The sequence below is a fragment of the Glycine max genome, chromosome 8 (assembly GCF_000004515.6).
Source record: "Glycine max cultivar Williams 82 chromosome 8, Glycine_max_v4.0, whole genome shotgun sequence".
Taxonomy (NCBI): domain Eukaryota; kingdom Viridiplantae; phylum Streptophyta; class Magnoliopsida; order Fabales; family Fabaceae; genus Glycine; species Glycine max.
The window spans coordinates 18,461,923-18,534,011 of record NC_038244.2 but is presented as its reverse complement, the minus strand read 5'-3'; the positions used below and the strand labels follow the sequence as shown (position 1 = coordinate 18,534,011).

The following is a 72,089-nucleotide window of genomic DNA, read 5'->3' as shown; positions in this document are numbered from 1 at the left end:
GAAATTTTTAGCTCACCATAATATATTAACATAAAATTGATCTATGATATTGGACTTAAAACATTTCATTTTTTTAACAAACTAAAAAAACAAAAACAAAAACTCAAATTATAAATAAATAAAACTAAATATTAGTATATTAATTAATAAAAAATAAAAATATATGTAATATTTAATACAAAATAATATTTTATTAATGATAAACAATAACAAATAAGTAAAACATTTTCTTTGAGAAACAATATATAAAATTAAATTAAATCATATTATAAATATATAAGTAAATTAAAGTTGTAAAATGTGATAGGTTCCTTAGATGTTTACCCAAATATATAAAACCCAATCGAGATGAAGATGAATTTAAAAATATAAATCCACTTTTTTGAATCTATCTATCTTCTGTAAGAATGAGGATAAAGAGTCAAACCTATCTTTCAGTCGTTGTTATTCCTATTTTATGTATAAATATTTATGTAGCGTAATTATTTAGGGAATAAATTAAATGATAGATGATGACATAAATGCAAATTGAATAAAGAAATGTGATATATCATTTTGAGATCTATTAAAACTATGTTATTTGTTTAATATAACAAATATGTATAAAATAATTTTACACAGACATTCAATCATAAATTACTGTCTGAATTACTTTAAGATAATTATTTTAAAAGTCAACAAACTTACCATACATGATGGGTTGTGATTAGGTGACTCTGTAAACCTTTTTACGTTGTCAATGTATAACCTTTTTTTTCTTTCAAATAGACTAAAATATATTTTTCGTTCTCATAAAACTGAAATGTATTATTTTATTCAATTTCTGTTTGGTTCGAGTGTCTATTTTTTGTTATCATTTTTTATTTTCATTTTCTGAAAATAATTTTCATTTTCAAGATTTAGAAAATATATATGTATTGAGAAGAAAATACTTTAAGGTGTTTAGGAAAGATGAAAAACATTGATTTGTTATTTTTAGTTTTTAACCTATTTTTGAAAATATTTTGAGCAAAAATATTTTTTAAATTTTAAACAAACATATTTTTACTCTTATTTTTTGTTTTTTTACAAATAAAAACAAAAAACACTCAAACCAACCATGACCTAACTTCTAAAAAAATTGTGAAAGTAAGTTAGCAAACTTCACACAGACGTCACAGAGTCTAAGCTGGATCACTTTTATGGGTGGTCCATCATGCACAATAATTAACAACCATTGGATTCATCATACACCCTCCTGCATCAAACATATTCACCTTCCCCTCCACTTCCCTTTCATTCTACAACACCACACCACTGCTACCAGCTTCCATTGGTGTTGCCATGCTTCCTTTGTTTGAATGCAACATACTCCACTTAGGCTAGGGGAGTTATAAGAGAAAGTATATTTAATGTTTATCATAAATCAAGGAGATGTTTGTTGTTCCCAAAGAAAATTTAGTTCATTCAAATATGAAGACAAGTGGTCCACTATGTTTCAGATGTTTTTGTTGTGTTGAGATTGTGTTTTTCAGATATAAAAATCAAAATCATGAAATCAGATAAGAAAGAAAATGACACACAAACATTGAAAAAACCCAGATCTAAATTAACATAGCAAACAAATACCATATTGAACCAAAAATGTTCCAAACATTCAGATCTAAATCATACACTTTTTAAAAACTAAAACTCTCCATTCAAAGGGGGACATGAAAAACAGCAAAAAAAACTTCGTGACTGCTGATTTCGCTTTCCTTTCGAAGTTGCACTTGTTGAAATTTTTTATTTCAATAATTAATGCAGGCTAATATTATAAGACAATTATATTAGTTATTTATCATTAGTGGGTTTTATTTTATGCGATCAAATTAAGTGAGTCCGTTAGACAACTAAATCAGATGATATGGACTTAAATGAGTAGATGTCAATGTTGACTCATTAGGGGATAATAAGAACCCTATTAGGTTAACACACTATAAGAATGTTATGATCCCCAGTATATCGAGCCGTCTTTCTCTTCTCCCCATCTAAAGAGTTATGAAGGTTCTATTAAGGAATAAAAAAGTTTCGGTTGAGGAAGAACCATGAAGCTACCGGTTTTGCTGTTAACCGGTTATCCGGTCCATAATAGATCCTAAGAAGAGTATATAGATCAGAAATCACTTACAGATTCAGATTCCGCTGTGTTTATTTGATCAATCATTATAGATCCAAGTATTCGTAAAACTCTTCTTAATAATCTAATGTAATGTGTTCCTGCTGGTTATATTAGTATTTTATAAGGATCCCCTAAAATTCCAACGAGTGATATCAAAACCACCATTATTGTTAGATTATTGGGATATAAAGTTATTTGATTCTAACTATACCTGGATTGCTTTGGTTATATGAATCCAATTTTTTTTTTGGAATAACACATATTAATTGTCGGTAAATTCAAATATTGTCATATTGGATATTTGATTTAAATTCAAATGTATTTTGTTTTTTGGCATCCTTATTTGGTTTTGTGAACGACTTCTCTTCATGGCTACGATTCATATCGCTTCTGATATATATAATATTGAGGAAGTTTGTTGCACATGTAGTTTTTATTTTTTTGTTAAAAAAAGGAAAAATTTATATAAGGGGATACATAATGAAAATGTCTAACTTGACATCAAAACTGAAAACACTTAAGATAGAACGAGCTTGGTAAAGACTTGCTTGTGCATATAGTTTTGATTTCACTTCTTACACACTTTGTGCAATTCAAAGTGAGCTATAACACTCAGAAGGACAAATGATCCATTAATGAGCTTATATCTCATTGTGGGCAAGAGGAGGAGAGGATGCAGAAAGACAGATCTGAAAGTGTTCAAGATACGCTGCATAAAGAAAGGTAAATCTCTTGCTCTTGTTTTAAGTTAATTTAGTAGTAACATATCCTTCCCATTTCTAGTGATTTTTTTAATTAAATTGATTGACACAATATATTGTTAAAGTAATATTTATTGTGAAAATTGATTTAATTAAAATTACATAGATTTTTGTATAAAATTATTTATGTGAATTGTGCTCGACTCAAACGAAGACGCAATTTGACCAAATAATATTTTATACCTATGATGATAAATGTGTGACAATTATAAGGTGTTTTTATGTAAATAATAGTCTGTCCAAAGAAAGACTATTATTTGACAGAATTTATTGTCAATATTTGATCATTGCATTAAGAGTACCAATTACAAATTAATTTTTTTTGTCCAAAGACTAGGAATTAATATTGTATTAGGTATCTTGTGATGAGTCTGTTCTGCAAAATATTTGCATGTTCTATTATATATATATATTCTTATATAACTAAATTAAATGTGAAAGTTAAATGTAAAAGTTGTGTAATTTTAAGACTTCTCATTTATTATATTAAATTGTTTTGCATTTTTTTAGTTAAATTGATTGAAACAAGATGTAGTCAAAAGGAAGACAATTTAACATAATAAATGAGAGGTCTTAAAATTACACAACTTTCATATTTAATTTAGTTATATAAGAATATATATTTTTTAGATTTTCCTGTATTTGTTTGATCAATCATTATTAATTTAAATATTTAAATATTTTTAATGTAATGTGTTTCTGATGATTATATTAATATTTTACAAGTATTCCTTAAAATTCCAAAAATTCCAACAATGCCACCAATAAGTTCTCTTTCAAATTCAAGTTAGTTTCTTCTTCGCGTTTGGTTTCAATAATCATTGTGTGGAGGAGGCATTGCTCCTTCGAGCTGCAGTTGCCGCATTAGCCCTTTAGGGAAGTGGATGAGCACGCCGATGAGCAATGTTTGTGGCGGAGGCTTCAAGATTCAGAAACTCGAGTTTGGAGACGACGATTCAGAGGAGTCTTTAGGTGGGTCTCATGGCCTTGAGGACAAAAGGGGATTTGGGGAAAGAATGGGGAGAGAAGAGTGGAGGACATGACTGACGATGGCTTTTTGTGGCGATGATGGGTGGTAACTGGCTGCAGATGACGGTGGAAGGAGTTACCGGAGAGGGAGGGAGACTAAAAAGAGTCAAGCTATGGTGTGGAAGGTGTATAATAAGGATGTATGTCTTACATTAATCTAATGGTTATTAAAATGCTTTGTGGTGGACCACTTAACACCGTGTGTATATATACATATATATAATTTGAAATTAAATATTTAAACCACCGAAGTATATTATACCAAAATATAATTATCTCGATGCACTGAATAACCAAATATAGGTATAATATGATTTTGTATAAAATTAATGGTCAGTACTTAGTAGGTAATTCATATTTGTCCCTTTTGTAATGGAACTGATGGTTTATGTTTGTTTGTTCCCCTGAATCCTCTGCCATTTTAAAGTCTATATGTGTGAGAGAGTTTGTGAGTTGGTTGCAGAAAGACAATCCAAGGTGGCCATGAGACTTGTGAACAAAAGAGAGAGAATAGAAAGAAAGAGTGTAGAACACAGCCAAATGGCAATTGCTCAAATTTATATACATAAAACAAATGAATCTAATGAAAGAACATGTCACGGTGAGGCTCTTATTTCTTAACCAACTGTTCGTTATAGATTATAAATTATTTTGAAAAAGCTACTACAAATTTATAATTTTTTTAATTCTCTTTTTTATCCTTGGATTCTTAACTTTCTTTAATAAATTTTTTTAGTCATATTATAGGATTCGGAAACACTCACTAATTTTAATTTTAATGGTAGAGTCTAACTTGAATTCTTTTTTTACTTTTAGTATGTAACATATTTCTTTTAATACATTATTTCATTTTTTTTCTTATTATATATATATATATATATATATATATACTTAAAAAAATGACGGTCAAATTTTAAAAATAAAATCAGTTTACACAATTTGCTTTCTTCACTAATGTGCCACCAATTATTTCTTATTATATTATTACTCAATTTAACATTATAATACTGGCATACAATTTTTTCTAATAAAAAAGTCAAACATGGCCCACCACTGACGTTAGTAGGCACTTATTCTTATTTGGGTTATAAATCTTATGGGAATAACTATTGTCGTTATTGGCGCTACATAGCAATTCTACCCTTCTACCTTTTTCCATTTTCTCCCAACCCTTCTCCCTTCACCGCTTCTCCCTTCCTCTTTAGTAGCACATCCACCGCTTCTCCCTTCCGTTCCCACTTCTCATTTCTCCAAATCTTCTCCAAAACATCCCCTCTCTTATTTTCTTGAGACCACAACTTACCTGCTAATTTTTTGTTTGTGTAACACAACAAAATTATGTTTTTAATGTGTTAAAAAGCACAATAAAAACATCAATTTTAATTTTCTTTAATTTTAAAGACATAATAAAATCATGATTTCGTTGTGTATTTATGTAATTCTAATTTTTTATGACTTTATTTTTTGTAATAAATACTTAAATTGAAATATATATTTCTCTTAAGAAGTTTTAATGAATCAAGGTTTTGGAAACATGTTAAATGATAACTAAAATGATTTTTACGGTTTCAATCTATCACATGAAAATTCACATCATGAAAAGTTGAAAGATTAAGGACTTGTTTGGGGTAGTTGCGAGTTTTTTGTTATTGGGTTTCAAATGCAATTTTTAAAATAAAACCTGGTTATAAAAAATGGAGTTGAAATAGTTTTTAAATCATTTTCAAAACACTTTTATACTCATTTTCAAAATCAAGAATTTTTTTTTATGAATTTGGTTTTTAGTTAAAAAAAACATACATTTCCCACATTTGACCATGTCACTCTCTTTGTTGTCACCACCATCATTACCATTATCATTGTCGCTGCCACTGTCACTTCTATCATTACCACCATCATTGTCACCACCATACTAGTAGCCACAACCACCAACACCATTATTACCACCACAATGGTTACCAACATTACTATCACCACCAATATTGCTACCACCATTAGTGTCATTGTCACCACAACCAACACCAGTATTGTCACAATCACCACTTCGTGCTACCATTAACACTACTGTCATTGTCACCATTATCACCACCGACATTACCATCACCATTGATATTGCTACCAGCACCATCAACAATATCACTTTTGTCACCACTATCACAACCACCACCACCACCAACACTGCTACCACCACTATCATTGTCATTACGGTCGCCACCAACACCATTGACATTGCTACCACTATCCCACTAATACTACTACCTCTGTCACCGTCACCGCCATCACCATCGTTAATACCACCTCTGTCACCCACCACCACCAATGTCGTTGTCATCATTACCACCACTAACATCACACCCCACCAATGTCCCATATTTCTTATTGCATCATAATGAAATACATATTACACACGTGAAACTTGTTCATATAGAGACAATACGTGTGACAAGATTAATTGTTTTAGTTAACTCCTCTTGTATTAAGTATTTATATGTATTCATTTGACAATTGGTTAAAACTCTAACTATTGGTTTCATTTCGTCAATGTGAAATATAAATTTTACTAATTGTTATAAGTAATTCATATTGTATTGCAAGTCTTTTAAAATGTTTTTATTTAGTTAATAAGGCTGACAGACAACACATAACATTTTTAAAAAAAAAATGCATACAAAAACATATTCCTTCCGTTATGAAGATATAAAATAGGAATGTGTTTTAGTTATACAATACACATTAAAAAAACCACGGAAACACATTTCAATCCGGAACTTTTTCCATTGTGTATTTGGGATAAAAATAACACGGCAAAAATATTACTGTTGTACACCAAAAACGTACTTCTGTTATATATATTTTTCATCCCTGTTTTTGTTGTGTAATTTTTGCGGAAACAAAAACACGTTCCCTTGGCCCACATCTACTCCTTTTTTACTTTTCTCTCTCTCCAGAACCCCCCCTCAGCGGAGGCCTTTTACTTCTGCCAGGCCATCACCCGCAAAATAATATGGGCAGACAGAAAAGAAAAGATGATGATGATGATGATGGAGGAGCCTAATATTCCTTCGGACGAGGAGTTAACACTCTCTTAGAGTGAACAAGGCGAGAAGCTTGGCGAAGTCGGAGAGGCGGTTGGCGGTGGCGGAGAGAGAGGGGCCGGGAGAGTCACCAAGGGCGATGGCGGGGATTGTTGAGGGCTTTGTAAGAGTGTTAACTTCTAGTTTTTTCTGTATATATAGATAGCAAGGAAGGTTTTTGTGGCGTAGTGGATATGGCTATAGTTGAATCAGTGGGGAAGATTCCTTTGCAAGACCCACCTGAGGAGGAGTTTTGTGCTGCTGACTTGACTTGGACCAAGTTTGGTAATTCTGAGCACCATGATGAGGTTCCCTTCATTCCCTATGACAGAGTTGATGCTTTTATAATTGGTGAATGCTCTAATGTCGAGTGCACGACGAGGTTTCATATCGAGAGAGGAAAGAAACCGACTATTGGAAGCTTGAAGGACTACAAGGACGATGAGTATCTGGAGTACAGGCTGTAAGTTTCTGCCATGTAATTCAAAATGATTATTCTCATGTAATCAGAAGGTTGTTTGGCTTTTGTAGTATATGTTTAGCATTTTCTTGCTTGGTTTGTTTCTACTTTATGTTTTTATAGAACATTGGAACTTGGAACTGTGAAACCATATTTCTCTTGTAGAAAGTTTGATCCTTGTTAAGTTCCTTTATCTTAAACTTGTTCATAAGTTCAAATCATTTCCTTGTTGCTATCTGAAGTTTGGAACCAACGGCAGACTAGCATAAGAATAATTTAAAACTTAAGTGGTGATTTGCACAATTAGGTTTCTGATACTTATGTTGTGTAGTTGAACTTTGTTCTTTGTGAAGGTACTGGTGCTCGTTTGGCCCTGAAAATTATGGGGAGGAGGCATATTACCTAGTCGAAGGTATCGACTAAATACTCAAAATCGTGCTGCTAGACCTCAATTGATGTGAGGTTGTACTTGTCATTTTGTTGTCAAACGTCTTTATGCTCAGCCATCACTGGCACTTATTGTATACAATGAGAGGTGTCATATTAACAAGTCTGGTTTTATCTGCCACGGATCACTTGATAGAGATGCCATTGGCCCAAGTGCCAAATAAATTCCGTATATTTGCAATGAAATTCAGCAGCAAACTATGTCCATGATATATTTGTGCATCCCAGAAGAGAATATCTTGGAGAAACACATAGAAGGAATTCAGTGATATTGTGGTTCAGATGCAAAAGTCAGTAGCCTTGCTTCTCAGTATGTCCACAAGCTAGGGATGATTATCAAAAGGTCTACCCATGAGCTGATCTAGATGATCAAGCTAGCATCCGCATGTGGATTGAACGCAATAGAAAGTCTGGATTTTTTCCTCAGGATACTTCAGAGTCTGACCCTTTCATCTTGGGGATCCAAACAGAATGGCAGCTGCAAAAAAATGATTCATTTTGGCCATCGAAGTGTTGTTGCCGCAGACTCTACATTTGGTGTGAATAGACTTAAAGTAATAATTTTTTCTTCAATTATCACTTTTAAGTTATGGTAGATCTAAAAGAGACATGTTTATCTTGTTTGTATTGCAATATATTTCAATTAGTTATCTTTTCATATTGGCAGTATCCCTTGTTCACACTAGTTTTTTATTCAAGACAACATGCACTTCCTGTGGCATGGGTCATTACACGTAGCTTTGCAAAGCCTGGTGTGTCTAAGTGGTTGAAAGCTTTAATTGATTAGTGTTGAGCCTGGATGGAAAGTCGGTGGATTTCTAATTGACGACACTGCAGCTGAAATTGATCTTTTGAGGTAAGGTTTATTGCTTTGGAAATGAGTTTGATTATATAGTGCTGCTTAATTTTCTTACTTCTATTAAATTGTTTTTACAGTGATGTATTTTGCTGTCCTGTCCTATTTTCACTATGGCGTGTTTGTAGATCTTGGCTTAGGAATATTGTTAAGAAATGTAGTAATATTGAGATTCAATGGGAGATTTTTAAGCGTCTTGGGACAATAGTGTACAGCATTTGGGGAGCTATTAATGCATCGCTTGCCTTGGAACAATTCATGCTGGATTTTGTTGACCAAACGGCTTTCATGGAATATTTCAAAGTCGCCTGGTTGCCCAATCTTGGTTAGATCTTTCTCCTTTTCTCTCTTGCATGCACATAAAATGTCTGGTTCGACTGAAGGCATATTCACATGCATGCTTGCGAGCCTGATATTGCAAATGAAATGTTGCTTAACGTTTTACTTCTGAAGTTATGGGTTAGTCAGTTTGTTATTGATTTGATTTTTTACTCACTTTCTCCTTACCCTTCCTTCTGTTCTGCAGAAATGTGGCTTTCAACAATGAGAAATTTTCCACTAGCAAGCCAGGAAGCTTCTGGAGCATTAGAAGCATATCATGTTAAACTGAAAGCCTAACATTTTGATGATTCACATCTTGGAGCACTGCAAAGAGTAGATTGGTTAGTCCCCAAGTTAACAACTGAGTTGCATTCAAGCTGCTGGCTTGACTGGTATGCTGATGAAAGTGATTCTTTCCAGAATGTGAAGGAAAAATATATTGCTTCTACATCATGGCATAGAGCACTTCAAATTCCGGACTATGCTGTTTCCTTGGATGATAAAGACCACCTCTTTGCCAAGGTTGTGAGCCAGAAAGATAGTAGCTTAACACATATAGTGTGGAATCCAGGATCTGAATTTGCATCCCGTGGTTCTTCTTGGTAAATGCAAGGTAACCTTTGCAAGTCAAAGTAAACATGATTTGTGAAAGTCTTAAAGGTTATCAGCCATCCATGTCTTTCCAGTCTTTTGAAGAGGTTTTGATGGATCTTTGGAAAAAGCCAGTGGATGATTCTTTTGCGTTGGATCTGTCATTGGCTTGAACCCATCAGATGCTAGATCAAATTCAAAAACAAGTTGAACTGAATAGTTCTACTGATATTGGCACTGTAGTTAACAATATGCCGCCGAAATGGGTTTCTAAGAAAGGCAGAACCTACATTGGTAAACCATCATCAAGTCTGGCTCTTCCTCATGGTTGCAGTAACACAAAAAGTGTTGTTGTGCATAAGAAGAATTGGAAACGGAAAAGGTTGTCACGATTAAGATGACCAATTTGGTTGGTACCAGTAGTCATCATGTTTGATCTAGAATGTCTGATCAATGCAAACTGGAATTCATTTCAAAATATTCTGCAACTTTTTGGATATGTGGCTCTCTAGTTCTGTTGCCTCTTCTTGTCTTTGAAGTTGCGGTATCTACTAAAAGGTCAGCATATGTTCTACGCTGACCAGAGAACAGTTATTGCTGAAATTATAAGAGCATGGTTGGTTGTTGGAGATCAAATGGAGGAAACAAAGAAATTCTGGTGCATATGCTTTGTTCAGCCTTTATACCTGGCAATACTTTTAGGTGATCACCTAGAAAGGGTTTGTTGTCAATTTTGCTTAGAAAGTGGAAGCCATTCCTGAACCTTTCAATTTTTATCACTTTCCCCTCACTTCATAGTAATAGCGTAATCATTTATTTATTATTTATTTATTTTTATATTGTTCCATCCTTAGAATTTGAAGTCCTTTCAAGTACTCAGTTCATTGCAGAGGATAGATCATTACATGGATCTTGTCTTTTAGTTTTTGGCTTTTCAAGTACCTCTTGTTCTTTGATTTACATGTTATGTACATATACTGGAATTATTTGGAATAAGTTGCAAGGTATATACTTTAATTAGTGAGTATTTGAAACTTATTTCATTTGTTATTTAGTTGGGGCAATCTTCATAGAAAAGTAGTGAAATCCAATACATCAAGGAGCGAATAGCTTGCTCTACTTATAAAAGAAACAATTTGACTGCATTGTAAACATCTCTATTGATACAATCAATTTTTGCTATGAAATTTGAGTAGCCTGGATGAGCTAAAACATCCACGACCAATTCACGCCTGCTTATCATGCCCACCAACAACAAATCTCATGGCATAGACCTCTGCATGGATCCTTTAAATGCCATATTGATGCATCATTTTTTGATGAACTGAATTGTACAGGTATAAGCATGTGTATTCGAGATAGTTTGGGTTCGTTTGTGACAACTTCAACCCCATGTTCATGCCCTCTTCTGCTTGTCATGGAAGGAGAAGCATGGGCTTTATGTGCTGCTTTAACCCAAATTAATGTTGCGACATTGGTGATAAAGATAATTTAATTCTACAGGAGCTACTTTCTTAATACAACATCAAGTTCTTGAATATAAAAGGATTTGCAGTTGTGACAATCTCTGATTCCTTCAAAATTTATAAATATTTATTAAAAAAAGTTAAGAATTAGAATTGAAACTTATAAATTTGTTGTTTTTGCATAAATTTTATTTGTTAAACGATTTAAAATATTTTTAAAATAGTGATATATTTACTCATTAAAGAGTAAAATAGTTTAAAAAAATGTTATTACAAATGATATATGCTGACCACAACAGTAACATTGTTTTCTTAAGTAACAATTGACATTCATATATTATTTCAATGTTATTAGTATAAAAAATAATATATTTCAAAATTATGTGTAAAGAAAAAATTGATAATATATAAACCTATGATTGAATAAAAAAGTATATTTTATAATATTGTATATTATTTATATTAAAATTATAATTGAATAAAAGATATATAATTCTATAGAAACAATATATTCAGAAGTCGAGATTCAAGTATAGCAAGATTTTGACACAAAATAGTCTAAAAATAGCTTTTTTATACATATATTTATTGTTTTTCTTTAGATTTAAATGTTCATGTTGTTTAGGATTTTTTGTACTCATTTGTTAGTGACTTATTTGGAATTTCTTTAATTTCAGAGACTAATATGAGAGCACAGTACATCTTAGGGACCAAAATAGTGGGTTACTCTAAACTTTTACTATAATTTAAACTGCGAACATTTTTCTTATCTGCTTTTTGGATTATTCAAAATCCATCCTCTCTTTTTATTCGGTATAGGCATATGTTGAAAATGCCCTCTATACATATTTGTTATATCCCTTGATCCCCCAATTGTGTAAGTGGACAATGAAGTGGATAATTAAGACTTACCATTTCATTCCTATATCTTAATTATTTTATTACTGATATGTTGTAAGTGTTCCATCTGACAATTTTTTGTTAATTGCTTAGAATATTATTGAATTCTACATACATCAAGTAACGTAACTTCTCTGCTGTACTTCTCTATCATTAAAGCAATATTTATACATATTATATATCCAATAGCATGCCTAAAAGAAATAAAATAAATGTCTATCCAAATATTTATAATTTATAATTTTGCTGTGTCACTGGAATTTGATATTTTTTTTTATAATCATAATATTGATATAAAATTATTCTCATCAAAAGCACTAATAAATTTTCGTTGAAAATCTTAAACACACATAAAATATTCTCCTCCCAACATAATTTGAATTTGATAGATTGAAGACAGAATTAAGAAAGTGTTGAAATCACAAATTAAGTTGATTCTAATATTCCTCGATCTAGAGCAAGCTCAACTAGTATTGAACAGTCTTTTATAACTTTTCTCCACCATGGAAGGATATTGTCCTTGAACAGTTGGGTGTAGGCTCCTTTCCTCTATGTAGAAACATCCAAAACAGAAGCTTGCTGTGTCTTATTTCGTCAATTGTTGGATTGAGCTGAAATTTGTCAATAGTTTCTCTGCATCTATTTTTCTGGAAATTCAACAGTCGGATTGTTGATTCATTGCCTATGGTGGAAGATATTTAGTCTGCGTTTACGTCATACAAAATTTCTAGTTCTTTCATCCTATTGATTCTCTATTTTTAAACTAGATGCTTTGAATTGGTTGTATCTATTTCTGTTAATCATGGTTTATGCACTTGTTTAAGATATTTCTGTACATTTATTTTAATTATAGTGGAATTTGATTGACTGGCTTGTCCCCATGGTTTTTATCATTCACATGAGAGTTTTCCATGTAAAAAGCTTGGTGTCTCTTGATTTGTGATATTAATTTTGGCATATATTTATTAGATAACTCCTCCTAAATTCTTGTAAGTGGGAGGATTTATCTTCTACCACTCCTAACTTTGACATTGCTGCGAATCATGAGAATAGGTTTTCTATTTTTTTTATCGGTAAATATTAATTTTGTTAAAATATTAATTAATTTTATTAATAGAGAAAATTGAACATTTTCCCTGTTTTCTTCTCTCTTAAGGAGGGGTGATCATATATATATATATATATATATATATATATATATATATATATATATATATATATATATATATATATATATATATATATATATATATATATATATATATATATATATATATATATATATATATATATATATATATATATATATATATTATTTAACTCGTGTAATGTATGAATAATTGTCCTATTTTTTAATATCTTTAAGAAAACAAAAAGATTAAATATAAAAATTGATGTACTTTAAAATTTAAATAAAAACATTACAAAAATCAGGAAGGTTTTTAATTTATTAATTGGTTATTGATTATAATTTAAAACAAAATAAAAAAGGACATGTGACTGGTATTAAGAAAAAAATTCATCAAGAGTGTATTGTAGGGAATCAAATCGAGGCAAGTTTTTATAATTTAAATTCAATTAAAACAAATAAATGAAAATAAGATGAGAGAAAACTTTTCTATTAATAGTGATTATGAGTGAAAGTCACACTCAGAGTAGATAAAAGGGACAGTATAAATAGTAACTATCGAGGGGAGAAATCAAGGGTTTTACTCTTTAAATCATTTCCTCTAATTTATTTTGAGAGTAAACATATTTGAAGCCTTATTACTCACTAAAGCAATTTTAATATAATTATTTATAAATTTAATTCTGTATTTTTCACTGCTGTGACAATGGATATAACCCAGGAATGGAGTTGTTGAGGTAACGGTGGTGAAAGGAAATTGTTTCTTTTTACCAAACTAGTAGCGTATTCGTATTTGCCTAATGGAAAAATTTAGTACACTCCAAATCTATCCAAAGTTTGTCATTGTCAAAAAGACTTCACCATAGGAAAAGATTCCTCTTGATACCCTGTAAACTACCTTTTTATTACTGCTAATTGCACTTTACTTTTGCTTTAATTAATATAATACTCGAAGAGTGAGTACAAAGGAATTTCCCTCCTTTAAACATGAAAACCTTGTAGTATACTAAAACACCTCCTATCCAAAACAGAAACATGGCCTAAAAAATTGACAGCACAACTATTTGAATTTGACCACTGAAATAGATACCCTGATGCTGTCATTCCTCTAGTAGTTGCTATCAGTGAATGGTATTGGCAGTCCACACATGGAATTTCCTATTATACAACCTTCAAGTTTCAAATATAATATTGGAATTAGGACATGGTGCAAACTCATCAGTAAAATTGGCCAGTGCATGTTTCCTTTGTTTCAAGCAAACACTTCTTACATTATACTTCAAAGCCAGAAGTGAACTCCAAGACTATCTAACTTGCATTTTTTGCAACCCTCAACAAGATCAAGAACTTAATTGTGTGTATATGTTAGTATATATAAACTGAGGAGGATAATTTATTCAGCCAACATAGTGAGGTGCAACAAATAGTAACCAAGAAGAGATTAATTTATATTCAAGATGAAACCCTTTGCTCCCTTTTTCTTTATGTTGTTGTTCTTGGAGGCTTTTTCCAACATCCAAGTTTGCTTGGGAGATTGTGATAATCTTCAGGACACTTGTCCAGCAGTTCCACCCAATAAGCAGACCATATTCATCAATGGTCTTCAATGCAAAAACCCAGTTAATGTAACAGCTCAAGATTTCAGGACCACAGAACTAAGCAAAGCTGGCCCTACAGACATTTTTGGTGCATCTTTGAAAATTGTGAGTGCTGCTGAGTTCAATGGTCTGAATACTCTTGGCCTCTCCATTGGAAGAATTGACCTTGATGGGAATGGCCTGGTGAACTTCCACTATCATCCTAGGGCTACTGAAATAATCTTTGTTACCAAAGGTGTGTTGTTGGCAGGTTTTGTTGACACCAAAAACCAGTTTTTCCAGAAGTTTCTTAAAGTTGGTGATGTCTTTGTGTTCCCCAAGGCTTTGTTCCACTTCTGTCTAAATACTGGTTTTGAAGAATCCACTGTTTTCTCAGTGTACAACAGCCAGAATCCTGGCTTTGTGTCCCTAAGTCCTACAACTTTTGACACAACATTGGAATCATTGGACAAGATCAAGAAGAGACTCATGTCACTCTCTGCCTCTGAAGCTTAAGCTCAAGCTCAAGATGTCAATAGTTTCATCTCTCCAGAACTGGAAACCATTTACAGTTAGCCATTTCAAACTATTTATTGTCTATTTAACTTCCTCAACGTTAGTTCAATTACACATAACCTCGTGCATTGAATAAATGGAAATGGTTTTGAATTTTGTTTGGTTATTGACTGTACTTCAAGTTTCATTATGTATTACTACTATTTCATATCTATCACTATTTTAACCCTTTTTTTAAAAAAAAATTATTGATGTTGTACAAATTCAAAGTCTAATTAGTTCTATGTTTTCAAATATACTGCTGTTTAACAATTGCAACAAAGATATCCTAAGTTATGGGACATCAAATAAGAATATTTGCATGCATTAGATGTTCTTTAATCTATGTAAGCTAATGAAAAAAGAAAACCAAAATGATTGTGGATGCCTAAAAATATCTTTAGGAATAATTTTCTCTTATCGTTTAGTAATACTTTTACTACAGTTGAATAATAGAAAGGACGCTAGTTGAATTTGCATGAATCCACTGGGGTTTATTAACGAACAAACATGAGGTAATTTTCTAGATCCATATACAACTGAGAATCTCAAGTTCGAATGATATCAGGAAGTAGAATGGAAGAAGAAAAAATGCAACATAATAAGAGATTACCCTTCTTTCGAGTTAGGTGGGAGAACTCCACAGTTTTGACTGTTCTTTTTATTTTACATGTATAATGGGGTTTAGCCTCATTTATGCGCATTGACCCTTTTTGCTATCACGTATCACCTAACCATGACTTGTTATTACAACAGTTACAATAACTTATTACATGGAATTTTGTACATAGCTACCAAACTCAAAACAGAGAAACTGATACCATGATCCACAAGAAGACAGCTCAAAGGGAAGACTAACTTGTGAAATGAAAAATTAAATTTTTTGTTCAGTAACCAATTGAGGTGTCATTGCTAAAGCCCCTATCAATTGGAAAAACATTGATAGGGGTGCCTTTCATCTCACAGCTGCTGAGAAGATCTTTGTTACCAAAGGTGTATTGTTAACTGGATTTATTGATACCCAAAAATCAGGATTTTTGAAGTTTCTCAAAGTAGGACCATATTTGCTTGTCACATAAGGGTTTGTTCCACTTCTATTTAAGTCCCGGTTTTGATGCCACTGTCTTTTCAGTGTTCAACAACCAAAATCCTGGTATACCCTTTATTCATCATATAACTTTTCACAGAACAATGTAATCGTCAGTTTATGCTTCTGCAGTTATTTTCCTTACCAGCTCAGCATATTCACTTTAGACAATTCAAAGTGTTGTCTCTTGAGTTCACATATAGTTTGTTCCAATTTTAATATTTAACTAGATATACGGGTACCTAATATCTTAGAAAAACTAAATACATTTCATGCTAGAAGATGTTTTTATTAAGGTGAATCTTTTAAATAATTAGGTAATCAAAACTTAATCACAAAGATGTGACTGCTTTGGCATTCAATAGTTTAAAGCCAACAAGAAAGAAGAAAGAATTTAACAAATATATTTGTCCAAAATCACAAGATTATTAATGGTCTTATTATTTTTTTATGAAAATAAGATTATGTCATTTCATTGATAATCAAATGAGCAATGCAAGGAGGAACTTGATTGAAAAACTAGAAACAAGTGAAAAATGGGGATGCCCTAGCTAAAGCATGAGCTACACCATTGCCTTTCTCCTCACAAACCCTACTTGAAAGGTTTTATTGTTTGCTAAATCTGCTTACACTCATTGACGATAACCCCAACTTTAGACTCATAATTTTTCAGTATTAACTTTGTGGACGACTGCCTTGTTGTCCATTTCAAAAATTATATTTTAGAGACCCAAATTAACAACATGGGTCAAAGCAGCACGTAAATCCCATGCTTTTCCTTCCATGACAAGCAGACGAGGGCATCAACATTGGGTTGAAGCTGTCACAAATGAACCCAAACTATCTCGAATACACATGCTTACACCTGTACAATTCAGTTCATAAAAAAATGTTGCATTTAAACGATCCGTGCAGGGGTTTACGCCATGAGATTTGTTGTTGGTGGGCATGATGAGCAGGCATGAAGTGGTCGTGGATGTTTTAGCTCATCCCGGCTACCCAAATTTCATAGCAAAAATTGATTGTATCAATAGAGGTGTTTACAATTAATGCAGTCAAATTGTTTCTTTTACAAGTAGAGCAAGCTATTTGCTCCTTGATGTATTTGATTCCACTACTTTTCTATGAAGATTTACAACTAAATAACAAATGAAATAAGTTTCAAATTCTCGCTAATTAATGTATATTACCTTGCAACTTATTCCAAATAATGCCAGTATATGTGCATAACATGTAAATCAAAGAACAAGAGTACTTGAAAAGCCAAAACCTAAAAGAAAAGACATGATCCATGTAAATGATCTATCCTTAATGAGCTGAGTACCTGAAGTGTTGAAATTTTAGGGGATCCTTATAAAATATCAATAACCACCAAGAACACATTATGTTAGAGATTATCAGGAAGAGTTTTAGGAATTCCTGAATTCATTATGATTGATAAAAAAAACTCAGCGAAATCTAAATCTGTTGGTGATTTCTAATCTATGTACTCTTCTTAGGATCTGTTAAGGAACGGATAACCAGCTAGTAGCGTAACCGATGATTCTTCCTCAATCAGAACCTCTTTATTCCTTAATAGGACATTCGTAACTCTTCATATGGGAGAAGAAAAACTATATGTGACATTTCAGTACACTGAGGACCATAGTCTTCTTATCCCCTAATGTGCAAACTGTTCATTTAAGTCCATATCATCTAATTTAGTTGTCTAACGTGCTCACTAAATTTGATCACATAAAATAAAATTCACTAATAATAAATAGCTAATATAATTGTCTTATAATATTAGCCTATATTAATTATTGGAATAGAAAATTCCAATAATCTCCCACTTGGGCTATTTACCTTTAGACTTTCACCTTAACAACCTCGTCCATCTCATATATCAATAATGGAATTATTGTAGCTTTCGTCACTATAACAAATATAACTAGACCGAATGACAACCACATCAATACACTTAATGACATAAGTCAATATGGATAAGCAGCATGGAAATTACATGCAATGTGATCTTAGTCATGCCTATTTTCAATTGGTCCAAACTTTATTCTTTATAAAGATTTATTCAAACACAACATAAATATTGCAAACAAAACAAGTTGATAATGAAATGATAAACTTCATCTTTATTTTTGCAGAAAATCCAAACAACAAAATATTTGTAAATCATAAGATATATAACATAAGTAAGACTTTCACTAAACTAAGGTACTATCAGGAATTACACCCATATGAGTAGTGTGCTCATGAAAAACTTCAAGTGTCATAGCTTTAGTAAGTGGATCAGCTAACATGAAATGAGTCTCTATATGTTCTATACAAATTTATATTTTCTAGATTCTTTATTTAACAACCAAATACTTTATGTCAACAAACTTTTACTTGGTTGAATCCTTAATAAGACCGCTATGATATTGTCCCAATAAACACCCGATGACTACTTAATATTGGCGACAACAGGCAAGCCAGTTACAATAATTTAGCAATCATAAATTCTAATATGATGTCTCATAGCAAAATATTAACTCCACCAACATGGTTAAATGTGGATCCTTATGTGAAGTGATTGTTATTAAGACATTCCGAAAAAAATCGAAGTCAGAATATCAAATGATCTCTAAACTTTGAACTTTCGATATGAAAACATGTAGTTTCTTGTTCTCTTTAATTAATGCATAATGCGCTTTACTACTTTCTAGTGTTGCATACCAAGATTACTCATATATCGCCTTAGGACTCCCACAACAAATTATTTCAGGACAATAAAAAAATAAACTTAAGCATATATGATAAATTACAATATAACTATTTTGCAACAATAAGTCATATGATGATAGTAGGATGTCATCAACATATAATACCAAAATAATAAATTTACTCTCATTGAACTTTTAGCACACAAAATCATCAACCAAATTTACCTCAACACCATAAGAGATAATCTTGATGAATTTTGTAATACCATAGACGAGAGACTTGTTTAAAAGCATAAATGAATTTCTTTAGTTTGCATACCATAGACTTTAGATAATCTTAAACAAGGTTTTCTGGTTGCACCGTATAAATTGTTTCATGAATGTTTCCATTTAGAAACATAATCTTTACATCCATCTATGCAAAATAATTATCAAAATTATCTATAGTGTCGTTATAGTTCTAAGAAATCAAAGAGAAAGTCTCTTTGTGATCAATGTCTTCTTTCTTGTAAAACTTTTGCCGACAAGACAATCTTTATATATCTCAAAATTACCCATTGAATCTCTTTCGACTATAGATTTGTATCTACAACTTATGGGTTTCACACTTTCAAGTAATTTGACAATATTCCAAATGTCATGTTTAACCATTTGTTTTATTACATCATTTATGGCATCAATCCAATTGAGAGTTAGAGCACAACATGACTTGACTAAGGTCAATTAGACCTTCTCAGTCAACCTAATGTCATATTCATGTTCTTAAAGAAATATGACATAATCATATCAAATTAGATTTTTTCTTTCTCTAGTGGATCTTCTTAATGACACTTCTTGAGGTTATTGAGTTTGAACTTTAGGTGATGCTTGAGATGGAATCTAAGTGTTGTCTTGTCTTTTAATAATGTTAGAAATAACATCATTATTTAATTACCATATTCGTTTCTTGAACAATGGTAAGTACAAAGGCTTATCTATTGTCAATAACAAATTATTCTTTAAAGACAACACTTCTTATGTTTCCTTCCCCTCCAAACTCAATTTCCTCAAAGAGTCTTGCACGTCTCAAACATGATCTTAAAGTGGGACTGTAAAACTTATACGTGCGAAAGCTTTAAATGTAACAAAAAATATTATAACTAATTATCTTTAAGTCCAACTTATCTTCATGCAGCCTATAAGACATTGCTTCGACTGAACATCCCTAAATGTGTATATGCCTAATGTTGGAATTTCCCCGACTCATACCTATAGGATAATGACTACTTTAATTGGTACCTTAAAAAGATATAAGTTTCATTCTTTAATGTCTTTCCCAAAGCAACTTTGGTAGAGAAGAATTAAACTTCTTACCATATCTATACAAGTCTAGATTCATTATTCTACAACTTTGTTCCTGCTAGGTTTGCCTAACATTACATGTTGTAAAATAATTTCATAATTATTGGAAAAAAAAAACACATGGGGGACTCCAAACATTGGACCTTATGTCATATATATCATAGTATTCCCCACAATCATATTTTACAACTTTCATTTTCTTCTTTTTTTCTTAGTTGAAGTTCAACTTCCTCTTTGAAAGACTAATCGTCTAAAGGCAAAAATTTCTCATAATTTAAATAAAGAGGAATCATTTATGAACATGATAAAATAAATTTATTAATTCCATGAATCCATAAGGAATAAAACACAAATATATGCATGTATTAGTTCTTAGACATCCTTATTTCTTTCAGCACCTGAATTTCATTTTATTTGTTTATTTTCCCTTTATATACTCAATATAGACTATAAGGTACAACAATTATAAAGGATTCAGAATTTCCTATAATATAAGCATCTAAATTCTCTATCAAGAGAAATGACTTAAGCGCTTATGTTATAAAGTAACAAAATTATCATTTAATTTTAAGTTTTGTACCACCCAAAAATGTTTGCAATAGGAACACTCAAATATTCATAAAAGAACTCATAACTTGTAACATTTGAATCACACGAGAGACTAACTTTATTATTTCTATTTGAACAAAATAACTGAATTTTTCCAAATTAGAAATAAAATTTGGTTTAATAAATAACTCAATATATGTCTCAACGAAATTCAAATGAAATAGTGTCTTTTAAAGTAACATAAAAGTTCTCATAGCTTCAACTATAACTTTATGTCGTCGCCCACATAGAAGAATCTTTCATTATCACTTGGTGGATGACTTTATAGGTAGCATTGTATAAACATGTTTTTGTGAGTAGTAGAATCAAAATCTACCCACTAACGTCCTTCGGTACAAAACTAAATTAACTTTAAAACAAATAAAAATGAAAAGTTTACCATTTTCACATATTAAATAGTGTAAATGAGACCCTTTTTTATATGTCTCATCCTATAAAAGCATAAAGGAAATTCCTCATCATGTTCTTTTGTTTCTTCTCTAGAAAAAAAATTATGCAATATCTTTCAATCTCAACTGACTCCCCTCAAACTCTAAATTTTATACATGTAACTTTTGGTAAATTTTAAATCATAATAGTAACAACAACAATTAAAGAAGAGAACAATAAGCATACAATGCACAAATAATCTTTATGGTAAATTTCAAGACCAAAACAAGATACCTAGCGCATCATTAATCCTCAATGTTTGTATTGAAAAAAACTATCAGCAAGTGATACTCTTAACGCATTGATCAAACATTGATGATAAGTCCTATCAAACAAAGGTTGTCTTTGGACAATCCATTGCTCACATGGAAAACTTATATGACAATTACTCCGTTCAAATAATGATTGTCGTTGAACATTTCATTATTCACATGGAAATCACACTATTTATAATCTCTACATGTTTACCATCGCAAGCATGTAATTATTCTGCTAAATTGTGTCTTTCTTTCTGCCAAGCATAATTCGCATGAATAATTCCATGCAACATCCATGTAAATTCTATCTAATTAACTTACGCAATAGAGGTTACTTTGACAACTTGTTGTTTCAATCAATTTAACCAAAAATACAAGACATGCAAATATTTTGCAGAACAGACCCACCACAAGATACCTAGTACAACATTAATTCCTAGATAAATTAATTTGTAATGGGTACTCTGAACTCAATGATCAAATATTGATGATAAATTTTATTAAATAATAGTCTTTCTTTGGACTGACTATTAGTCACATGAAAATACATTTATAATTGTCTCACATTTATCATCATAGGTACAAAATATTATTTGGTCAAATTGCATCTTCTATTGGGACAAACACATTTTGCATAAATAATTTCATACAAAATCTATGTAATTTTAATTAAATAAATTTTCACAATAGGAATTACTTTTGCAATATTTTGTGTCAATCAATTTAATTAAAAAAATACTAGACATACAAATAACTGGGATGAGAATGATTTGTTACCGCTAAATTTACACTCAATCATGGTAGCAAAAATATAAAACATTAATTACGACAAGTAAATATCATATCCTTAAATTATATTTAATGCTATCATTGATTTATACTTAAAATATCCAAGTAAATATTGCATTCGTAAATTTACACTCAATCATGATAGCAAAAATATAAGACATTAATTACGGCAAGTAAATATCATATCCTTAAATTATATTTAATGTTATCATTGATTTATACTTAAAATGCCCCAAGTAAATATTGCATCCGTAAATAATGTTACCACAAATATATGAAAAGAATTTTAAAAAATCATGTATAAATTCCTAAAAGAAATATTTAAAAGATTTGATATAAATAAATAAATAAATAAAAATAATAAGATTATTCACAAAAAATATTTCCTTAGTACTAATTTATGTTTGTGATGTTTGTGCGATGCACCTTAGAGACCGGAGAAACTTCACTTTACCTTCAACTTTAATTTGCTCTCACGTTAGAAAACGAGAGTTATATAAATAAAATATATAATAATGTTTCTCCTTTAATTTATTAGCATTACAAGAAACATGAAACATAACTTTTATCCAAAAGGAAGTGAAACAAACCAATACACGATCAGAAAAATAGCAAAGCAACAATGTTTTTTTTTTTACAAAACAGAAAAACAACCCAATTCATACAAATCAGTTTATCGCAAAAAAAAAAACTTTAATTCCCAATAATCTAACATTAATGGTGGCTCTCATACCACTTGTTGGAATTTAAGGGGATCATTATAAAATACCAATAACACATTACGTTAGATTATTAGGAAGAGTTTTGGGAATGCCTGGATCCATTATGATTGATCAAACAAATGCAGCGGAATCTGAATCCGTAGGTGATTTCTAATCTATGTACTCTTCTTAGGATCTGGTACGGAACGAATAACCAACTAATAACGTAACTGGTGGCTCCATGGTTCTTCCTTAATCGAAACCTCTTTATTCCTTAACAAGACCTTCGTAACTCATCATATGAGGATAAGAGAAACTATATGTGATGACTCAGTATATTGGGGACCATAGCCTTCTTATGGTGTGTTAACCTAGTAGGGTTCCCATTATCCCTCAAATAAAATTACCCACACCCATAAGGGATCATGAGAACCCAACAAAAATTGCATGGTTGGAAAAAAATAATAAATACAAGAATTTATCGTGGTTCGGTACCTCTTACCTATGTTCATGAAACCGTCTCAAAAATATTTTCCTATCACAAAATGATTACAAGATTGTAATTCACCCTAAATAATGTATCACTCTTGTTAACAGATTGACAAGTGTACCAATTTTATCACAAGTAGTAAAGATTAAAATGGAAGTCCAAGTGTCAAATCCATAGGAACTTTGGTTGTACTTAAGTGATGTAAACTCAATTATTAAGCAAGGAAAAGAAAGAGAAGAAGATAGAGACAAAGAATTGTAAGTGCGAAATTTGAAGTAAGGCAAAGAAAAAAGATAACAGGAAAAACAAATAATAATTTAAATGTGAAAAGATGGAATCATAATGCAATGATGTTGGGGCCTAACATGCCTTATTTGCCTAAGATGTATGATTTTAGATTTTTCTCTATCAATTTGGTGAATTTTTTCTACCCACATCTATTGGAATACTTGACCTTGATTCCTCACGATGACAAGTCTATCTTATCTATCTATCTCCCAAATGTTTTTACAAAGATTCAATAGATAAAATGCATGAAATTCTAATTCTAGATGTTTGCTTTGATGCTTGTGCATAATACAATCACTCTATGTCTAGTAATGATTTTATTAAGATATCCATTCCTTTGAGTTCTATTAGAAATTACCCTCTCCTGAGCGACTAATCCCTAAAACTGATGCATGTAAGACCTTCATTGTATTTCTATTAAGGATTACCCTCTCCCAAGTGACTAACCCCTAAAGATGATGCAAGAATGAATGATACAAAATTAAAATAAAAAAGGATAATAGGAAAGAAAACACATGATTACGTTGATAGATATGAAGCATTACAATACATTTGTTGCCTTTTTAGGTTTGTCAGACCCTAACTAAGGGGAGTTTAGTCTCTCATTGTCATGAGAGACTTTTACATTTTAGGGGGTTGATATGGATGGAAGAAAATGATGGATGACTAATAACAAGAAAATGGGGAATGGTTAAAGAGAGAGGGTTTCCCCTAAGAGATAGACTCAGTGTGTCCGTTTGTTCCTTCTGCTTCCTCCTCCTTATATAGGCACTAGGTAGCTTAATTTTCACGCTGACTTCGCGCTTAGCGCGTGCTTTTAAGCAAAGCGTGCATTGGGGCTTTGTTGTGGGTTTTTTCGTGTGCTAAGCCTGAGTAATACGCTAAGCGAGGACACACACTAAGCTTGGGTGACACGTTAAGCGAGCTCTCCACTTCTTCAATTTTTCTTCAAGGCTTTTTTTTTCCAGTTTTTGCATCAATTTTTCCTCTAAAGCACTTGAAATCTTATTCTTTTGAATTTTTCTAATAAAGAATAACAAAGATGTTATTTTTTTCATTATTTCATTAAAAACAATAATAAAGTAAAAAAATTACACCCACTTATTAATCCAAATTGACTATCAAATTAGTTTATATTTTGCAGTCATCAACTCTACAAATCTGAGTACCCCACTCAATGGTTATAAGAAATGATATCACTCTCACATAAAGACATTTTTGTCTCTACAAAGTGGCTTTGTTTCACAATCTCTCTTCTCACACACTCTCTTTTCATGTGTTGTTTCTCTACTAAATCTCTTCTCTATTTGTAGTGAAGATTACCACCAACTATAATAAATAAGTACTCTTTAAAATTGAAACAAAAGCAACTTTTAATGCATCCATTCAAATAAGCTTCATGTAGTAAAATGCAATATTCTACTTTGCATTTAAGCCACATAAACCTTAGTGATAAAAATCCAATTCCCAATATCCATGCACCTTATCTTTTGGCTTGAAACTCAACAAAAAGAATCATCCATTGGATTTTTTCCAAAGATCCATCAAAACCTCTTCAAAAGATCACAAAGACATGGATGGCTGATAACCTTTAAGACTTTCACAAATCATGTTTGCATTGACAACATGCTTGCAAAGGTTACCTTACATTGACCAAGAACAACCACAAAATGCAAATTTAGATCTTGGATTCCACACTATATGTGTTAAGCTACTATCTTTCTGGCTCACAACCTTGGCAAGGTCTTCATCATCCAAGGAAACAACATCATCCGGAATTTGAAGTGCTCTATGTCATGATGTAGAAGCAATATATTTTTCCTTCACATTCTGGAAATAATCACTTTCATCAGCATACCAATGAAGCCAATAGCTTGAATGCAACTCAGTTGTCAACTTGTGGAACAAGCAATCTACTCTTTGCAGTGCTCCAAGATGTGAATCATAAAAAAGTTTGGCTTTCAATTTAACATGATAGGCTTCTAAAGCTCCAAAAGCTTCTTGGCTTGCTAGTGGAAAATTTCTCATTGTTGAAAGCCACGTTTTTATAGAACAAAAGGAAGGGTAAAAAGAAAGTGAGTAAATATAAGGAGCATGCTACGGCCAAAATTTGACATTTGGAGAAATTTGATTTTGTTATATGTGACAACATTACTATTACTATGAATCAAGGGCAACGTAATTTACATTATGATAACATTTACTTTCTTAATAAATAAATGTATATAGGGACTTGTTTGATACATCTGACTCTTTGTTACATACCATTGATGGCTTATATGACCTATTAATGCATAAGTTGAAAGGATTTGAAGCATAAAATAAAGGAGGAATTGAAGCATATTATTAAAATGCATTTCATGCTTGCTTGACAATTAAAAAGATTAATACAAGACTAATAAAATCTAGCAACTAAATTATAGTTTTTGTTATTATCACAGTAAACATTTAAAGGATTAGACATCTGATTTGATTTCACTCCCTCATGGGAGGATTTCACCAAATGACTAGTAGCATTTATTTATCACATGAAAAAAAGATTAAAATGAGAATGATAATTTTATGTGAGAATGAGAATGATCAATTTTAATCGTTAGATTAAAATTAAATGTTAAGATTCAAATATTTTAAATTCAAATTCAAATTTTATTTAAGGGAAAGAAAAAATTTGAAAGAGCAAGTGGCAATATTTTTACTCATTATTAATTTGCCAACTAATGCGAACTAGATTTACAGGAATTGTTTTCAGGCCCTCGGTGGAAACTATTCATCAGCATTTCAAGAAAATACTAAGAGTGTGTTTGGATGAGGTAATTTAAAATTCTAAAAAATTTTAAATTCTGAGAATTTCAAATGCTTCAATTTAAATTCCCTTATTTTTAAAATTCTGTGTTTGAATAAAAAAATTAAATTTCTTCATTTTCAAAATTTTGTGTTTGGATAAAAAATTGAATTTCTTCATTTTCAAAATTTTGTGTTTATAAAATGCATTCTTCATAATGTTGACCCAATCTAAATTCTCGTGAATGGAACCCACTGGTACCTCAATGACGAAGTTTTGGATAAGAAGTAATCAACGTAGAAGTACACTATGGCGGTGAGAAGAAGCGATTCCCGGCCGGTGGCACTGGCCTTGGTGGCTATTGCAGCGTGCCACTCTTTGAATAGCAGGCTGAGATTTTTCATCTCATTCGCGGTTCAAGGGAACTCCCAATCTAGGTCAACACCGTGGAACCCGAAGGTTCGTGCGAGGGTGATGGGGGAGTTGATGAAGGTGGCGCGCGGTGTAGCGATGAGAGAGAAGAGAGTGGTGTTAGAGTTGGCGCCGCTGATGGAGATGAGGGTGGCGACAGTGGAGCCAAGGGTGGTCGTGAACTTTGCGAGGTTTGTGGATGTGGAGTTTGAAGCGTGTGCGTTGTCGACAGCATTCTCGGAAGAAGCTATTGCAAGAGAGAGAATGGTGAGTGAGAGAATGAAGGAGCGAGATACTATGTGTCCTACAGTTCACAAAAGAATTTCAAATTCTTTCATTTTTGAAAGAATTTGAAATCCTAATATTTAAGTTAACTAATATATCTTACTAAAATACTAAAATTTCAATTTATTTTCAGATTTTTTATCCAAACATCTTATTTAACTGAAAAGTAATTAAAATCCTTTAAAAAATTAAATTACCCTATTAAATTTCTCCATCCAAACATACTCTAAAATTTATTTGCTCTCTTTCCAAAGAATTTATCATTCCTCCATCATTTGATACATTTACTGCAGAGATACAACATAATCCACGGTATCATCCTTTTTCAAGGTAATTTAAGTTAAATTGTATTTTAATATTTGATATAGTCATATTCATTGTATATATTTTTAATTTAAATTTTAGGTTTAATTGTAATTTTAGTCTTTTTAATTTTCTAAATCCATGATTTTGGTCACCTTGATTTGTAATTGTAATATTTAGTCCCTCTAGTTTTATAAATTTGTAATTTTGGTTCCCTGATAGATTATTAACTAATAATTAAGATTATTAGAGATATTAAATTAATGATATATTAATTAAAATTGTAAATCATTAAAAAACTTTAATAAAAGACTATTAACCCTAATGTAACAGTGGAGTCATAGTGGAGGAAGGAGAGGATGAACATAGTGTTATGAAAAATTATGATTAATATATTATATTCAATTTTTTAATAATTAATAGTTTTGATTAATTTATAATTAACTTAATAACTCAATTAATCTGAATGATTTGTTAATCGTTTATCAAGAGGACCAAAATCACCAATTTATAAGACTTGGGGAGGAGGACTAAATGTTACAATTAAGATCCAGGATAATCAACATTACAATTTAGCCTTTATTTTAGTTAGCAAATTTGTTTTCTCATAATTAACATTGTGATTCATATTTTCTTGTTATATTTTTAAACAAATACACAAGACCTATTGATGGAACTCATATTTCTCCATGTATTCTCAACAACGAACAAATATTATGGGACAAAAATTGATACTACTATGAATGTCATGTGTTGTTGCTCTCTTGATATGGAGTTTACATTTGTCATGGTTGGTTGGGAGGGATTAGTAAATGTGACTCAATAATTTTTTGGTAAAATTTCATTTTTGGTTCCCTTAGTTGTTTTCAATTTCCGATTTTGGTCCCCCTTTAAAATTATTCACGCATTTTATCCTGCTTTTTTATTTAATCACGCAATCTTGGTCCTCAAGTTCAAATTTAGACTTTGATTGTTACAAAATAATGTTGACTGCCATGTGTCACGTTTTGATTGGACGATGACTACCACATGTCATGTTCTGATTGGATGTCGACTCTGTGGATGATGAAATGCATTGTTGTTGTTATTGGCCAATTAGCACAAGACACGTGACAGTCATGGTGCAATTAGAACATGACATGCGACAGTCAACATTCCTTTGTAACAGTCAACGTCTAAATCTGGACTTAGGGACCAAGATTACGTGATTGGATAAAAAAGGAGGACAAATGCATGAATAATTTTAAAGAGGGACCAAAATTGAAATTAGAGACAACTAAGGGGACTAAATTTGCAATTTTGACTAATTTTTTTGGAAATTATTTAGAATTCAAAAAATCATTTTCCTATTCCTTTGGATAAATATTATCTAGTGGATTCTAGATACACCAACATGCATGGATTTCTTTCCCCGTATTGTGGAGAACGATATCACTTGCATGATTGTAGAGGTCAACGAGACCCACGAGGTCCTCCAAAGTTATTCAATTATACACATTCTTCCTTAACGTGATTGAAAGATGTTTTAGAGTGCTAAAAGCACATTTTCATATTCTCAGGTCCATGTTACCATATGTATTAAGAAGACAAAAATATATTCCGCTAGCATGTTGTGTTGTTCACAATTTTATTATGATGGACATGCAAGGTGATCCTTTGTTTACACAATTCGACGGAGAAAATGCTAGCTTGAAAGATCCACAATCAAATAGAAATAATTTTTCCAGGAAACATATGTCGTCATAAGTCACTTCAACATATATTCATCAAATGAGTGCATTTTGAGATCCATTGACTCTAAGATTATGGAATGCAAGAAATAGTGACTGGAAAAAAAATTGAAATCAAATTAATGTGGACTTATTAGTGTTTTATGTTTTATTATTATCATGACTTATGTGTATTTTTTGCTAAATAGGATTTAAAAGTAGTTGAATTATGGACAAATTGTTGTTGTTGTTGTTATTATTATTATTATTATTATTATGTGTAATTTTTGGAAAATTGATAAGAGAACACTTAGGATCATCTTAAAAATAAGTATAAAAAGAAAGAAATTTGACCTTAACCACAACCTGTCAATAGAACCAAAGTTATCAAAAGGAGTGTGACCCTAACCGCGACCCGCCGATAGAACCAGCATTATTCATTCTTAACCCAAGAACAAAGGAAAATCTCTCCCGAAACTCTCAAATTTCATATTAATCTTTAGAATCTCCAATAGAACAAATGTTTAAGGAGTCCATTTATACTCCTACTAATAACCCTAACTTAGACCCAAGGTCCAATAACTAATATAATAATTTAAAAACTTTAAAATAACAATAAAGGTCATGCAACCCATTACAAATCCGAAAATAGGTCCAAAATACAATTAAAAATGAAAATAGTACGCTGCTTCTTCTTCTTTTCCTCCATGAGAGAATTTAATCTCTCACCAAGCTCTTCTTGAAATCTCTTACCCCTTGTTCTAGTGATTGGTCCATCCATGTTGGGCTTAATTATTATCTAATCAACCCAATATAAATAGTCCACAAAAATCGATCAACTCAGCCCATGGATGCTTCTTATCTTGTAAATTGGGCTTCCCATAGTGATTCTTCAAGTTGGCCTCAAAGCATCTTCATTCATTTGTAGGAGGGTGACCCAATTAGGTGTAACCCTTAATTCGCATTGGTCTTCTTTCTATTTGATCTTTAGAATCAGGCCTCATAATACTTCTTCATGCTCTTAGTCTTGGACCTTGTCATAGGACCTCCCATCTCCTGTAAAGGATCATTAGATGGGTTGGTTGCACCTTCATCATTCCCTCTGTCTTCGAAAGGATTCATCCTCAAATTTCATTTGTTACCTACATCAAAGAAAGATAGATCAGTCACATTAAAAGGTAACACTTATGTTACCATATTTTCCTGGCAAGTCTAGTTGATAAGCATTGTCATTTATCTTTTCTAGAACTTGAAAAGACACATCTCCTCTTGGTTGCAACTTATTTTTTTTTAGCAAAAAACCTTTCCTTCTTCATATAAATCCAGACCCAATCTCCTGGAAGTTTTTCACTAAAGTATGTAACTGATTTATAGTCCTGCATCACTACAACCCATATTCCAACACCATAAGCATTACATTCAATTTCAAAAAGCTTTATCAAAATTAGGCAAACAAAGCAAAGGTCCATTGGTTAGCTTATCTTTCAATAAATTAAAAGTTTTCTCATGCACATTAGTCCATTTGAACACTACATTCTTTTTGACAAGTTCATTTAAAGGTGCAACAAGTGAACTGAAGTTCTTCACAAATCTTCTATAAAAACTTGTTAAACCATGAGAACTTCTTACCTCATTAGCATTCTTAGGCACATGCCATTCCCTAATTGCTTTTCCCTTTTCTTCATCCATACTTATTCCTTTTGAGCTAATGACAAAACCCTAGAACACAACAAATCCATGGCAAAAAGAGCAATTTTTATGATTGACATACAATTTATTTTCTCTCAAAACATTAAAAAACAACATGTAAATGATCAACATTTTCCTCTAATGTTTTGCTATAGATCTAAATATCATCAAATTACACCACAACAAATTTTCCAATGAAAGCACACAAAGCATATTCATCAAGCATATAATCCAATCTAGGGATATGATATTTATACTTTATAGTGATTTTATTTATGCCTCGACAGTCTGTACACATGCACCATGTCCCATTTTTCTTTGGAGACAGGAACAGAACACAGGCTAAGACTTTCTTTTACAAGTCCCTTTTGCAAAAACTCATCAACTTGCCTTTGAATCTCCTTTGTTTCTTGTGGACTTAACCTATAGGATGACTTGTTTGGAATTGAAGCAAGCACCAGGAATGAAGTCAATTTGATGCTTAATACCTATTAAAGGAGGTAATCCATATGGAATTTCTTCTGGAAAACATTAATAAATTTCTGTAAGAAGGAAACAACCTCACAAGGCAAGTACAAGTAGCTGCTTTCTAGCCATCAATGCACTCTTAACCTTTCTTTTCTTTGCAAATGCACTCACTTTCTTATTTTTCTCTTCTTTTTTTTTTTATTTTGCCCACTCTCATTTTTTTTCTTTTTTTCTTGAATGCTCAATTGTTCTTCTCTCAACTTACACTCTCTTACAATTTTGATTTGATCGGCATAGGCCTCAACGAGCTGAAAAAGGTGTTAACACAATGATGTGATTGTTCAAAACAAGAACATATCTATTTTTTTAACCACCATGTGTAACATTTCTTTTAAATTGCCATGGACGCCTTAGAAGTATATGCCCATCATGCATACCACATCATAAAGAGCTTCATCCTTGTATTTACCAATGGAAAAAGAAACCAACAATTGCTTGGTCACCCTTATGTCTCCACAATATCATTCAACCACTATATGGATTAGGGTGCTTTAATGTTGGCAAACCCAATTTCTCAACCAACAAGGTGCTAGCAACATTAGTACAACTTCCATTATGATCAAATTGCATACCTTGTCTTTTATGTGACATCTTGTATGAAAAATATGTTTACATGGCTCCTCATCACCTCCTACCTTAGGCTTGTGGAAGCAATGACTTCCAAGATTATTTTGATGATGCCAAAGAATCAAGAGTTAAGCAAATTTCAAATATTCAAGAATCAAGTTTCAAGAATCAAGATTCAAGAACAATCAAGATCAAGATTCAAGAATCAAGAGAAGACTCAATCAAGATAAGTACTAAATTTTTTTTCAAAACATTGAGTAGCACAAGAATTTTTCACAAAATCTTTTAGCAAAAAGTTTTACTCTCTGGTAATCGATTACCACAAGGTAGTAATCGATTACCAGTAACCAACATTGTTTTCAAAACTAATTTACAAAGGTATAATCGATTACCATGAGCATGTAATCGATTACCATTGTTTTAAAACGTTAGATTTCAAATTTCAAGAGTCACAATTAGTGATAAAACATTTTCAAAACATTTTTAATTTGTGTAATCGATTACACAATACTTGTAATCAATTACCAGTGTTTCTAAACGTTTTGATTTTCAAATTTAAACATGAAGAGTCACATCTTTTGATGTGTAATCGATTACACTATAGTGGTAATCGATTACCAGTGACTGATTTCGAAAAATGAATTTCCAAAAGTCACAATTCTTAAAGTGACTTGTTTCTGAAGAATTTTTCAAAAGTCACAACCTTTAAGTGACTAGTTTTCAAAAGAGTCACAATCTTTTAAAGTGATTAGTTTTAAAGAAATTGTCAAGAGTTACTAACTTTAACTTGAGTCATCAAATGACTATAAATATGTGACCATGACATGAATTTTAAATAACAAGTTTTTACATAAATTTTTGATTCATTTTCTCAACTTCTTTCTAAGAGTTTTTGTTTAAAACTTTATCTTCCAAGAAAAGTTTATTGTTCAAAAACTTGTGTTATTCTTCTTCTTCATTCACTTCTCCCTTTGCTAAAAGAATAGAAGGACTAACCACCTGAATTCTTTTGTGTCTCCCTTCTTTCTTCCAAGAGAATTCAAAGGACTAACCGCCTGAGAATTCTTTTGATTCTTCCCTTCCCCTTAAACAAAAGATTTCAAAGGACTAACTGCCTGAGATATCTTTTGTTTCCCCTTACAAAAATTCAAAGGACTAACCGTCTGAGAATTCTTTGTCTTAACACATTGAAGGGTACATCCTTTGTGGTACAAGTAGAGGGTACATCTACTTGGGTTGTTGTACTGAGAATAAGAAAAGGTACATCTCTTGTGGATCAGTTCAAGTGGATAGTACATCCACTTGGTTGTTCAAAGAGAACAAGGGAGGGTACATCCTTTGTGGATCTTTGGCTTGTAAAGGATTTTACAAGGTTGAAAGAAATCTCAAGAATCGTTGGTTGCTTGGGGACTGGATGTAGGCACGGGTTGTTGCCGAACCAATATAAATCTTGTGTTGTCTTCTTCTTCCCTACACTCTTTAATTTCTGCTGTGTACTTTTAGTTGCCACTTTTACTTTTGGTTAATTTATTGTTTCTTTTCTTTACTTTCTTAACTTAGTAGTAAAAGCCTAATTAAATCTAGCAACATTAAGAAGGATAAGTTTTTAATTAGTCAAGACACATTAATAATTAATTCAACCTCCCCTTCTTAATTATTCCGAGGCCACTTGATTCAACAAGGCTGCATGTTAAGAACACGTCTAGTAACAAGCACACCTCCATTTAGGTTCAATAACATCAACATCACTACAATCCTTCAATGGTGGCATTTCATCATCACTCTAGCTCTCACTCTTTATGTCTCCATTATCTAGCAATATCATGGCTTTTTTGTTTGGACATTGAGAAACAATATGTCAAACTCCTTAACACCTAGAACATTTGATATCACAAGATCTAGAAGATGAATTAATTTCCATTTTACCTTTAGGTGTAGCAAATGAATTTTTGGACTTAGCTTCATCTTTTGACTTTGTCATAGATTTGTTGTTTTGCCAATTTGACTTCCATGAAGAAGTGGAAGCAAATTTGGAAGTACTCTTAGCTTTCAATTGCCTCTCCACTTGAACAAATTTGTGCAACAAGCCCTCCATCTCCACATAATGTTGCAATTCTACTACATCATTTATCTCCTTCTTTAGATCTCCAATGAATCTGGCCATAGTTGCCTCATGGTTTTCTTCAATGTTGGCTTTAATCATGGCTATTTCCATCTCCTTGTTGTAGTCCTCCACACTCATGGAACCTTGAGTTAGAGTTTGAAACTTTCTGAATCCCTACAATAGTGGCTAGGTATAAATCTCCTTCTTATGACAGTCTTATCTCCTCCCATCTACTAATAGGCCTTTCATGCGCCTACCAGTCGATCCCGTCAAATACTAGCATAACCAGTGAATTCAACAACAACTAGTTTAACCTTATTCTCCTCATAATAATTATGGCAATCAAACACATGTTCAACCTTTCTCTCCCACTCCAAATATAATTAAGGATCATTTTTACCTTGAAAGGTAGGGATTGCCATCTTAATGCTCCCCAAATAATTATCTCTTGTTGGTTCGCCTCTTTGCCTTCTTCCATAACTTATTGCATCTAAATACTCCTCTTCCTTTTCTTCTTCTGAAGTTGATCGTCTACAACTTCTAGATCGAAATAGAGATTGCAAACTATCTAATCTCAATTTTAAAGCTTGAAATTGTTCATTAACAGGTTTAACGAACAACTTGAGATCTACTCATTCTTCTTCACTCATGATTAAAATTACTACAAGAATTGTGTTAGAAGTGATCGTAAATGGACAAATAAATATCCTAACACAAACACTCTCACGTGTTTACACTCAATATTTTTTTCACTTGTGTTTCAATCTTTTTGGCTTTTTCCCTCTAATAGTCTCACCACTCTTGCCTTTTACCACTCAAGTTCTCCGCTCTTAAGTAAGAACCTTTAGGATTGATTATACACGACAAGACACAACAAGGATCAATGAGAACTTAGTGAATAAGAACAAACAAGGACAAAGAACAAGGGATTTAAAAAGAATGTTTGGTTTTTTACTAGGAGAATAAAACCAAAGGAAGATTGACGGAGGAAGAAGAAAATAAGACCAATAGTCACATTTTGATTTTTTTTCTACTTTCTTCTTTTTTCATGTTTCTTTTTATTTATTTTTTCTCTGCACTTTTTGTGTGCACAAAATTCAAATTTGAATGTAGATATATGATTGAGCATATCCAAATCTAGACGGTCAAATTCACATTAGATCCTAACCCCTTTAATTATCCAACTATGGATTGTAATGGAATTTTGACTCCAAATTTGAAAATTGTATTTTTTTTTGCACAAATATTTAATAATTATATAAAAAGGAAGACAAAAAGATATTGATACTAGATAACTTATGATCATCTTGAAAACATGTATAAAAATCAGCACTTTCAATTCTTAACACAATAACAAATGAAAAATTCTTACAATAGACTCAAATTTCATTAATCTTCACCTTTAAAGAGTCTATTTATACTGTTACTAATTAAGCTCAAGGCCCAATAACTAATCTAATAATTAAAAGACTTTAAAATAAAAAATAAAAGGTAATGATAGTCCATCAAAATAGGACAAAAATACAATTGAGAATGAAAATAAATCATTTTCTAAAAGTTGGTTAAAATTTATGAGCTTTTCTTCTTCTCTTTCCGTGAGAGAATTTATTCTCTGGACAAATTCTTCTCAAAATTTCTCTCTAATCAAGTGATTGGTCCATCCATGTTGGACTTAGTTATTATGTCCAATATTAATAGTCCATCAAAATTAATTAACTCAACCCATCTAAGCATCCCAAGGTGATAAGTCAAATTGACTAATGACCCACTAAGTGCAACTCTTAATTCACATTGATTCTTTCTTTTGTATTTAAAATCAGATCTTGCTAACATCCAACTTCTCATAAAGGATCATGAGACCTCTATAAAAAAATAAGAACTAAAAATAATGATATCTGAAACAATTATTATAGTTTGTTTTCAAAAACTAATGACTGGTTGAAAGATTATTATAAAATTAATTACATTTCTTTTAAAATTAAAAAACATAAAAAACTGAAATTGGTTTTATTTTTTAAAAATTTTAAAACTCAAAATTAAAAACACTCCAAATCGTCTCTTAATTATTATGTTTTGCTTATTTAAATTAATTAATTCACTTTCAGTTAACATAATAAATTTCTCTCTCATTTATTAAATTGATTTATTTCTTATAATATTTTTCCCTCCATTTTTTTTCTGAAAAAATCAAAATAATTTGTATTCATAATTTTTCCATTTCCCATTATACTTTCCCTAAAAAAAACATCACAAAACACTCAATCCCATAAATGCCACAATTATATTCATGAATTATTTAACATCACCGAAACCTTTTCTATAAATTTATGAGAAATAATAAAATAATATTTAAATTTCATAATTATATTCATGAATTTTTTATTTACTATAGTATTTTCCCTAAAAAATAACATCATCGTTAATTAACGTAAGCATTTTTTGTAGCGTAAGCATAATCATTTTCACATTATAGTTTTAATATAAAAACAACATTGTGATTCCACCAAATAATATAATAATAAACAATATAAACTTTATGGTTAAGAAAGTAATGTAGTTTTAAATTTCAGTAAATTATATTTGAGATCCTTATAAAATGTGAAAAATATTAGTCTACCTATTATTTAAGATATTTTGTTTTTCATTAAAAAAATGTAATTTTAATCTTTTTGTTTTTTAATTAATAAATTTTGTTTCTGTATTTTTTTAAAAATTACTATTTTAGTTTCCTTGATAAATTTTAGACTTGTGTATTTTTTAATTTTTTTAATAATTAAACTTTTTAGTAATTAAATAATTTTAAAATACATATATCATGTAGATAATAAATAAACATACGTTGATCACCGTTTATCAAATACATGTATTAATGTTTATGAAATACATGAATTAATGTTTGAAATTTGTGATGAACATTAAAATTGTGGATTTTAAAAAGTGAGAGATAATATATCTAAATTAAAAAATATGAAATTAAAATCGTAAATTTTTTAAAATGAAAAAATAAAATGTTTTAATTAAAAAATAAAAAAACTAAAATCACATATAAAAAAGTAAAAGACATAAATTATATTTTAACATAAATTATGAAATGAATTTAATACAAGATACTTGAGACTAAATTAATTAAGAGTAAGATGCAGATGTCACAAACTAAAAGAGAAAATGAATAGTAATGCATTTCCTTACTTTTTATTTTATATACTTATCAATGAATACGTTTATTATGGTAAACACATATTTCTTACTTTTTGAGCTAAATCTGACTCTTTGATATGTAATTTGTATATCTGTTTTAAGATATGAGGGATAATTATGAATATCCATCAACTTACTTTAAGATTCACTTTTGTAAAGTTATTTATTATGTTTATTATTATTTTTATATTTAATGATTAACATCAATTATTTATTATAATTCATAAATTTTTTAAAAAGTCAATGATAAGAAAGAATACTAATTTTCTTAAAATTACTTTTGGAATTACTTAATACCTCTTCATTTATTATATATGTGATGTATGAATGTTTTTAGAAGTAGTTATGTGCATTGATATTTAAATTCTGATTGATGAATATTGTGGTGTGAAACAAAGTGATGTCATGTGAAAAATCACACGTAGTTTTTTTTTTTTTTATAAATATTTATGATAATTTTTAATTAGTTTTTTGTTGTTGCAAATAATAGTTAAATTATCATGTGGTGGTAACAGCATATTGTTATATTATCAATTGAAATTTGAATAATATATATATATATATATATATATATATATATATATGATAATAACCTTAAATTAAATATTTAAAAAATAAATAATTGAATATTTATGAAATAATTTGAATTATGAATATTTCTGTTTAACTTAATTCGAATATATTGTAATTTTGGATTAAATATATATATATATATATATATTAATATTATCAATTAATCATAATCATAATATATATTATATTATATGTTTTTTCGATTTTCATGATATCAAGTTAGTTTATTAAATACTAAATAATAAATATCTCTAATTATTAAAATAATTATCTAATATCGCAAATTTTAGATAATAAAATCAATATTGCATTGAAATCTATTTGTTATATACATAATAACTGGATATTTATAAAAAAATATATTTTTTTATTGGTGAAAATTAAAGATAATGTCAAAAGTTTATATCAACTCACACGTCTAAGTGAGCTAGATTCAAAAAGAAAAATATCTAAATCAACCATAAACGAGATTACAGAAAAAATAATAAAGTCTTCTTAAAATCAAGATTAAGCCTAAACTCCGTAACGGAAATCATTCTAGTTTTGTGGTAGACCAAATGTTTTTAGTTTCCGTCTTTCGTATGGGTTTTCTATAGTCATAGAAGTATTTATTTATCGATTCTTTTTTGTTTCTGTTATTATAATTCATTCGTGGCAAAATTCCGCACGTGCCTTGGTGAGAGGTGTCACCGACCTTTCTCTTTCTCCACGGCAACTCGTCGGCGTGGTCGTGGATCATTTGGGGGTTTTCTTTCCAATTGCATATTGCGATATCGAATTCGTGCTTGGTCTGCACTCGATTGTTCACCGTTATAGGTTCGTGGTAACCCATCAAGCTATTAGGGTTTCCGTGTTCCTTAACACACACACACATATATATATATATATGTGTATATATTTTGATTCGATTCGGTACTTAGGGTTTCTTGCAGTACTTATGTTTGATTGAATTTGTATAATATAAATTTAATCTTTCAGTTATCAATTTCTAGCAGAAGGGGATCAGCGTAGCGTGATTTTGTAGACCCCCTTTTTCTGTTGACTGAATTTAGGAAAAATTATAAAAATTGCTTGCATTCAGTATCATTTGCCTTTTCTTGCTCTTGATGATATAGGCTTCTTCCTATTTTATTTCCTTCATGCCCTTCGTGCCACTAATGAAATTGTTGTCCGTTGATTTACATTCAAATGGATTTTGGCATTGAATTCACGTAAGTTATTGGTGTGTACCCTGATTACAGGGGTCTGGTACGGATTCAGTGCTAGCTGATGGTGGAATCCTGCTACGCTTTTGAGTTATGTGAAAAATATAGAAGATGAAACTGCAGGCACATATTCCGGGGGAGATGTCAGGACAGGTACCTAATCAAGCAGGGTCTCAATTGTCTGGTCTGACCCAACTGAATGGGAATGCACTACCTCACCAGATGCCACCTTTAGGGGGTGTACCGCGTTCAACAATTAATATGGATCCGGATTTTCTTAGAGCTCGCACTTTTATTCATGATAAGATGTAAGCATTTTTTTTTCATTTGTTTAACTGCACTCTTTCTGGGTCTTCGTTGATTCTTATTAGGAATTTTATCTGTAGGTATAAGAAGTGGAGACTGATATTTTTGTTAAAACGAACTACAAACATGCTAGCTTAAACTCAACTATGAAAGGCAGTATATAGATAGGTTCATAAACGAAATTGATAGTTGGAGTTATCTGAAAACAGAAGTGAAAGGAAATTATTATTTTTTGACACTTGATCATTATTATTAATTCTCTTTTATGTGCTATGCTTTGTGGCTCACTTGCATGGACTAGTTGAATATTTAAGCTAACCTATAAGAATTTAATGTAATAATTTTCATAATTTTATTAAGAATCTAAGAACCTGCTGTGAGTGAAACTGTATTTGCAACTTGCTTGACAACATTGAGTCACACCGTGCTTCTTTATCTTCCACTTTATAATTTATGGCTATATCATTCTATCCAAGTTGTTGCTATGGGATCCCTGCAGTGTAGATGCCATCAAGTGAATTACATTACTGCCTCTCTGTCTCTATTACGTGCCAATTTCCTCACCTGTACTTGTTTTTTGACTTAAAAATAGTAGATATAATGTGTGCACAAGAGAAACTCCAACTACAATAGTTTTTTTCGTTCTCATCATAGATATTTTGTGTTTTACCTTCCAGCTTTGATATGTTGTTGCAACGACAACAGCAGCCAGTTACAGATGTACAGAGAAAGAAGCTTAAGGATCTTGCAAAACGCTTGGAGGAGGGCATGTTAAAAGCTGCTCTCTCTAAGGTTTCTTCTGGTCTTGTAGTTATTTTTCTTTTCCAGTTTCCATTATTTGGAAGGATCTAAATCTTGTTCTTTGATTTTAAACACTAGAGATTTCTGATTCTGGAAATAATAAAATGGAACCTTGAAACTCATTTCTTAATTTAAATATTATTTTTATGTTGACAATGCTTTGTACTTATCATTTAGGAGGATTATATGAACTTGGATACACTGGAGAGTCGTTTATCTAATTTCCTCCGACGAGCATCTATGAATAATCACAACCAACAATATCCGCAGCTTGTTAACTCTTCCCCAATTGGTACAATGATACCAACCCCTGGTATGTCACATGTTCCAAATTCAACCATGATGGTTGCATCTTCTATGGATGCCTCAATGATTTCTGCCAGTGGGTGTAATAGCATAGCATCAACATCTTTCAATAGTGTAAACATGCTACCAGCTGGTGGTATGCTTGGCAGTACCTTAAATAGATTTGATGGTAATATAGGTGTTATTATTCTTCACCAATCCTTTTTTTTTTCTTTTCTTGTCCTTCATTGTAGAGTCTATGTGTTGCAGGTTTGTCTAATGGTTATCAGCAGTCTTCTACCAGTTTTTCTGTTGCCTCGGGGGGGAGCATTTCATCAATGGGGTTGCAGAGAATTGCTAGCCAGATGATTCCCACTCCTGGATTCACAGTCAGCAGTAATCACTCACACATGAATATAGATTCTAATAATACTAATGGTGGTGCCTTTTCCAGTGTAGAGTCTACTATGGTACCCCTGTCTCAGCTACAGCAGCAGAAGCAGCATGTTGGTGGCCAAAATAGTCATATATTGCAGAACCTTAGCGGCCAAATGGGTAGTGGAATGAGATCTGGTTTACTACAGAAGCCATTTACAAACTCAAATGGTGCTATAAATTGTGGGTCAGGCATGATTGGAAACAATATGCAGCTTGCAAATGAACCTGGCACTTCTTCTGATAGCTATGCCTCAACTTATGCTAATTCTCCTAAACATTTGCAGCAGCACTTTGATCAAAATCAGAAACCAGTAGTGCAGGGTAATATTTCTTACTCCTTTCTTCTTTATGTCATCAAGGAATGAGCTTAAGATCTTTACCTCCTACCCAGCACCTGTATTAAGCTGCATAACTTTTTTGGCTATATTGTTGTTTGTTGGGTTATATCTGTGTCTGTATGCATATTGCATGTTCTGTATTTTTGCCTTAGAAATTGACATGTCTCAGAAAGGATAACAATTCTATTATCAGGTGATGGGTATGGAATGAATAATGTTGACAATTTTGCTTCTGGAAACTTTTATGCATCTGCGACATCCTCTGGGTCTATGATGAACAATCAGAACACTAATTCAGTTAAATTACCATCAATGCCCAAAACTAGCTCGTTGATAAGTGGCTCGAATTTGCACGGTATGCAGCAGGCTGCTCATATAAAGTCCCAACCAATTAACCAGCTAGAAAAGTTTAATTTTCAGTCTTCATTGACTTCAAGAGATGGCTTTCTGCATTCTCAACAGCAGTATCAGCAAAGGCCTCAACAATTGCAACAGCCAGATCAGTATTCGCAGCAGCAATTTCAATCTATGCAAAGTCAACAGCCTCAGCATGTGATCAACAGTGACACATTCAGTCAGTCTCAGCTATCTTCCAATATAGAAAACCGAGTGAAGCCTGAACCTGGAATTGAACACCATAAAGTGCCCAATTCTCATGTCTCTGAACAGTTTCACATATCTGAGATGCAGAGTCAGTTCCAGCAGAACTCATCTGAAGATTGCTCTAGGGGTGCTCAACATCTTCAATTCCCATCTGGTCACCATGATTTATCATCATCAACACCTCAAAATTCACAACAAATGTTGCACCATCATCAATTGGTTGCAGAGTCTCAAAATAATTTCAACAAATCTGTAATTCTAAACCAATGGCCTCAATCACAAGATTGTAACCACATACTTGACAGTATTTCACATGATCAACATCTCCACATGGATTTTCATCAAAGAATATCTGGGCAAGATGAAGCTCAATGCAATAATTTATCGTCAGATGGATCTATTATTGATCGGGCTGTTCTTTCTAGAGGCTCAGCTGAGCAGCTGGACTGTGGAATTGCTATAAAAAAGGCGCACAGGAATCAACAGAGGTGGCTTTTATTTCTACTTCATGCTCGACGTTGTTCTGCCCCTGAAGGACGATGCAAAGAACGGTTTTGTTCTAGTGCACAGAAGTTATGCAAGCACATAGAGGGATGCACCCTGCGCCATTGTCTATATCCTCGTTGCCATCATACCAGGGTGTTGCTTCATCATTTTATGAACTGCAAGGATCCATGTTGCCCTGTTTGTGTTTTTGTGAGAAAGTATCGACGTGCATTTCAACTCAAGCCTCAGATTCGGCCAGAAGCTGAATCAAGCTTGCCAACTGCAGTGAATGGATCCTCTAAACCTTACAATATTGTAGGTGCATCGCCTAGATTGATCTCGAAGCCTCCCTTAGTTGTTGAAACTTCAGAGGACTTGCACCCATCTATAAAGCGTATAAAGATTGAGCATTGTGCCCAGCCTATTAATCCTGAAAATGATCATTCTGCTTCATCTTTTACTGCAAATTGTGAATCTCTTGTTTCCAGGGATGCTCAGTCTCAACGCCAAGCTTATCCCAATGTTGAGAAGTCTATCTCAATCCAATCTGAGCTTACAGAAGTTAAGGCTGAAGCTTCTGCACATGTGGTACATGAAAAACTCAGTGAGATGAAAATGGATAACAGTAATGCAGATTATAAAATGCCTAGTGCCGAACCTGTCAAATATGAGGAACCTCCTAATTTAGCTAGGCCTGAAAATATGAAAACTGAGAAAGAAACTGGACAAGACAGACAAGAAAATGTTGTGCAGGCATCTGAAAATGCAGCTGGAACCAAATCTGGCAAGCCAAAAATAAAAGGAGTCTCATTAACTGAATTATTTACTCCAGAGCAAGTCAGGGAACATATCACTGGTCTCAGGCAATGGGTTGGCCAGGTAAGTCTTTGTATTCTTGTGCCATCTTTTCATTGGAAAAGTATAATTTAGTTCATTAGTTAAATAATACTGCATTATCTGTACTAGTTTACTGTAAACCTGTTCCATTGTACTTTAAAATCTATTATAATGTTTCTTCTTGATAATAGTTTGCATATCTATTGTTCCTATCAATACACTTGACTTTCGTTTTGTTAGTTGAAATATGATTTGGACTTTATGTAAGCATTTGTTAACACACATGTAATTCTTCAGTGACCTCAGGTTTGATTTCACGTCCTTTAGTCAAAGGACAGCAGTAACTGGAAAAGTCACTAGTTCAAAGAAAATTTTTAGTTGTAATGTTGTCTAACACTAAATCAAATGAGACAGAACGAGAATGTATTTGGCATCGCAACAATGGGCAACTTTTGTATTTTAATTAGTAATTTATAAAAGCAAAATTATTAGAATGAAGCAAAAACATTGTAGTAGAACTCCTTTCTCTCTACAACTCTTAATAGGATTCCTTGAAAGGAAGCATGTGCTGAAACATGGAGAGACTGATAAAAATTTCATACCAAGGTGAATCTAGGGATAATTATTTTTCTTTGTAGATGTAGGGATTTTGTTCTAGCCGAAGAGACCAAAAAACATTATAGAAAGCATATTTCTCTAACAACATGCCGTCCTTTCTCTGACCAAAGCCTGTGAATGTAGTTAATAGAAAGTACTTCAATCTTCATTTGCATTCCCTTGATTCACCACATGAAGTCCACTCCAAATGTATCAGCTGGACAAAATTTGAACTATGCTTATTATGCTATTGGATAACTTTTATGCCTGATTAATCACTATCACATACTTTTAGATACCCTTTGCTGTCTGTCTCTTGAGTCTTTTTTATGGTCTACTGATGTTTGATTTTTATGCATATGAGACACCTATCGTATATTCCATTAATTGAATCTTTTAATGCCAGATGAGACATCTGTCGTCTATTCCATTACTTGAATCTTTTATCCATCTCATCTGGTCATTTTTGTGGAAATGTGATTTCTTATAACTTGTGCCTAGAAGCTTGATTTACATGATGCATTCAACTTCATAAAATGCCATTTTCATAACATTGTGTATACAACAAGCCACAAAGATTAATTCAATCATTATATTTTTTGTATCTAAATGTTCAGCCAAAGATGTTAGTCCAAATATATGGTTGTTACTGTAGACTTTAAATTTTCTTTTCCTATCATCTTGCTATTTAACATCCTAGTTTGTGTTATTTTCCTAAGCCCAAGTGTTATAAATTTTAAGGTTTGGATAAGCATTATATTGTACTAGTTTTTAATTGTTCATGTGGCATATTTCCTACATAGTATTTCTCTAATTATATCTGGTATCCACATGTTACCATAACATCATTTTCTTGTCACAGAGCAAGTCAAAAGCAGAGAAGAATCAAGCAATGGAGCATTCAATGAGTGAGAACTCCTGTCAATTGTGTGCTGTTGAGAAGCTTACCTTTGAACCACCGCCTATTTATTGCACAACTTGTGGGGTTCGCATTAAACGCAATAATATGTATTATACCACGGGCACTGGTGACACACGACATTATTTTTGTCTTCCTTGCTATAATGATGCTCGTACAGAGAACATCATTGTTGATGGGACTCCCATTGCCAAGTCAAGATTGGAAAAGAAGAAGAATGATGAGGAAACTGAGGAATGGGTATGTTAAGTGTGCCATGTGTCATTTTGTTGTTCAGTTAACAAGTTTTTTTGTTTTATTAACCATCTATTCTTTGTGTGCAGTGGGTTCAATGTGATAAGTGTGAAGCATGGCAACATCAAATTTGTGCCTTATTTAATGGTAGAAGAAATGATGGTGGACAAGCTGAATATACTTGCCCTAACTGCTATATTCTAGAGGTAGAAAGAGGAGAGCGCAAGCCCTTACCGCAAAGTGCTGTTCTTGGAGCCAAGGATTTGCCGAGAACTATTCTTAGTGATCACATAGAACAGCGATTATTTAAACGGCTAAAGCAAGAAAGACTAGAAAGGGCAAGGCTTCAAGGAAAAAGTTATGATGAGGTGATTCTTGTATTGGTTTGGTTCACTTTTTCATTTCATCATTTATTTTCTTTAGTATATTTTAGTTCTTTCATCATTATTTTAGGATATGTACGTGGAGGTCATGTTTAGTGTGAGAACACAAGGTCGGCCTTAACTGTAGGATTATACCAAGGGTTGCCTGTAATCCAGTATTATTTCACCTTGTTCTTGGATCTATCTATTTATTGTTCTATCCAAGAGCCGGTGCCAGATGCATACTTTATTCAAAATGATATAGTCCTAGTTTGAGATATGAGAGAGGAAATCAATGGGAAGATGGGGATGTGGAGATAAGCTTTGGAAGCACAAGGCTTTCATTTTAGTAAAAGTAAGAATGTAAGATGGGATATATGGAATATAAGTTTAGCAAGAGAAGTATCCAGGCTAGCTTAAAGGTGAAAATTGGAGACCATACCTTACCACAAGTTATACAGTTTAAATGACTTGGATCATCGTGCAATATAATGGAGAAATTGAGGGTAATGTAAATCGTAAGATTCAAGTAGGTGGATAAAATGGAGGAGTGCTTTGAGTGTTACCTATGACAAAAAGCATTATAGTCAAAACTGTGATTTTTGATTGTGGATTGCATGATTCTACATTTTTTCAAGTGCCCAATGATCCCGTTTTCAATACCAGTTTTGGTGTGATAGGTGGGATCACATGATCTTAGGGTAAAATTGGTGGAATTAGACAACTTCATCGTGCCAAGGAGAAGAACATTTTCTTTGGGGAAAAACAAGAATCATCCCCACAGCCCCACCCGCTTAGAAAAATCCTCGAACCTTCTTTTCCTTGTACATTTCGACTTGTCTGCACCTCTACTCTCTTCTTCTGCTCACCTTTGCACCCATCTTTTGGTTCAACTGGGTTCTTCTCCATTCATCTTCTATGGCTCTCTGCATTTTTTGTCAGTTTGATTGCTTCTGGTTCTGTTGTTTTCAAACTGGGTTTTGTTTCTATTGGGAAAAACTAAGTCGCACATTGGCTAGAGATAAGGCCAATATAGAGTATATAAGTGCAGGGCAACCCTCACCCTAAGAGTTAGCTTTTGGGGTTGAGTTAGGCGAAAATCTCACATTCTAAGATGGTATCAGAGGTTTATCCTAGATCCATTAAATGAGCCACATACCATGCACCAAGCCCAAAAGCGCTGGGCGTGAGGGGATGTATTGTGAAAAACCCAAGTCTCACATTGGCTAGAGATAAGGCCAATATAGAGTATATAAGTGGGGCGCAACCCTCACCCTATGAGCTAGCTTTTGGGGTTAAATTAGACTCAAACCCACATTCTAAGAGTTTCTATTTCCTCTGTTTGACTTGTCTGAATACTGTGCTGTGCTGTGCTGTGGATGATCCCACTTTGGTTTGACTTGTTTTGGTGTTGTGTTGTTGAGTGACTTGTTTGAATAAACCATCAGTTTCATCCATAAATTATTACTCTCTCTCCTAAATAGTCCCTAAAGTAAACAAATTATATAAGGAATCCCTCAAGTATTATAAATCATACTAAATAGTCCCCCAAGTATTGAAAAAATCATTCAAATTAATCCTTGGGTGTTAGTAAAATATATCAATGTATGGACTAAATTGATGAATATTCAATACTTTAGGACTACTTACATAATCTCATTACTTCAAGGACTATTTAGGAAAGAGGGTAATACTTGAGGGATCGAGTTGATGGTTTGCTCAACTTATTTTCTTTTGGTATTTTAAGTTTTATGTGTTGTCCAAAAATTTAAAAGTTTTATTTAGAATTGTTAGCTTGTAACTTTGGAGTTTGTAACTTATAAGTTGTATCATGCATTTTACTTTTTATGTACTTTTTAAGTTTATTTAAATGTTAGTCATAATTTGAACTTTGAAGGTTATATATCTTATTTATTTTATATGCATTATGTGGACTTGGATGAAGGGGTGGGAAAGGGATTTCAATGTTCCTTTTCATTATTGGTCCTCAGCAATGCCTCTAGTTTTTATTTAATGCTTTTTGTGAAGGGCAGGGTTGTGGTATGTTGTTGGGTTGTTTTTTTTTCTCTGTTCTTACAGGATTTTATTATCCTATGTATCTTGTAGTACCTCTGGTACTTTTCCTACTTTAATATAAATTATCTTTGCAGTTAAAAAAAAAAATGCATTTATTTATAGGTTTATAACTTTATAGTCATATCTAATGAACCGTGTTACAATTACACAATTTACATGTTTCCTTACCCTTTCCAATCTATGTAAGATCTCGACTTTGACTACCTTGGCTATAGACTTGCAACGTTATATGAAACTGAGTTTTGGATAGTAAAAAGTCAACAGCAGAGGAATATGACAGAGATGAGAATATTGAGTTGTATGAGTGGGCATGGATAAGGATTGGGAATGAATGCATTAGAGAGAAAGCTGGGGTAGCACCTTATAGAAAAAAATGATAATATCTTGCCTTAGCTGGTTTGAGTAGTGTGGACTATGGAAAAGACCTATAGAAGCCCCACTAAGGAGAGTATATTAGATGAAGGATTGCCCTATTGTTAGAAGTAAAGGGAGACCATGGGAAAAAATGGCGAAACCATTAAGAAGGATATAGAGGTCTGTGGTCTGTTAACATTATTGCTCGATCCATGTAACTGACTTCATTTAGTGGATAAGGCTTGGTTGTTGTGTTTATATTTTTTTAGACACCTGTGTTTTTTTCTTTTTTAATGTTTCTTGGATATTGATTATTACACTCGTTGCTAGCATATCCTGGTTTTCTATGGATTACTAATTTCATATTCACTTGGATGTGTTGCCAGATTCCTGGGGCTGATGCTCTTGTTGTAAGAGTTGTGTCATCTGTTGACAAAAAGTTAGAAGTGAAACCGCGGTTTCTGGAGATTTTTCAGGAAGAGAATTACCCAACAGAATTTCCATATAAATCAAAGGTGATGAGAAAGTTGATTTATCAATCTGATCGTAATCGAATCATTAATCATGAATATTATTTGATGCCCTTAGCTTTCTATTCCAGGTAGTTTTGTTGTTTCAAAAGATAGAAGGTGTGGAAGTTTGCCTATTTGGCATGTATGTTCAAGAATTTGGATCTGAATGTCAATTTCCTAATCAGCGCCGCGTGTATCTTTCATATTTGGATTCTGTTAAGTATTTTAGGCCCGAGGTTAAAGCAGTGACTGGAGAGGCTCTTCGGACTTTTGTTTACCATGAAATTCTGGTAAATTTGGACACCAAGATGTTGCTTTGGCACCCTTCCTTAGTGATATTCTAGTTTTGGGTTATTATCTTCCTGTAAATTATGTTTGATACAAATTATTTCTTTTTAGATTGGATACCTTGAATATTGCAAGAAACGTGGTTTTACAAGCTGCTATATCTGGGCCTGTCCTCCATTAAAGGGAGAAGATTATATTTTATATTGCCATCCAGAAATTCAGAAAACACCAAAATCCGATAAGCTACGTGAATGGTGAGCCTAATAGCTTCAGTATAGACAAAATGAAAAAAAGTTGTCTATTTATTTTCCTTGTACAATGTGATTAGGTTATTTATCTCTAACTTCAGCATTTGTAAACATGTTTCTTCAGGTATCTGGCCATGCTAAGAAAAGCTTCCAAGGAGAATGTTGTGGTTGATCTCACCAACTTGTACGATCATTTCTTTGTATCTACTGGTGAATGTAGGGCTAAGGTTACCGCTGCAAGACTCCCATATTTTGATGGTGACTACTGGCCTGGGGCTGCAGAGGATTTAATTTATCAGCTTCGCCAAGAGGAAGATGGAAGAAAACAAAATAAAAAGGGAACAACTAAAAAGACTATAACAAAAAGGGCTTTAAAAGCGTCTGGTCAGTCAGATCTCTCAGGAAATGCCTCAAAGGACCTGCTCCTTATGCACAAAGTAATTCACTAATAAACATGTATAATACAAATAGTTATGTTCTCTTGGTAAATGAGATCCCTTGCAAGTCATTTTTAAGTTCTTTGGATATGCCATACTATATAACTAAAGTTTCAAACATTAATATTGTTTCCTTACTTTACTGCTTTCAAATATTTATCTGTTAGGTTCCTTATGTTTGATAATTTCTTATAAAATTCTTGATCTTTCTCCAGCTTGGTGAAACCATTTCCCCAATGAAGGAAGATTTTATTATGGTTCATTTGCAGCATGCATGTACTAGCTGTTGTATTTTAATGGTGTCTGGCAACCGTTGGGTTTGCAACCAGTGCAAAAATTTTCATATTTGTGATAGGTAAGGATTCTTCAATCTTATCTTCATGATTTTGTCATTTGATGTGTTAAATGCTATACCTAATATCAAAATTGTGTCTTCTTTAACTAAATACAGTAGTCCTAAACTGAAGTCTATGAAGCTCAAACATGTATGCTGATCATGTCCCCTACAATTTAGTAAACTGACGTGACTCCATGCCCATGTTGTGTCATATCCATGCCCATATCATATTTGTGCTTGCTAGACTATTGTGTTGGTAATCTGAATATTCTTCAAGTAGTTGTTAGTGTAAATCATCGCTCATTAGGGGTGTATTTGGTTTGAGAAAATGTTTTATATTTTTATTTTCAGTTTTCACAAATAATTACAAAATGCCACCTTGTTTTTACTCTTGCCTTCAAAGATTTATACAAGAAACAATGAAGATTAAATTTTGTTTTCATTTTTTTTCCTACACAAATCTTATGAAAGGAATAAGCAAAGTGGAAACAAGGTGACATTTTGGTAATTACTTTTATGGCTTTCCATTATGTGTGTTGTTGCTATCTTTCTAGCACACATTGTGATATTTTCAGTAATTTTGTCCTAGAAATTGGTCTCAAGACCTATAGTAGTCAACAATCCGGGAATAGCGGAGAGCCGACCCCAAAAGTGGGATAGCAGATAGTGGGATGACCACTATTTAATATTTTTTGTCCCTCGAATTTGAGGTCTTCTTTTTTTAGTCCCCCAAATTAAGATATTTTATTTTAGTCCCTCAAATTTGTGAAATGCTTTTTTTAGTTCTTGACTGATTTTTGGCGGTTTGGATGCACAATTTGTAGCGGCTTTTGACCACATGAAGGACTAAAAAAAGAATTTTGCGAATTTGAGGGACTAAAAAAATGCAAATTTTAATTTGGAGGACTAAAAAAGACAAACCCCTAAATTTGAGGGACTAAAAACATATTTAAACAAATTTGAGGCCCAACAGATGAGAAAAGAGATAAAACACAAAGAGGACACAACTAAGGCAGCCCCAAAGAGGACACAACTAAGGTGGGCTAGTGATGACCACAATTAAGGTGACTTTCCAACACTTCACCTCATGCCCAGGACTACTAGCCTGGAGCGTGGTAAATGCAGTTGGCTGTTGGCCCAACAATCAATTTTGATACCATTTTAGAATTTGGGCTTAAGACCTCACTCAACCTTACAAAATTGACTTGTAAGGTGATGACTGTCCAACCTTTATAAACTCTTTTTAAGCCATATCTCTAGTCAATGTGGGACTAAACCACCACCCTTGAGGCTGCAATTAAGGCAACCCCCAATGAGGCCACAACTAAGGTGGGATAGGAGTGATTGCAATTAAGGAGGCTTTTCAACAGTTTGATGTACTAGAAATGCTTAAATTGTGTCTATTTTTTTGTTAAACTTGTTAAACTTTTATTATTTAAGTTATGCAGGTCTTATAATGATGTTTTTTTTTTCTTGTCATTCATCTGCTATTATTTTCTGCTAATGACTTGACTGATTTTTGGTTTGCCACCATCCATCATCATTCATAACACTTCAAACTATAAAAGAAGTTTTACTACAGTTTTGGACAAAATATTGAAACTGGCAGACTGCTGTGGATATTGTCTCCATACCAGATTTTTTAGTATCTTGACATCATATCTTATGATCTTATTAATATTTATTGTTAACATCCCTTTTTATTATCATTCTCCTTTTCTTTATCCCTTGCCAGCTGAACCACTTCCAAACTCACCAATCAATTTTGCTAGTCACACATTCTGTCTTGTCTTTTCTTAGGTGTTACGAAGCAGAACTAAAGCGTGAGGAGAGAGAAAGACATCCTATTAACCACAGGGAGAAACATACTCTTTATCCGGTAAGTAGCTGTAGCTCTAATTTTTTACATGTAATATTAGTGCTTCTGTACTAGTTCATTTCTTCTGTTCTTCAATGCTTTGCTAGATTTTATTAGTACTCGACTGTCAATCATGTTAGTGTGCTTTGAGGAACTAAGTTGTTAGACAAATTATGGAGTTCTAGTTTGAACTAGTATATTGCATGTTTGGTTTTAGTTATTTTATACTCAGAAAATGACTTTTTAGTGAAAACTCTTGAGCATTTTTTGTTTTTCACTTTTCTGAAAGCAAAATAAACTATTCAAATACATACACAATCATACGGTAGCTCCAAGTATAAGTGAATTTGGAATTTTTTTAAACTTGCATCTTAATGCAGGTTGAAATTACTGATGTTCCTTCTGATACAAAGGACAAAGATGATATTCTTGAGAGCGAATTCTTTGACACTAGACAGGCATTTCTGAGTCTCTGCCAGGGAAATCATTACCAGTATGATACACTAAGGCGGGCCAAGCATTCCTCAATGATGGTTCTCTATCATCTTCATAATCCAACGGCTCCAGCATTTGTGACAACTTGCAATATATGCTATCTTGACATAGAAACTGGTCAAGGTTGGCGTTGTGAGGTTTGCCCTGAGTATGATGTATGCAATGCTTGTTATCAAAAGGATGGAGGTATTGATCATCCTCATAAGTTGACAAATCATCCATCCATGGTGGACCGTGATGCTCAGAACACAGAAGCAAGGGAGGTTCGAGTAGTGCAGGTATTGTACAAGATTGTAGTTTTAGCTCCCATGGACTGTCTTATGATAATGGATCTTCTCATGTGAAATTTTGACATGGCAAAGTCATGTTTAAATCTTGTGTCTATCTCTTTCTTGATATCACATTAAATAGGGAGAGATAGACACAAGATTTGAGTGCGATCTGCCTTGTACATGAGAGGATCCATTCCTTTGTTTTACATAGCATTGAATCTGCTTTTATCTCAGTTGTTTATTTTGTATGTCAAATAAAGCAGTCATATATTCACATGTAATGAAATTTGAGCAAGGATAGGAGTTGCTTTGTTTGTTAAGTATAACAAGTGGAGTATGTAAAAACCATGCAAGTTAAATTTGAGTTTAAGCATACAAGAAAAGCCTTATCCCCCGCTAGGTGAGATTGACTACATAGATCAGAGTAGAAAAATTAGGACTCTTGTTGTATTTCATGTTTGATGATTTTCAAAGATATTGGCAAAAAAAAAAAAACAGATCATCAAATGACATGATTTTTTTTTGTGGTCACAATTATTATTAATTATTTAATCATTTATAGTCTGTAAAGATAATGTGTGAAGACGTATGTGCATCTTTGTTAAATTGTAGTCTGTGGATTACTTCTAATACTTTTTAGAAGCTTTTTTTCACTTTTTTCATTATACCATGATTTTAATTCTTTTTTTCCGGCTATTGCTTGCTTCTGCTCATTATCTATAGTTATAAATATATCTGGTTTAGCTGCAACCCATCAACCTTTCCAGCTTTTGTTTCCATCCCTTGTAATGTTTTGCGTGTGTAATATTTTGTAGAAGCATGGATATTGATTTTTGATTTTTTTGACTTTTCCCCATGCATTTTGGACGGACTCTGTTCTAGTGTTTACAAATGTTTTTTTGGCCATTCTTACACCACCTTGCTTGGTGGGGATATTGCACCTTTCTGCATACATATAGGATCTCTGATATAAATGAATTTTATAATTACAGCTACGGAAAATGCTTGATCTCCTTGTTCATGCATCCCAATGTCGTTCTGCACATTGCCAATATCCCAATTGTCGCAAGGTGAAGGGGCTTTTCCGCCATGGCATGCACTGCAAAACACGGGCTTCTGGAGGTTGTGTTCTTTGCAAGAAAATGTGGTATTTACTTCAACTTCATGCTCGTGCTTGCAAAGAATCTGAATGCCACGTACCACGTTGCAGGTTTGTAGATCAGGCATTGCCAATATTCTCGAGTTAACTCTTTTTTATAGATTTTGTATGTATTAACACTGTTTATTTGGGTTAAATCAGAGATTTAAAGGAACATCTAAGGAGGCTGCAGCAACAGTCTGATTCACGGCGTAGAGCTGCTGTGATGGAAATGATGAGGCAGAGAGCCGCAGAAGTTGCTAACAATGCTGGATGAGCAATTTATACTTGTAAATATGTGGCACTTTGAAGAAATGTTCTAGACAGAGGTATACCTTAGTTTCACCTATGCTCCGACAGCAGTGATTGTTTTTGTGAATGGAATACGTAGGGTACATGTAGCCTTGCGTCCATCTCGACATCTTTGTCCCAGAAAAAGATCTGAGTTCAGCCATTTAGTGCTGCTGTCCTCTTCTGCAAAGGACTAACAAGGTCCGGCGGGGATATTTGGTGGTTCGTCTGTTTTTGTAATTCTTTGATTTTGTTAAGTTACTTGTTTTATGTCAGATGCCATTCTTCGGTGGCGGGTGTACTATAGTCCTAAATAGGTCACAAATTTCTTACAAATCTGTGGGAGGGAGGGAGGGAGGGATGTCATCAAGTCGTTTTTAGTTGACCGTTTTAAAGATTCAATGCATTTTGTAGAATCTTTTATTTAAAGATGAAAGTAAATAATTAGAATATGCGCATAGTTCTGCTTTATGGGATAGTATCTACTGTCTCTTTGGCGTACTTTTTTTTATATTCGATTTATTGCTATGGAAGAATGGAGCATTCATGGTTCAGTTTGAATCGATCTAAAGTATATTTTAGAGTATAAATAATTGAATCAATCTTCGTGGAAGGAGTAAAATTGTAAAATTTTATTATATAGTGTATTTTTTTTACTGCAGTATACTGTGTATTAAAATTATATAATACTGTTTATGTTGGTAGCACTTTCCTTATTCTTTTGCAGAATATATCTTTCTATTATTTGATATTAAGGGATTGATTTTTCGAAGTTATACCGAGTTTTCTTTTTGGTTACACACAATAATGTTAAAATTGAATATAGGATTGCACGTCTAAGATTTTTTTTGCCACTCAAATCATTTAAGTGGAATATTACCTTGAACTCGGGATAGTATTGCATGTGCAACACTTTTATCTAATTCTAACTTGGGTGATTATTGTAGTGTTAGATTCATATACTAAAGAATTGCAAATTAAAGAAAAATTAGAAAAAAATGAATTGAGCATAGACGTTTTAAAAATAATAAATTTTAGGGTGTTCTTATAATACCAGTTCAAAAATGTTAAACACATTTTAATAAATTGAATAAATATATTATATTTCTAATATAATAAATATTTTTAACCTGGGGTATGCGATATGCAGTTAAGGCAAACAAAGGGGCTTTGACAGATTGTTCGGTTTTTGGATTTTTTTAGACTAAAATTTTAGTGTTTTTATTTTCACCAAATTTTGATTTTGGTTTTCCTAGTTTTCAAATTTTATAATTTTGGTCATTATGTTAATTTCAAATGTTCATAGTCTATTTTTAAATTTTATAATTTTGATCATTATGTTAAGTTCAAGTGTTGATCGTCTATTAGGTGACATGATACATCTAAAATGAATTTCTTAAAACATAAATATGAATATTATTTAATTAAATTAAGTAAAAAAATAAGGGAGAAGGGTTGGGGAAAAGGGAGAAGTGTTGGGAAAAAAGGGATTGATAAATTTCTTTAATTTTTATTTTTATTTTTAATTAATTTTTACTTAATTTAATTAAACAATAATCATATTTATACTTTAATAAATTCATTTTAAAAGTGTTATGTCATCTAATAAACAGTCCGTTTGAACCCTCATAGTTAGAAATTAATAGAAGGACCTAAATTGCAATGTTTGAAAATGAAAGAGATTAAATGTTGCATTAAAATTTTAAGGATCGAAATTTTGTGAAAATAAAATGAACAAAATTATAATTTATATTGTATATTAATATAAAGTATAGAACAGTTGTAATTCTCTTTTTTCATATTATATAATATATAATATAAATATATTTGCCTTTAAAAAAAATTCCAACAATTTCTTATTTTTATAATAAAAGTATTTGGTAAGCTTAAATTTTAATTTATTTTATTAATATAATAAAATTATAATTATAATAAAATAAATTAAAATTTAAGCTTATTATGATTATTGTTTAATTAAATTATAATTATCATGTTTTTTAATAAACCTATAACAGTTGAAGAATTTCTCCAATCCAGGCCGAATAAAAGAGAAGGTTTTATATGTGGAAGCACTGAGTTCTCGATATTCCTGGCTGTAATGTAATCCAAAATATGTGGTGAAAATTATTCCTTCTCGTTTACAGGTCTACGTGTCTGCTTCTTAACGTATGAAGCAGACGGAAGTCCAATTGCTAATGCAGAAGCGCGGGCCACACATTTTCTGGTTCATATGTACAAGAAAACAAAGCCAAAACTAGCTGTGGAACTGGAAGCACATTCACATTCACATGCAAAAGGAATAGCTGCTAAATGATGAACGCCGCAACAGCAGCTAATAGCAGTGTTTATTCACAGACACAGTGCAGACTACTTTCCTCGGATCTTCGAAGTTCGATTCCTTTCTTGAATGAACGCAAGTCACGGTTGGTGGTAAGGGCTGGCGGTCGTCCTCCTCAAAATATGGGCAAGGACGAGGATGAGAAGCAGCAGCAGCGTGTCATACAACAACAACAACAACAAGAACAACAAGCACCTCCGCCCGTGTCTCTTAGCCTGGACGACGTGAACCCCGTAGGACTGGGTCGAAGATCGCGGCAGTTGTTCGATGAGGTTTGGAGAAAGTTCTCGGGATTGGGTCAGATTTCTAGGACAATACGGTCGGATGATCAGGAGGCTCTGGATGCCCTTCTGGTCCGAGAAGGTCCGATGTGCGAGTTCGCAATCCCTGGCGCTCAGAATACTACTGTACTCGTTGTTGGTGCCACCAGCCGCATCGGTCGCATCGTTGTGAGAAAGCTCATGCTCAGGGGCTACGCTGTCAAGGCTCTGGTAAGGAGGGCAGACCAGGAGGTGCTTGAGCTCCTTCCAAGGTCTGTAGAGATAGTCATTGGGGATGTTGGTGATCCCGCCACTGTCAAGGCTGCTGTTGAAGGTTGCAACAAAATTATATATTGTGCCACTGCTCGCTCTGCTATAACTGGGGATCTCTTCCGCGTTGATCATCGAGGCGTTTATAATCTTACTAAAGCATTTCAGGTCTCTCCCTCCCTCTCTCTCCACACTTTCACAAGGAATCTTTACTTACTTAGACTTCTTCATTTTCAGGATCACAGTAACAAATTGGCACAATCGCGGGCTGGGAAAAGCAGCAAAAGTAAGCTCTCGATTGCCAAATTCAAATCTGCATCGTCACTCAATGGATGGGAAGTTCGTCAAGGAACTTACTTCCAAGATGTAGTTGCCACAAAATACGATGGTGGGATGGATGCTAAATTTGATTTCACTGAGACTGGAGATGCTGTTTTCTCAGGTATATCTTATCTGCTAGTGGATATTAATGAACAATACCGACAAATTTCGTAATATATGTTGCTTATAATGGTGACCTCTGCATTTTCACTTTTACCCCTATATTTCCATACTCATTTCAGGGTATGTCTTCAATAGAGGAGGCTATGTGGAACTATCCAAAAAGCTTTCTCTGCCACTAGGTTATACTCTTGATAGGTATGAAATATTAGATGGATGACTTTTGTAGATAAGATAGCCATCCGGAATTTTTCTGTATAATTGTATTTTTCTAAAAATAGGAAATTCTTTCATGCATTCAAGCATAATAAGTTCATCAATAATGATAGGTACGAGGGTCTGGTTCTTTCTGTCGGTGGCAATGGAAGATCTTATGTATTAATTCTAGAAGCTGGTCCTTCGGCAGATCCAAGTCAGAGTAGATTGTATTTTGCAAGAATTAGTACAAAAGTGGGATTTTGTAGGGTAAGAATTATTTTCCTTTTAACGAATTATGGTTTCTCTATTCTTACTTCGAAATTTCATCTTTCTTAGCACTGACGAGAAGCTTTCATATCTCCTGTCCGTATTACAATGACAGGTTAGAGTACCATTTTCATCATTCCGCCCAGTGAAACCAGATGATCCAGTGTTAGATCCTTTTCTTGTGCATACTTTGACCATACGCTTTGAGCCTAGAAGACAGGTTCACCTCCTTATTGTTTTGAATTCTCTTTCTTAAACTTAGCTTGTATTTTAGAACCTGATATTTGTCTTAGTAATATAAATTCCATTTTTGCAATATAATTCCCCAACAATTCTCCCTCCTTTCTTTTCCAAATATCTGCAAAATAGGTCTGAAGAAGAAAAAAACTCATAAGATTACAGAAATTCAATGCTCACAAGAGAAATCTAGAGAAATAACCGTAGCAACATTTCTTTGCAATAAAAGGTCCTTGCAGTTTCCAAATTCCTATAACAGGATTTTTATTGAGTATTGGTGTCCAAAATGAAAGCCTAAACTGTATAAGGAATTATAACATTCCAAAGGATTTAGGGCTGAATTGTGAGTGGAGGGGCTCATTATTTAATAATGGAAAACAGATTTTCAAGATGTTAAAAATCAATTTTATGAAAGATCAATAAATAATTATAATAAATGAAAAACTATTGAAAGTTCTCCCATTTGAGGCTTTTTAAATTGTCCATGCTATATGAACCAAGACTTTTGGAGTTAAATAATTTCAGGACAGTAGTTAACAGACTAAAGTGCAATACATTGGGAAAACAAAAATGTAAATTAAAATTAAGAGGGAGTCTATGACTCTGTCTTTTTGTTCTAAGAGATTGTGATCATACTGAAATGATTAGATCCTTCTCGACTTCTAATATAACTGGATCATATTTTAGGAGAAGAATAATTGTTTAAAAATGTCTCCATCTCTGAATCAGTATCTGTTAGGGATGTTGGCCCAACCCAGGAAAAGGAGTGGAAGGTGTATACTAGGAGAAAGAAATAATAGGCTGGACATTATTGGGGCTATTAAATAATAGTAATATAATAAAGGGAAGTTATGGAAATTAGGGTGATTATATACATTTAGGAATGCTGCACCTTTGGACAACAATTAAGTTTTATTCTTACTGATTAACTTAGTCACTCAGTTGTAAGGAGACAATCTCCTTGGACAGCCACACGATAATACTTATTCTCTTGAGTTTTTCCCGCTAATTCTCCTTTCGTGCTACCATACAATTATTGTTCTTTCTTCTGTGGTCTACCAATTTGGTTTGACCTGCCAAAGCGCCTACATCCTAAGCTGACTGCTAGGTATTACGGCCCCTACTTGGTGCTGATAAAGGTTGGGGTAGTGGCTTTCCAACTTCAATTGCCAAAACATGCTTGAATTACCCTGTCTTCCATGCGTTGCAATTGAAGCGAGCGGTGGGTCATCATCTAGTGGAGGCAGAATTACATCAGGAGTTACAGCTAGATCCTATTATTTACTTGCCAGCTAAGGTTTTTGCTGAGAGTGTGGTCACGCGGAAGGAGGAGAAGATACCTCAAGTCCTAAATAAATGGCAAGGGAAAACTAAGGAAGAGGCGACATGGGAAGATGTATAAGTCATTCAGGACTAGGACTAGTTCCCTGAGGACAAGGTTATAGTTGGGGAGGGAGGTATTATTAGAGACATTTGCTGAGCTGAGAGAGACCCAACCTAGGAAAAGGAGTGGAAGGTGTGTACTAGGAGAAAGAAATAATAGACTGGGTATTATTAGGAATATAATAAAGGGCAGTTAGGGAAATTAGGGTGATTATATATATTTAGGAATGCTGCACCTGTGGACAACAATTATGCTTTATTGTTACGGATTAACAGAGCCACTCAAGTAAGGAGACAGTTTCCTTGGTCAGCCGCTCAATAATACTAAAGGAGAAGACAAAATATGATGAATTATTTCTCATTATTGTTATTCTCTGTACATATAGATTTTATAGCCAAGTCTAAGGTACAGAAAGGAAATAAATCTCCCCAATAAATACAGAAATAAAGATACAAATAAAGACCGATTCCTACCTAATCTGTGTGGTCCATAAATCACTCACTATCCAAAAATAGTACAGAATTAAATACATAATTTTACTGATATTTGCATACATGTGCAAAAGTTAGTTGTAATGCAATGATTGTCTTGTTTTTTTATCATTAAAACATAGAGTTGTTTGTTTTAAACTTAACACTTATTAATGCTCCCCTATTGTCATTCGAGCAACTCGAAGTTAAGTAAGATTTGGCAAAGTGTATCATGGCTAATCTAACCAAATTTCTATTAGTGGTGTCTCAATAAAGAAATGAGAGATGTCCTTTAGTAAACATAGGTTTTAATTGATTTCTACCTTTCTACTGTCTCTTTGTGAATTGGAATCTTCTTAAGATCTTCTAACATTAAGTCAATACAATGAGCTGCAAAAGGTGTCATATGCAATCTCTTCCTTTTCTCCATCATGATTTCTCTAGAAGCCTTATAATTTGCTGCATTGTCTGTGACAACTAGGACAATGTTATCTTCACTAACCTAGTCAACAACTTCATTCAACATCTTAAATATCTTATTAGATGTCTTAGATATGTGTGATGCGTTGATAAATTTAAAAAAAAAACAAAAATAACCTTAGGGCTATTTACCAGGAAGTATGGCCCTACTCCTCTTTTTGGTCTATCCATTTGTCATTATGGTGCATTCCGATTTCTTTCAACAAGCTTTATGCTCCTCCAATGCCTGCTTGGTTAAATCTACTTTTTGTTTCAAATATTTGACTCTAATCCATGTAGGATGATGGCTTAAATCCTAACCCATGTTGAACAACCAAATTCCAACTTCTTGTCAAATTCTTCAATCTTTGTCACGTTGAAGGGAATGACATTGTTGTAAAATAACAGAGAAATTTCTTGACTAGCTTCCTCCCTCAAATTATTGAAAATGTTACTGATGGTGTATTGAGTCCCCACTCCTCTTCCCTTAAAAATATTTTCATGACTCCCAACCACTTATTGCTTTGTATCCTTTCTCACCACCATCTTCTACATTTTCTTTGGGCCTTGGTCCTCCCTCATACCCCCTTAATTTTTTCATTAACCTTTCTTGCAGGGTCAAGTTTACCACATTCGCTTCCTCACCTCATCACTGATAGCTTTGCAAGCTAAAACATCCTTCTGTATTCATGCCAAAAGATGTTTCCATGTACAACCCCTGATAATGACTCTTTAATAGTACTTGCACTTGATTTTTCTAGGATTACCATCAATTGAAACACCATGATTCCCTGCCACATCAATTCTACTTCCCGGAGCATTCTTGATCACTTCGTAACTGCAATACCTAGATATAGAACCAGCTACGCTATAACTACCAGTGGCTTCCCTAGCACTAGACATTTTTCTCAGCAAATGAAACAGCAACATAAACCAGAAAACAAATGTTTCAAAACAAAACCTCCATCCATGGACCATGATTACAGAACTGCAACCAATAACCAACAAGCCTTCACGTACAAGTCCACAACACATGTTTCATAAATGTAGCAAGACCAACACTCAAACGCTAGTTCAGAATAGGGAAGAGAACAAATATCAGCTCCGATTGGCTACCACCAGCTCATAGCAGGGAAGAGAAGTGGATAACAGAGATCAAAGTTTGAAATGGAAGAGATGAGGTCAAGAAAGGGAATAGATACCTTTGGAGTGTTTCCAGTTTAAAGTAGAGGGAATAGAACACATAATGCCTTTTCTTAAATCCGGGTTGCAAAATCCAACCTGCTGGGTCCTGGGTCTCAAACTCTATGTGAAGCACTAATTCCATGTTTTTGTAAGTTTCCCCAATGATCCCACATTGGTCCTACAAGGTTGCAATCTTACATGAACTTGAGCTCAGAGATGCAGAAAAGATAAGACTTGTATGGCTCTCCGTGCAAGAAATAATTAAGCTAATTCCTGTGTAGTATTAATTCTAGCTATTTCCTAAGAGAGAAGTTCCAAGACAGTTTAATTCAATTTGTTATGTCCAACACAACTATTTCCTAAGGCATTTAACTGAACACAATTTTCCACACTTCCTAAGGTAGACCCATTTTATTGGAGGCTCGGTAACAGCTTCCTGCTTTCCAACCTTCCAAAATTGAGGTCATTACCTTATTATCTTGTACATATTTTTAATGCCTATTATCTCCCTTTCCTGTTAAATATCATATGAACTTCTAAGCACGTGCAAGAATTTACAAAGTTCCCCAATTTCCTTATTTTTTTAAAATACTTTTCCCTACATGAACTTGTGCTTTATTTTTAAATAGTGTATAATTGTCGAATGCTGATCCTCTATTCATTTTTGTTTCAGAGGCCTGTTGAAGGAAATGCAACAATGAAACAGGATTTAAGAAGCTTTAAGCTTATATTGGAATATATTAAAGCCTTGCCTGTAAGTACTTCAATGCATTTTCTTTTAATTGTGGCATAAGCTACAATGTTTTTATACGCTTGTCTAATTTCACTGTATATGTATTGTAAATCAATTGTTCAATTGATAATTACAATGGTAGTTGTGAGATGAATGAGGATAAAATAGTTATTCCCTTTTTTTTTTCTACTTGAGATAATAAAGTACAAGGATTTCATCAATAGTATGGAGTATGGGCTATAATGGATGAAATTTGTTTATTTTATTAGAATATTTATTTTTCTATTTTTTTTAAGATGTGGTTATTCTTATAAATGTGGATATGTTTTACAAAATATGACTGTTTTATTAGAATTCTTTGAAGTATTTTTGTTGAGCTACCCACAAATGTCCATTCATGCAAACTTCATTCTAGAAGTACAATTTTGGGCATAATGGGGTGTGTTAAGATCCCACCTTTGCTAGGTATATGGCAAAAGTAATTCTCCTACTTTAACTAGCTTTTGGAATTGCATTAAGCCCAAAAAGGATGAATTTGAGGACAAGATAAGTGGTGCTATGCATTGCTGTCCTTCAAGTCCAAAGGGCTCTTGTGCAAGCAAACATGTTGGAAAATATATACAAGCCATTTATATGTCTTAGCCTAATAGTTTAAGTTTTTGGATAAAGACTCATAACTTGTTCTTGTATCATATTTCTAACATTAAATTGCATAATACTCTTTGAAATTTACGCTTTTCCCCTTTATTAATATTTCACCCACCTCTCTCTCTCAGGTTCAAGCTTTTTTAAAAACCTTTTTAGTTAAATAGGTCAGGTCATAGACCTTAAGAAAAGCCTATTAAGTCTGATAGGCTGGCTTATTTAGCAAAAATATTTTTTTAAAAAAAATTATTATTATTATGATATATAATATTATAGTTATTTCAATGAAATTGCGAAATTATTTTAATGATTTGACGATTTGAATCATTTTAATGTTTGGAATATGTTGATTCCTATAAGTGTAAATGAGTAGCAGGAATAAAGGCTCTTTTCTTTTGGTGGAACTCAAAAGACTTTGGTAGCCTATCACGTGTAATATCAATAGGCAAGTTTTGGCCACATCTTGTGGTGTAAAATTGTCGTTTTGTTTTTAATGAAAATCTTTGGCTTTGTTAAAGGAAAAAAAAAGTAAATAGGAATGCAATGCATCCAATTTTGGGTAACTTAGGAATAACATATAAGTCGTTGTTTCCCACTTTAATATTTCAACGAATAATAATTTTATTATCATACAATAATTTTTTACACTTTGTAATATGAAACCGACCTTTAAATAGGCTAACGGGTCAAGCCGAACTTATATAAAGGCCAGGCCCGGGTCTAAAAATAGACTCGTGACGGGTAATAGGCCCAAACTTAGGCCATAGAAATATAAAGTAGGCCAGACCAAGCTTAGGTAGGGTTTGGCCTGACCCAACCCATTTTCTACCCTTGAGTCACACACTATATTTCTTTATCAATGTTGATTACATAGGATCAATTTAATAATGAGTAATAAAGACTAAATCCGTATTTGTTATCTACTAATAAATAAGAAAATAAAATATAATCTGATAATCAACATTGTTTGTCTTCATTCACTTGGAAGGTGACATACTCAAGTTTTTTGTGCTGCTAGTTTTCAATTTAAAAAACTTGGTCTGGGAATCTTGTAATGCTTGGCATTTGTTTGTCCTAATGCTAACAACTTGAGCCAGCTTTTGTTGAAACTGACTGTGCCCCTTTCCCCAACAATATCACATGATCACTTATTAGTTATTATGCCTCTTTTTCATGTAGGATTTGAGGTATATTGATATTCTAGAGCAAGTAATGAAGTGATACATTATCATCTATATTATTCAAATTACTTATTCCAAGAAAGCTATTGTCTCGTGTATTGTTACTGGACTGTGTGAATAGTACTTGTACAACATATATTCTTTCATTGCTTTTTTGCAGATCTTATTATGCTTTATGCCAACAACGTGAAAAAATAAAACATAAAAGACTGCTTAACAAGGCATCTAGATGATTTATGTTCTTCAGTGATGTTAATGATACTTTGTCCCCTAATGTAAATTCTGCATGTGAATATACTGCAGACTGGGCAAGAAACCGATTTTGTATTAGTTTCATGTTCTGGACTAGGAATTGAGCCTTCCAGGCGGGAGCAGGTTCTTAAAGCCAAGAGGGTTGGTTTCATTTATTTGTTTGATTTTTTACCTTGCTGAAAGTTGCTACTTTTGTTCCCTTTTATTTTCGGGGTCATGTCTGATCATGTCAATGTTGAATTCTCCAGGCTGGTGAAGATTCCTTAAGAAGATCTGGCCTTGGATACACAATAGTCCGTCCTGGTCCATTGCAGGTAAAGTTTCTATTGCTGCTCCTAGGTAGAACATGTGATTGATTTAGTTGCAGAAATTAGCATTTCTGTGGCACCTGGATACAAGGGAGCCACAAAAAAAAAAAAAAAAAAAAGAAGTGAAATGAGAATGTGTGACTGCTTGAAACCTGCAGTAAACCAAAAAATGTCTTAGGGAGACAAATTGGCCTGTCAACATCATTGATGAAAGAACCCTCAATGTCTTACATTGTATCCATAACTGTTTTAATATTCACATTCTCATGCTATTCTCAACATAATTATCATGATATCCATCTACTGATATCTTTTTCAGATATTATTGGGTCAACAACACATGCATGTACACATGTCTATTCATCATTGGATTTCACAAGTACATCAACAATTCCATCATATATATATATCCCATCAATGGGTGCTTCAACAAGCATCCTACATATATTGTATAATCTGGCCCACTACATCATTCTGCATACAATGTAAACATAGAATTGATTCTATCAGCAGTAATAGACAGATAATACTACTAGCAGTTTCCAAGGAAGTACAAACCAATTCCAAACCAATTATTGGCATGAAGCATCTTAAACAATGATAGGGGCTTCCATGCCATCACACAAGGACATCTAACAAACTAACTACCTCAACCAAAATATACAAAACAAACCACACTAGTCCAGCAAATCATGCATGGAGGGAATCCCCCGCCTGATCTTCCTCCAGAGGGGAGATGCTGAGAGAGTTCCCATCATCACCACTGCTAACTTCACTAGCACAAAAGGATAAGTCCCCAAATAAGAGAATCACATAAACATAACAGAACAAGTAATAGTACATGGTTCCTGTCCAGTCGGAGCATGAGTAAAACATTGCCTAACTCAACCATTGCAAATTGTAAATGTACTCCCAAGTGGTATGGTAATTATCCGTGTCCACTTTCCAATCTAATGCCCCTTCACCAGATTTTTTTTTACTTTAATAAACGATTATTGCTTTTGATCCCATAAAAAATAGGTGTTGTCCCCTAAAATACTTTTTTTTAATAAAAGGATGTGAAAAATTATAAAAGATATAAGAGAAAATAAATTGATACTAATTTTACTCACTTTACTCTTTTAAATTTGTAAAAGCTTTAAGTGTTTTGGTTTTTTTATTATGAGATTGTGTATTTTATAAAAACTTATAATATTTTTTGTCTTTGAAAATATTATACTATTTCTTTGTCCCTACAGAAGTTTTTTGGATCCACCACTAGTAGTACATAAGAATTTCTACAGATGGATTTCTTCGCTATGATTCTTTATACAAACTTTACCTCAATCAGTAAGAGAATAATACTTCTTCCTTTCATTAACTTCTTACTAAAGTCTTAGTCGGAGACATAAATGGACGAGTCCTAGTTGTTTCTTGATACCTTTTGGCCAACATTCCCTGCAGCCTACAAAATCATAAATGAATTGAGTCCTCGCTGGCTCATTGGAGCATTGCTGTTTCATGCAGACGAGACATATTCTCTGGCTTGACAAATGTTCATGACCAAAGGCTTCCCATGCTGTCCTGCACAGAGGCCAGTTTCTCAATTGTCACTATATCTATGCGGCTATGCCTCTTGTGTTGTTTTACTCCTTTCCTCCAGGTTGGGTTGGCACTTGGCAGCGCAGTTGTGGTGGCCAGTCACAGATGGTGATAAAAAATTGACAATTTTTTTTCATAACAGCTTTATCCACTCTAATTTGTTCTAAAACTTTGAAATTAGCATCTTTGTGATCCCCTGGCTTTAAATGGTTACTAAATTCAGTGGTTGGGTCATTTTCGAGAGAGGCTAGTATATGTCATTTCTACTATGTCTAATCAATGTCAGGGTCCTTTTTAGGCATATATATATATATATATATATATATATATATATATAACGGAAGGTTTATTACATAAATATTTAAGACTGCTAGATTCCAGTATAACTTTCCATTAGAGTAAATTATTAGTGCCTCCAGTAAGCTGAATGTAATGTTGTAGGTTTTATAATTTTGGTGTTCTTTTCTTGTCAACTAACTTGCAGTTTTTCTGACAGGAAGAACCTGGAGGGCAGCGTGCTCTAATATTTGATCAAGGAAACAGAATATCACAGGTTAGTCTATTTATGTACTAAAGGAGGGTTAGCAACACACTTTCTAATACTCTCTTTCCAACATACTCTCTTTCTTATTAGTTGAAATCTATGAAGCTTAGATACAGAGTGTGACACGGGTGTAGTATACGATACAGCAATATTACAATTTTTTTAAAATTAAGGATACGACACGTCTTGGATATGTTAATAAAAAATTGTAAAAAAATATATATTGATGTAAAATAAAATGCAATAGTGCTGATGTTAAAATGCAATTATGCAAATGCTCTTGATTGCTGTTAAAACATTGCAAATATACAAATCCTACTTTAGCAAACATTGCAAACACTTTGAAAAATAAACCCCTCATCAGAAGAACATCTAGAACTTGTCGAAAAGGAGTTGTCATGCATGAAGAAGAAGGAAGGGGTATGTCGAATTTTTGTTTAAGTTCCGAGAAGAGAAAAGGAGTTCTTTTTTGTGTATGTTTGGACTTTTTTATTTTAAAAATCCTAGAGTTAAAACAAGAAAATAAAATAAAATAAATTCAAAAGTGGTTCAAGCCATATTAGAGCCATGCCTAGCCACCTTGAGCCCTATCGGAGCTGTATCCCCCATCTGTATCCTATATTTTTCTTAAAAAATTTAAATAAAATTGGATGTGTATCGGGATGCGTCAGGTACGACACTGGTACGTTTCCATTTTTGAAATATAATATCGGGGCATCATATTGAAATTCATGTGGGTCTAGCCGGTTTGAAAATAGGATCCACCAAATAATAGGAAATTAGACATATTTAGTGAGGCCCGTGTGAATTTCACCCAATAAGGAGAGAGCTCATGAGAAGGGGAGTGTTAGAGAGAGTAACTAGCATTTCTCTTTTGTACTATCATTGTGGAAGCCATTTTTTTTAGTTTTTTTCTTCTATTCTTTATTTGTTTTACTTAAGTATTTCAAATACCTGTAAAGTTGTAAACCCTTATAGAAAATGACGATCTCAATAATGCTAGTTGTTAAACATGTTTTTAGGGCATCAGCTGTGCTGATGTAGCTGATATATGTGTGAAGGCACTACATGATACAACTGCAAGAAACAAAAGCTTTGATGTGAGTAAACCCTGTTCGGTTATAAGATTGAACTTTGATTCAAACGAAACTAAACCTCTTCAACCATGTCTGTAGGTATGTTACGAGTATATTGCTGAGGATGGAAGGGAGCTTTATGAGCTGGTATGTGAACAATGATTAATCGTAGTTTTGTAAAGTAAAAAAATAGGATGAAAATCTTATCATCTAGTCTGCATTTATGGAAACCGGTTATTTTTGTGTCTGCTTACTACTTAGGTTGCACACTTGCCCGACAAAGCAAATAACTACTTGACACCAGCACTCTCTGTCTTAGAGAAGAATACCTGATCATCCCTTGTTGAGACAAAATACTTCCCAGAAGATTTCATAAATTTGCTACCTACGTTCTTCTACTTCTGCATTGGATCAATGCAGAAGTGATTCATGTAACTATTTTTCCTGTATATATATTCTTGTGTAGCACAAATCTACGACTTGAGAAATTAATTTATTTATAAATTCTTCCTTTGAAAATTGGAATTATACAAAAAATATAGATTTCAATAGTTAAAATGCATCATACAATCAATGATATGGATATATACATCTCGCCTTGTATAATGAAACAATAGCTTAAATATGATTTTGGTTGCTATAAATATACTCATTTCATTTTGACTTTTTAAATTTAGTTTTGATTTATTTATTTTTATTGGTAGAAATTAAATATATTGTTAAAAAATTTATAATAATTCATGTATTATGTTGAATCAATTGAAATTTGTGTCCTTGTTTTAAAAGTGAGCTCTTAACACTTTTGGTCTTTTGTCAGGATATATTGGGAAAGATGGCTTTTTTCTTATCTAAATTATTTAAATTTTATTATTATTAGGTTTGTCTAAATAATTTATATAGATAAATTGAAAAAATTATAGATAATAACATTTTTAAATAATCTATAAACATTTTCTTATACAAAAATAACATAAATTTTATAATTAAATTATAAGTTTGGATCAGTTTTGTTGTAAAATTTATTTACAAGTTTTAAAACTATAAAATATGTTTTTGTGATTATTACTATTTTTAACATAATAGAATTTTTATTATTATCTTTGCTTTAGATTTTTTTCAGCTTCTACTGAAATATTTCTTGAATGTTGTGAAAATGATATTCTTAAATGATTTTTTAATTAGTTCTTTGATGCTTTTTTTTAAAAAATAAAAGGTATTTAAAAAGTATAATACTTAATATATTAAGAAAATTTAACTATATATTTTATGGAATCATTTTTAATATTAAGATTCCGTAGATTACGGGTGGCAATGAAACCAACATAAGATTAGAAAGAGGATAAGTTGTAGCGCTGGTAGCATTGCCAACCTGCAGGAAAGAGTTAAATTCAAAACAACACCTTTTGTGATGACTGATTAAATACTTAATTCAACACTAATTACATTGCATGCATGCATCGATCAACAAACAGGTGCTTTACTCACACAGGCAAGCAACTCCTCGTCTGCTTCAAACTTTGTCATGTCCTCCACCTTTAAGCTAACATAAGCCTCTATGCCACTGTCATTCCTTATGTCTATAAACACAACCAGATTATTAAAAGTTAGGCAAAATTACATTTTTGGTCCTTCTAATTATCTCTGTAACACCCTGATATATATATAAAATTAGTAATTATATTTGATGTTTGATTATTTTATTGTGTTGTTTGACTATATGATAAACTTGAATGAGTTGAAGTATGCCTTGAACTAGTCATGTGTGAACTTTTTGATATGTATGTTGAATTACGTGGAGTTTTGTTGAGCTAAGTTGAAAGTATGAGATTTTAGATTTTTTCAAAACCTAGTTCAATGAAATCGTGATACCGGATTTGTTAACCGTTGGATTGTCTTCAAATTTTTTCTGGATGTTCCTAAGATATGTTTCTACAGTTTGACCGTTGGGATCTTGAAAATAGTGACTTTTGGTCTCCCGCTAAACGAGTAAGGCGCGCTAAGCGCAATTCCAATCGAGGGGAATTGCGCTGAGCGGCCCAAAGCTGCGCTAAGCCCAATTCCAACCGAGAGAAAGTGCGCTGAGCGCCTAGAAGGTGCGCTAAGCGAGCCCTAGTGCAGAGGAGGTTGTGCTAAGCCTAAATCCTTGCGCTAAGCGCTAGAAGTGGACTTCGACTTAGCGAGACAGACCCGCTAAGAGAAAGTTGCAGGTTATAAATACGTCCTTAGCGTGAAAAACACAATTTTCACTTTCCTCTTCCCCAAAAACGTCTCCCAAACCCTAAAAATTTATTTTCCACCACCCGAGACCACCGATGGCCACCGTGAGCTGCCGTTGGACTCCCACACCAAGAGGAACACTTTAATCGGAGCAGAATCCTCAAAATCCTCCTCAAAGATTCGATGGAGAAAATCCCTCAATCCTCCATTTCATAGTTTCTCTGAGGTAATCTTGACTTCTAAGCCTTCTCCTAACTAGTTTGAGTTCCTCTTAGTGTCTCCTATGTGTTGGGTACTGTAATAGGGTGTTTTTACACTTCCTTTGAAAAACCCTAGAGAATGAAACATTGTAAAAGTTATCTTTTTATAACCTTGAGGTTGTTTTTGCAGCATTCACTGAACCCCGGTCACATTGGCGTGATCGGAATTTCAAAATGATGTCTCCATTTGTAGAACCCAAAATAACCTTCAGCCCTTTTATGTTTTGACAGTGGTATTTGACCCTGAATGTTACCTTTGACCTTGTTTTTGAAATCCATACTAAATTCCTTTCGTTTTGGCGTAATAGAGACTTGCGTTGGACCAACAAGCGCGAACGAGAGAGAGACCTCTAAGTGACGCAAAGAAGAACTAACGGAGAGCTCACGATAGGTGAGGAGAGTTATTATAAAATTTACCATTTTGACACCATAGTTAGGGTCAGGGAACCTAGCTATGAGAATATCTGTCTGTCCCTGTTGCATGCTGATTTTTTTTCAAGAAAAACTATGTTTTTAACGAATGGGATGCGATATATCTATTGTTGATGAATAACATTATTGTTTATTAAACTTGTGTCGTTTGAAGACCTGAGAGTGTGAATCTTAGGCATGAAAGAAATATGTATGTGCGGAATGTGATTTATTGTGATGTCGCTATTGAGGATTTTAATTGATATGTGGTGATATTGATGATATTGATTTGAGATGGCGTTGTTAATAAAGATCATGTCAACATGAAGTGGTGTTATTGTTGATAATTATGTGAGTATGAAATGAGGTTGTTGTTGTTGTTGTTGATAACGTCATTGAGACGAGATGACGTCTGTGTTAAGAATGATGTGAAAATGGAATGTTGATTGACGTTGGAAATGCGTTGGCATGTGCATATTGTGTATGTTCGTGGGGGGCGAAGTGCACTGACCTTCCAGGGTCTTTGGCACTTTCTTTGGGCCACGTTCATACATTGGATGTTGTGTATGTTCGTGGGGGGCTAAGTGCACTGACCTTCCAGGGTTTTTGGCACTTGCTTTGGGCCACGTTCATACATTGGATGTTTATGTATGTTCGTGGGGGGCTAAGTGCACTGACCTTCCAGGGTCTTTGGCACTTGCTTTGGGCCACGTTCATATGTCGTGTGTAGTGTATGTCATGGGGGGTTAAGTGCACTAACCTTGTCGGATGACCCAGACGTGGGTAACAAGCGTGGTTAAAGAATCTAAGCATTTCTGAGGGGATGCTTAGGCGCTTTAATTGGGCCATGGTCTTTGGCACTTGCTTTTGGCCATGTTTATAGCTCATACAACACAGGAAATAGAATAACTGTGGCAGAGTGTACTTTGTACTAAGGGGGCTTATCACCTGGTAGGGAACTTCTTTTGGCCCCAGGCTGATCACCTATGGGGGACAGTTACGTGCACAACTGGGTGGTCTCGACGAACTCTACTTGGTTTCCTAAGTGAGAGTGTCGTGTGGACACGCTTAGGCTATTTCCTGGGATTTGGTTGTTGGTACGTACCACATTGCATCTGAGAGTTGAGTCAGGTGCATGCATCATTCTGTGCAGTCTTGATTGGATCCATGGATGGATGATGAGTAATTGTTGAATATGGATGATGAATAATTGTTGAATATGGATGATGAATAATTATTGCATGTGGACAATGAACAATTGTTGGATGTGAGCGTTGAATAATGAATGTTGTGTAAGCTCGTGATGTTTGCTTATGTTTACTTGCTAATTGTGGTTATTTGGATTTAACATTGGTTCTTTTTATAATGAACTCACCCTTGCAATTTTGTATCGTGTGGTTGATACCTGTGATGATCGCAAACCTTGTTCGTGGGAGCAGAATGACAGCAACAGGGTGCAAGGAGTAAGATTCTAGTGAGGGGCCGCCAAGCCGACGTGATGACGTTGGCA

General features: G+C 33.0%; 3 protein-coding genes and 1 pseudogene across 7 annotated transcripts; all 4 read left to right on the top strand.

Annotated features, from left to right (window-relative positions):
* Positions 1–6,800: 6,800 nt before the first annotated feature.
* Positions 6,801–10,696, top strand: LOC100788181 (uncharacterized; annotated as a pseudogene). Its single transcript, XR_136707.5, has 5 exons — positions 6,801–7,467; positions 7,818–8,465; positions 8,579–8,767; positions 8,848–9,092; positions 9,294–10,696. The product of XR_136707.5 is annotated as an uncharacterized protein (transcript).
* A 3,881-nt stretch (positions 10,697–14,577) lies between these two features.
* GER7 (germin-like protein 7) lies at positions 14,578–15,418 on the top strand. Its single transcript, NM_001250653.3, has one exon. It carries the CDS (start codon positions 14,632–14,634, stop codon positions 15,265–15,267), a length of 636 nt encoding a protein of 211 aa, NP_001237582.1. The 5' UTR covers positions 14,578–14,631; the 3' UTR covers positions 15,268–15,418.
* A 23,280-nt stretch (positions 15,419–38,698) lies between these two features.
* On the top strand, positions 38,699–54,333 carry LOC100787114 (histone acetyltransferase HAC1). 2 transcript variants are annotated; one of them, XM_006585624.4, is made up of 17 exons: positions 38,699–38,961; positions 39,387–39,658; positions 40,334–40,448; positions 40,635–40,932; positions 41,013–41,501; positions 41,712–43,486; positions 44,904–45,200; positions 45,284–45,562; positions 48,373–48,501; positions 48,588–48,788; positions 48,898–49,040; positions 49,159–49,471; positions 49,687–49,826; positions 51,609–51,687; positions 52,047–52,439; positions 53,426–53,643; positions 53,734–54,333. In XM_006585624.4, exons 2-17 carry the CDS (start codon positions 39,462–39,464, stop codon positions 53,846–53,848), a joined length of 5,181 nt encoding a protein of 1,726 aa, XP_006585687.1. In that variant the 5' UTR covers positions 38,699–38,961; positions 39,387–39,461; the 3' UTR covers positions 53,849–54,333. The 2 variants fall into 2 exon arrangements, with proteins under 2 accessions (XP_006585687.1, XP_006585688.1); XM_006585625.4 differs by having other exon boundaries at positions 38,700–38,961; positions 40,635–40,770.
* Positions 54,334–55,958: 1,625 nt separating this feature from the next.
* LOC100779812 (protein HIGH CHLOROPHYLL FLUORESCENCE PHENOTYPE 173, chloroplastic) lies at positions 55,959–68,210 on the top strand. 3 transcript variants are annotated; one of them, XM_003531736.5, is made up of 12 exons: positions 55,959–56,898; positions 56,968–57,172; positions 57,294–57,369; positions 57,501–57,636; positions 57,752–57,856; positions 62,045–62,125; positions 64,234–64,323; positions 64,431–64,496; positions 66,568–66,624; positions 67,638–67,715; positions 67,791–67,838; positions 67,953–68,210. In XM_003531736.5, exons 1-12 carry the CDS (start codon positions 56,173–56,175, stop codon positions 68,022–68,024), a joined length of 1,740 nt encoding a protein of 579 aa, XP_003531784.1. In that variant the 5' UTR covers positions 55,959–56,172; the 3' UTR covers positions 68,025–68,210. The 3 variants fall into 3 exon arrangements, 2 of the variants coding, with proteins under 2 accessions (XP_003531784.1, XP_014634672.1); XR_001389519.3 differs by lacking the exons at positions 66,568–66,624; positions 67,638–67,715; positions 67,791–67,838; positions 67,953–68,210 and adding exons at positions 65,729–65,819; positions 65,934–66,478; XM_014779186.3 differs by lacking the exons at positions 66,568–66,624; positions 67,638–67,715; positions 67,791–67,838; positions 67,953–68,210 and adding an exon at positions 65,729–66,482.
* The last annotated feature ends 3,879 nt before the right edge of the window (positions 68,211–72,089 follow it).

Excerpts from the sequence above, each read along its gene's own strand:
- GER7 (NM_001250653.3), top strand. The coding sequence starts at position 14,632 with ATGAAACCCTTTGCTCCCTTTTTCTTTATGTTGTTGTTCTTGGAGGCT.
- LOC100787114 (XM_006585624.4), top strand. The coding sequence starts at position 39,462 with ATGAAACTGCAGGCACATATTCCGGGGGAGATGTCAGGACAGGTACCT. Across the intron at positions 39,659-40,333 it reads ACTTTTATTCATGATAAGAT|CTTTGATATGTTGTTGCAAC; the intron begins GTAAGCATTTTT and ends TTTACCTTCCAG. Across the intron at positions 52,440-53,425 it reads GGGAGGTTCGAGTAGTGCAG|CTACGGAAAATGCTTGATCT; the intron begins GTATTGTACAAG and ends TTATAATTACAG.
- LOC100779812 (XM_003531736.5), top strand. The coding sequence starts at position 56,173 with ATGATGAACGCCGCAACAGCAGCTAATAGCAGTGTTTATTCACAGACA. Across the intron at positions 56,899-56,967 it reads ATCTTACTAAAGCATTTCAG|GATCACAGTAACAAATTGGC; the intron begins GTCTCTCCCTCC and ends CTTCATTTTCAG. Across the intron at positions 57,637-57,751 it reads CAAAAGTGGGATTTTGTAGG|GTTAGAGTACCATTTTCATC; the intron begins GTAAGAATTATT and ends TTACAATGACAG.